This window comes from Varroa jacobsoni, unplaced genomic scaffold (genome assembly GCF_002532875.2).
Source record: "Varroa jacobsoni isolate VJ856 unplaced genomic scaffold, vjacob_1.0 contig00748, whole genome shotgun sequence".
NCBI lineage: Eukaryota > Metazoa > Arthropoda > Arachnida > Mesostigmata > Varroidae > Varroa > Varroa jacobsoni.
This window is the reverse complement of record NW_019214517.1, coordinates 1,768-73,856: the sequence shown is the minus strand read 5'-3', so window position 1 is coordinate 73,856 and position 72,089 is coordinate 1,768. Positions and strand designations below refer to the sequence as shown.

Below are 72,089 nucleotides of genomic sequence, written 5' to 3'. Positions count from 1 at the left end.
GGCAACAAGTTCTGGATGCATGTTGAACTAGAACAGTAACTTTCGTGTCTAGATGAACCGTTTTGGTTCTGCTGCTAGCTAAAGCTATGATACAAGTCAGTTGATCATACAGATGATCAATCTGTATATGGGCATCTTCAAAGAAGTGGAAAATACATTCTAAATTATGTTTGTCTGCATATATATGAAACGATATCATTTGCCGTTTGGATTAAACCTTAATTTTATGTTTTCAATTAACCCCTAAATTTTATGTTATCTAACCCCTAAATTAAATGTTACCTTTATTGTACGAATGGAAGCTGAGAACCAAATGATAACTTACCCTGAACCTCAGCGAAAAGGACATCATTGATGGCTGGAATAAGAATACTACGCAAAAATTGGCCCAGATATGATCCTTAAAACATACCCCAAAAAGTATCTTTCTAAAACTACGTAGGAATTCTAACTACGATTAATCGAATATATATATAGCTTGGGGTGCAGTTTATGGACTGCTGGTCAACTCGTACTTTGAGAAGTTCCTTAACTACAAAGTCATAATCAGCATTATAAGTCGTTGTAGAGTATTCACTGTGAATATAGAAAACGAATCAATAAAGCCTTGCGTACGATTTACCATTCGCGAACCTATGGTGGTCTGTGTAACAATATGACAATTATCATTTTTTCTTAACTAAGTTATCTATGGACCTTCGAACTGCCGAGGGAGTCCTTCACACAATTCTTGCGGCCTGACAAGACAAGGGAAACTTCAAAAAGGTGTAAAACAGAACTTCTTTTTTTTATAAGCTTTGGTCATTATCTGAAAAATACATGTAGACAGAAGTAAGTCCCTAAGTGATTCACATTTAGCTGGACAATTAAAGATGAAAGAGTTATGTAACTTTACCATGTCTTCGCCTTTGACTTGTTCGTTTCTGTACCTAAAAAACCCTTCGAGCCTTTAGCTGGCAAATTTTATCCGAATAAGTCTAAGTATATACCTAAAAAGTGAACTAACTACTGAGACAATAAACTTTTCAGTGTTCATCTACAATGAGTGAAATATTCATCTTACTTGATTTAATGGTAAGAAATATACTAAAATCTGCTTCAGCATTAGTATAATATACAATAATGTAAACCATCATCATAGTCGAGCCTCCAACTTCAGAATTTTTTAAAATTTTCAGCGGGATCCGGAATATTCGATAATTTGCCCTGCATGAGTAATTACATTCAATACTCAAGTGCATTTTTTGTAGCGAAGAAACTTTAACTCTTCACCTGCGTACTACCTCACTTGTTGACGTCGATATCGATTTCCAGCTTTGGTAAAATGCCGCTGAATGAGTCTTTGAACACGTTACATCCTTAGTATAAGCTCACACTTCAATCTGTATGTACGAATTTTATTGTACACAGTAGCATAAAAGGTCGCGAAACTATGCTTAAAAAGCCTCGGATGCCTTCAGAAGGATGTAATGTTATTAATTGCGTTTCGTTTTTAAGTAAATATTAAGGGTTGTCCGATCCGATGTCCATTTACTAACGTATAGTGTGACAGTGGCATGGACATGAGAAACAAATGTCCTAGGATCATTCTTTTGAATAAATTACGTTCCATTTTGTTAGCTTCCATCTCAGTTGTTGGACACCATTTTCTGATAGATGCCAAAGAAAGCACAACTTATTACATGACAATTATCCAAAGGCTACGAGAATATGTATTTGTCTTTCCGAAATCCTATGGTTGCTTCGCGCTTACTCCAAAATAACCAAGCGTTATCTTTCTTTACCATCGAAAAGAACGTGGAAAGCTGCTTTTAAAGTGCTTAAAGACTTCGAGAGAATCTTCGTAAACGTCGATCGGAGTTACCAAGCTCAGTAGATCTTACTTTCTGATCTCTGAGAGATCAGGTGGCCATCGAGGCGACAGCTATTAAGCTGTCAGTCTTTCAGACAATCAGACTTTTGATTGTTGGATCGAATCTAGCCCAACATAAATTTATCCGTTTTCTTTTTTGTATTGCACGAACATGTTATAAAGAATTCGGCCAGCGGCCGTGAATTTAAACAAAATGTAACCCCGATAAAAATGTTGAATTGAAAAATGTTGATGAATGATGATAAATGTCGATTTCTACTCTGATAAAAATATTTGTTTAGCAATTCGCGTCAGCGATTTGTATGTCTGTTGTTTTCGTCACCTTAGTTATTACTTAAGTTCGCCTCCCTTAAGAGAAAGCTATGATATACAGACGTGTCCGTTGTCGGTCCTAGTGGTATCGCGACGAAACCTTTTTCTATCAACGCGTCTGAATGTATTTGAGGTGAAACAGTGCGCAATGGAAGTGCTATTCTGCATCTAAATCAGATGTTCTGCGATATCGCTCAATATATGAACTGGCGTTCGGTGGGAGCCACGCGTATGCAGCGGTACATCTCGTTAGGAATTGAGCTCCTGATGCAATAGCCAAGATTCGTCAATGAATTAACTGAAGATAATTACGGCGCTGTTGCTTTCAATTAATAACAGGTTGTTCTAGCCGTTCCTGGCCTGTTCAGTTACGCAGGCGTGCTCTGCTAAGCTATCACTTCAATAAAATTTAAATATGGTGGGCTATTTAGGCAGATCTTACTGGTCTCCCACAAAACACGACAAAAAACGAGTAGGTGGCCGGCCCTGTTACAGAGATGTAACAATGACAGCTTTGTTAATAATGAACACAAGCAGTAGGACGTGGAAGAAAAGAGCGCTTACGATCATTTTGGAGATTCAAACCTCTGTTTCTGCTGGATAAGACGATACGAATCTTGAATCGATGAAAACAACGAAAAGGGGTGACAATTAACGAGAAAACAGTGAGAGTGTGCGATAGTTATTGAGAAGGGCCGGAAAGCAGGCAGAATTTATTCGTAGCTTTTTGCGCATCGATGCGAATATCAGCTTGATGCTTACACACGATGCGGGTGTAGAACTCATGAAAAAAGAAGTTACAACTATCTCTGTGAGGTAAGAGAATTGGTACAAGGCAATATAAATCTCTCGCAATCGTCATGCAGCAGAACTAGAAACTGCAGGTCTGAACGGCGTGAAAGCCACGCTTACAAGTAAGTTGTGGTTTCTCGCAGTGCTATCGTGCTATGCCCCGGACATTAGCGGTCAAACAGTTAGCGGTAAATTTGAAATGCCTGAGTATCTAGGAAGACGTAGATACATTCTTGTTCGGTGCGTTCATCTATATCCTGTTTTTGCGAAACGAATAGGATGCGCCGGACATGTTTCCGTAGCGGAGGACAACGAATGTCGCGCAAAAGTGCTAACAGTTATTGTAATGGGTGCTAATGGAACGCAACAGTGTAAGTTATAAGGAGGTAGTTCTTATTAACATTAGAGACCCCGTGTCGTTTTTACCATGGTACCCCTTCGCCAAAACAAATATATACGTAAACGGATCATTAGGTATTTAGTAGTCGGCACAAAATAACAAATTCGTTCCTTAAATTTAAAAATAGGTTTAAAAAAAAAGTAAGATCTTCGTTTGTTTTACTGGAAAACTGCATTTGTCAATTGTCAATTAAGAATCGTGTCTGGAAGCCTAGCATATTACAGTAATTCAATAACTAAATTGTGAAAATCATTGCAAGAATACATTGATTGTAGTATACATATTGAAGCAGTTCCGTTTAAAAAAGAACGTACCGCAACTGAAGTATTTAGTATTTCGAATTTTGCATCCGATACTGTCACAGACAACTAGTATCGTGTCGCCTTGTCTCATCACGATCTTAACGTCCTAGTATATAAAGCTGCTTTTTCGGTGAATGATCGTAATATTTTATGTTTAAGTATCGTTTTGGCTAAAGGACAGCAGGTAAATTACCACAGTAATGAATTGCGACAGCGTCCTTGGCGCCGCACAGATCCGTCCGAGAAAAACAAATATACAAGTTTTGCTTTGCAGGCGTAGTAAAGTCGCTGTTCTGAAGTTGAAAACGAGACGAGCTCTTTGCGAACAGCGTAAACCAGTGGTTCGTTGATCGATAGTAAATGTAGTCTACAGCTCTCTCGTGGGGTGCTATGATTCGTTTTGCGGTGACTGAGAAGAAATTTAGACATGAACTTCAATTGTTTCTATTTCGATGAAGATAAACATATATGGCAGAAAATATTTATCGATATTGGTTATATGCCGGCCGTGCTAATAGTCATAGCCTAAGCAGGTGGCTAGCAAATGATTTCGCTTCAGCTTAATAGTCCAAAGAAAAATACAGAAGGAGGTGCTCTACATTAATCAATTGGCTGATTGTCTACTCGATAAATGTGTAAATACCTGGGGTATCGATCGATCATATTTTTATTCTTGTGATTTCCCCTATGCAGGTTTAATCCGGTAGGCCTCAAGTTAAACTTGTGGTGTTTTATAGTGAACATGTGTCGCACTCGTTACGGCGGCTTACCATTTCAAGAGCCAACATTTCCTGATAGTGTATTTCTCAATTAAATGATGTTGCAGTATTGCGCTGTCAGAGGGATTCACCCGAGCACATCTAATAAGTATGCGTTGTGGGTAACCAAAACGCTACGCTTTTGACCCACAATGTAATTTATTTATCATATCTTATCGCATGCTATCAAAACTGTATAAAGAAAGGGGCCAGGACACTGCCAAAGTTGCAAGTGGTATCTACTCAAGCGTGTGATTGTGGGACCCTGCAACCCGCAGAAGAGCAAAAACGAGGCTGAGATATTGAACCTGCGGGTACATCGTTATATCGATAACAATGTACTCTGTTCTACTGGGTGGCCCTGTATGGGACGAAAATGCATTTCAGGAAAACGCAAGTGAACCATGACTGAAATGTGCTCCTATTGCAAAGTTATCATCCCTCCAGCCATCAGACTGCGACTGAGTCAAAAGCCGGCAAGTTGGCTTCGACTCCTTGTTTCAAAATGGCTGTTAGATGACTACAGAGCAAAAGGCAAAAACACTGCCAGCTAGTTTAGAAGTCAAAAATATAGGCTAAAATATTTAGTCTAATCAAGTTAAATATTTATAGACATTCCCTGACTTTCACTTTGAGGGCCCCAGTTGCAGCAATGATAATTGAAATACCATTATTTGGAAGGTTAAACACTTTGATGTATGTATATCTATCTTACGCTCGCAACATCAAGAGCAGTTCCTAATTTGAAAGTGTTTCGGGCAACTTCTACTGATTGAAGATAACATCCCGTTAGTGTGGTAATCGAAATTGATCTGTGAACTTCTATACATAACATTGTATTTGAACAATATTGTCCACAATGCGTAAAATTACCACAGAGTAGTACAGGAACTTAGACTAAAAGCTAATGTTAACTAAGTGTCTATGGCGGTCGTAGACCGATGAAGGATTGTTGACAAGTGACGACATAAACGAGTACCCTTTTACTCAAATTCTAACATAGTATTCTGCTATTATCTATCTCAACATCATATTTTATCATGCATATAATTATTACTATTTTCTTTTATGTATACTATTCGTTTTCCCTTAAGCATTAATCCTATCGGGCAAAGGCCCGCTTCAAGACATGAAACCGTCCGTCATACTGACGGACACCCTGCTGTCATGGTAGTAGTACCTGATGTGATAGAGGCTGCTCGCCCTGCTTCATAGAATTGGTACTTCTTTTTCTAACGACGCATTTGCAGATCCGTTCTCGACGACGTTTTTTAGCAGCCTTTTTTTTCACACACTGGACCCACTTACGAACTTACACCTCTACGTGGAAAATAGCAGCATACGGTTTTATTTACAAAGGATGTGTTTTTTTAAGCCTTTTTTTTTACCTTAAAAAGCTGTTAGTATCGAAACAAGTGATAAAGAAGTTTTGTAATTTCATGTTTTGGGATATTCAGGAGACACTGATTGGAATATTCTGCGCGTCCGTGAAAATGATCAAATATTAGATCGATGTTGAATTCTGTTTGAGAGTATCGTTCTGGTGCTTCTCGATAAGGTTATTGTCTCGGTGGAGTTCGTGGTGTAGGATTCTAAAACTAGGCTAAAAATGTGGTTCCAGATGGACCTAGCCTTTTTCACAAACTGGATCAGTTTTTTTTTATTAGAAAATAATAGAACGCAGTCTGAACTATGCACTAAATTTCTAAACAGATCAGCTTTGATCTATATGTTGTATTGAAAGAATGTGAAGCAAGAAGGAATATCCAGAAAAAAATAAGACAACAAAAAATAAGAGTGACTATTATGATGTACAGACGAGCCACGATAGTCAGGCAAAGATGACATAGGCCTTTACAAAATGATTAATACGACTTCGGCCAAAAAGGCAGCAGTTTTCTAAGTATCCCAAAATATGAAAGCACAAAACGGCAGCTAACGGTGCACGCATTGGGCGCCTGAATGTCAACAAAGAAATTGAAGATGATGCCCATGTACATAATGGATGCCTACAATGGTCTTGTTTTTCAAGCGCAGATAACAGTAACATGAGTTAGAGTTACGGGAATGTTGCATGCTCCTGGTACAATTGGAGTTAACTCCTTTCCCGGCTTTGACAATTAAGTTCTAGTGGAATTATACACAGGGACGTTACGTTCCGTCTTTACAAAATTAATTTGTTTTCCATGCGTTTTGGTCTAAATAAAATCAAAGTAGAAAACACGTGCGCACTTACCCCATGCTAACAGTCAAATCTTTATCCAATATTTTAATTAAAATCATACCCTTCCGACTCGGTTATATGCTTTTAATTTCAGAGGATGCTTTCTCACATTAAAAAAAAATATTGTGTAGTTGCAGATTCTAGTAATATGTCTTTGATGACGGGATGTAAAATGAAGTACTTGGAAGACGTCAAGTTCACCTTGAGCAGGTAGGGGGTTCCCTGCCATCGGTTTCTCTTGTACCTTGATTTTTGTCTTGCCGAGATAGATGTTTAGAGCAAATGATTGGTTAAAAAACCATTGGTAGCCATTTACGTAGCGTCTTAGTTGTTCATTTGTGACTAAAATTTTGCATACGCACGGAATATATCGTCACTCGCCCTCGAAATGGTGTTGATGATAGCGAAACGAAAAGCGACGAAACTTTTTTTCATTTATTCAATTTGTCTATTGATCGGGTTGTCCGTCCAGACGAAGCACCAGTGCAACACCATCTGACAATCTGACTTCAACGATAGACTGGTCAATAGATACGAATAGCATAGATTCGTGAGGTGGAAGTTAACAGCCGAAGTTGTTGTGATGAGCACAAAGGATGTTTTTCTGGTAGGCAGCTTGCACTGCCTTATTTCTCCACGAGTTAGTTCTCACCGTGCCATCTATAAGTAGTGCAGTTTTGCCGACTTGTGGTGATGTTTCCTTATCGAGCTATTATCGAAGCCACCACCTAGGAAGGCGGGTCGTACATCATAGCTCCAACGAGAGTCCTGCCGAGAAGCGACTATGAACCGCAATCCAATTCGGGCAATCACATTATTCGCGTCGTTCGTATGGAATGTTCACTTGTCACTTTTCCTCGCAGGTCTTCAATCTGCCTTGGTTAGCAAGATAAGAACCGAGCCCAATTTGTCTAACCGGGCCATTTATTTGGCCGTTAGAAGCTTTTCACGACTTGCAACGTAGCGAACGTAACTCAAATTTACAATAAACGCCCGCAGTCCGCATAGATATCATCTATACATTATTGTGGCCGCCTCCCTCCATCTTTACGTAAGATGAAACAAACGCCTGTAGAATAACCAATCAAGCATCGACAACTAATGGCACTCATTGGAAAACTCTAATAAGCGTTTTCTTTGAGAACTAATCATGAATTAAAGTGATTCTAACATGAAAAATATCCGTTTGGTGTTGTTTTGGAAACCGAATGCGTGAGAACCAATTGGCAAATATTCCACTTGTTATCATAAACATAATGCGATGAGTCGGTTTTTGATCGTAGCATTACATATGCGTCGAAAAGCAACCCATTTAAGTAACGACCATCATGTCATCTGACAACTGAGAAAGCCCAGTTTCGTTCTAAGTGGCGCTTTTCATTGATGTTTTTTTACTTCACCCTAATACCTAGATCACGAACGGTCAAAGTGTCAAGCTGTGCTGTCCGTAGGAATGTCCTATTGACCAGCGGCAAATATAGAAAAAGTGGCACTCCACATCAATACTGTTCTCTTCTTCGTTTTATCGAAAAAAGGGTCCACCTTCGTAACGGATCATTTCCATGGAGATATACGTGTAGAACTGTCGTGATACCAGCGGTGACATGGTGACTGTCATCACTTCGCCGTAAACTTTTCGCATCTCCGAAGACCGGAGTCATATGTGCAAATGGCGTTTCTAAGTGTTAAAGGAACGTTTGCGATGACAGATCTTCGACAAAATGAAACTCTACAAAAATATTCTTTAGCCATTCGAAGTAGACATTAGAACATTGGTATTTCCCTCTTATTTAATCTAGCTCACTTTATAAAAACAGGTTTTCTATTGTCGATCTGCATACACTGCGCTTGTCTATCCGGATACCCCGCGTACATAATCGGATAACTCGGTGCTCGTATGCGTTAATTTTAACTATTTAACAGCTTAAAAGAGACATTATCGTGAAACAAATTCAATTAAACTTTCCTTTCTTGTGAAGTCTAGCGGTTGTGAAGCCTAAGAGAACACACTGCTGCTACTGAGAAGTTCAAGTCACAGTTGCACCCAACGTTGTCATAACAAGAGCGACAGGCTGGTTTTCGGTGTACAACGTAAACTATCAAATAAACTAATGAGGTCATCTGTATCGAAATACCAGAGTATTTGATTTAAATTAGGACTCAACCGTGTTTTATGCCTTAGCTTCAATTTTCTGTGATGAACGAGCTAGTTTTATCAAATAATTTGAGGAATAGTAGGAAAGAGTCATACTTCAAACTGTAGTAATCAGAAAATGGCCGATGGCTAGATAATGGTAACGATACGGATTATTGTTACCATATCGTGGGGATTATGGCTTATTATAATTATTGTAAGCTGTAGATCTGAATTATATAGGCCAAAATCAATCAACTTTTGCGGCACGAGATATTTTTAGTTAGCGCTCATACCGCCTGCCTTGCCATCAAGCTTATTAGATATATTACAGCGTTCTAGGCAACCAGACAAACCGTGCATACCTATTGAATAAACGACCCAATAGAAAACAAGTAGTACCGGCAAGTGCCAAAAGGTCTTGAAGGTCTAAAAAAGTGTTGCCGTTGGGATTTATCTGGGCAATTTGATCAGCGACGTATAGCTTCTTATGAAAACAGTCAGTAAGTTTTGCATCGAATTCCGCTATCATCATTTTGCTTCGCGTCCAAGCCCTTTCGGTCTAACATTATATTGTGGATCTTTAGCTTCCTTCCCTAGATCCTTTGAAATACTTTGTCTTTTCGAGTCTGCAAGAACTTGATAATCTAAATGGGAGGGGGGGTGGTGGGGGAGAGAGGAGGTTCGCTCACCGCGAAGATACTGGACAGTAGCTGATTTTTGGTCATTTACGAATAGGAACCTCCTGCCATTGCCATATTGCGTTGGAGCTTCTTCTTCCATTACCAAGAATAGCTAGAGAATTTTACATGAATTAGCCCGCCAAAATATGTTTTAATTTCCCTTTAATGCATTACATATGATATATATTAGATGTGTTAGATGATGTTAATTTTTCATCAAACGCAGCATTAATCTATGCCATCGCTCCTTGTGACGCTCTTCGATCTTGCAACCAACATATCCTGTATTGGCAGAAACTTTCAGGTTTGGTATTAACTAATTATCCGCCTAGATTTTGATATTATCCTTACTGTGAATATACTAATGATCATTCTACAAAGACAGAAAAAAATGCGGTAGATGTCAAACGATTTTCAAGAAATCCTGGCAGAGCTGTTTTAACTATTTTGCCACTCGTAGTCTAGTATTGTCGTAGAGAAGAACGGCCTCGCATTGTCTAGCGGGTCCTTTGTGTTAGATAGGCTCGCTTACTCGATACGACCGGGCCATATGCGGACTCTTGTGAATGGTCTTGTCTTTCCCAAGCATTAGTTACACACAGTAAACACAGGAAAATTTGATTTTGCTGCAGCGAAGATTTTAGAAGCCAAATTAGCCGGTAAAATTTTTGCAGTTTGCATTCCTTATTGTGGACATAAAACTTTGCCACATGAACGCCCTTTAGTGTATGTTTGTCTTGCTTATATTACGGAACTGGGCCGGTGAATGCTTCTTCTGTATCGTGTTCTATGTTTAATCAAACCATATAGTTCAAGCTCAGAATAAATGTCTGGAACTTCGTGAAGAATAAAGCGGAAACCCGTCTTGTACAGACATACAGCTTTTAAATACATTCAGAGAGTTAAAGTGGTACAACGAACTCTTCCAGAAGCATGAATGTCAAAATTGCACGGTCAAAGTGTGAAAAGGGAAGGCACACATTGGTAGCACGTGTAGAGACTAAGCGCCCAGGGTGAACATGAATACATAAAAAAGAAGCTGCAAAAAGGAATTGTCAGTTAGGAAAACAATGAAATGGGATACTGAGCTAAAAAAAAGTAATTAATTGATCAGTATCCTTTATAATATAGTATCATATACAACACATAACCTTGTCAACAACAATCTATTTATCAAAAAATTTAGTCTTTTCTATCCCCTGTAGTTAGACTGGCGATGTTCCTAACACGAAAGCTGTGTTACCCCTTTGAAGAGGAAACGTTGAAAGCCCGTTGTAGTCTCCGGCTCTAGGATCACCGAGTGCTAAATGTAAACGATCTGCAGTACACGCAATAAAAACTGTAATAAAAAGTCCCAGATTATCGAATGTCCCGTAAGCTAGAAGGCAGAGATTTAAGTCTTAAAGAACATCATATCTTTTGTGCTTAAGCAACGCATAACAAGCAGTTTTTGTTCGCATGACCTGTACTGCATGAACACTCCAGAGGCTATATAACACAGTTCTGCTATTTCTCCTAATCCTACGTAATTTTTCTTTGTTGGTTTTCTTGTCAGCCTGTTGTAGTAAACTCAGTGTGTTGTTACTCTGGCAGCTTAGCCTGTTAAATGTGAACCTAAGTATGAACAGGAAAGACTCCAATACTCGAACATTTTACTATTCGTGCGCGCATATACCTATAGAGATCAGAAGATTAGGAAAACCTTAGTATCATTCTATCATTGGAGCACAAGGTCTGTGACACCTGCGAACACTGACTATCGTCAAGGACCTCCAAAACATTCTGCCAAACGCTGTTGTAAGAAACCGTTATGAGCCTAACTCCCTGAGAACCACAATCTTCTCTGCAATAGTAACCAAAATTTAATGCAATAGTAAACCAAAAAAAAGGTACCAAAATTTATTCGCTTTATTAAAGCCTAGGCCATCACCACGTCTACAGTTTACTATGTCACGAACTGGCAGTTCAGAAGAACGGTACAGTGTTTTAACAAGTTTTATTGTATATTCATAAGAAAAAACACTTTTGAGTCTTGAAAGCAGGGCCTATACTAAACATTTCTTGAAAGCGCACTAGGCTGTTTATTAGGCCCGCGGAACCAAAAGCGACTCTATCCGTGAATCAAAGTAGTATGGGCATCAGTAAGATCAGCGACCTCGCTCCAAGCTTTGCGTATAGTTACGACCCCAAAAAAGTCCGTATGGAGCATTTTGAGCTACTCGGGGACGCGACTCAATTCTATAAGGAATAATTACAAAATATGGTACAAAATGAACCGTACAGCCGCACACAAAAAACTTCTGGTAGCAGGTTTTGGGACATCGACGTTTTTCGGCGACTTGTAATTTCATCGGAAAGAACATCTGTACGTTGAACGACATGTCTATCCAACTACCAAGGACATCATTTTCCCGCTTAGTACAAAGCCTGCAAGACATAATTAATGTTGATTTGAGACAAATTGGCTTAACTTTAATAGTTAGAGGCCTGCAAAAAGGAGGCAAGCCACGTTCAGACAGACTTACCAACGAGTCGACAGCGAAGCGAAATACCTGTATGACAGGCTGTGATGCGTACGCTTTTGGATATTGTATATTAAAATTAGACGGAGGTGAACGTCGTGCATTAAAAATCTAGGCTCTTTCGGTAGTGCTCCGGACAGCGCTTAAGGTCCCAAAAATATGTAAGGCTTAAAAAAGGTTAATTTGTATTTGTTGTATAATAATACATATTTGTTGTCTTGATGTCGGGTCAGGTCAGGATCAAAACGTCACAATTGTAAATAATATATACATAAATGTAGACTTATACATACATAATTTTAGCTACTTGATAGCACTGTGTGTATTACATTTGCAGCATTTGAACCGTTTACTGAAAAATGTACTGTTCGCCTATTTCGGTACCGTCCATCTTCTTAACTTATATCGTTTGCATACTCCGTATTGGTGTCAGAGTGTGCCAATTCGGTGCCATCTGCAGCTCGGATCTCAATGTTTCTGCTTTCCGGTAAAGATTTTATCCTAACATCACTCTCTGAATAAATCTTATTTGAATGCGCTTGTTTGCTTTAGTACGCTTCTTTAGGCAAAAACGCCAAACTTCACAGCAGTATAAGATTTCTATGACAACTAAATCGTATCGCTGAGCGAAATTCCAGTCTGTGATGAACGAAGAGGATAAGGCGTTACAGGTTATACACGCAGGTTAGATTTTTCATAATAGTTCGAGTTCACTCCGTACGGCCAACCAATTCTCCATTTCAGGGTGTAAATGCCAGCTCCCATAGGTCGAGATACACAAACTGCTAAATCAGTCTACCTAACAGTTCCTTTTATCTCTTTGTTTATTTTTTGTGGTTCCCTTTGCTATTATTTTTGTGGGGATAAGTACTCAAAATTTAGTCTTTTTAGGTACCGTATCGAAAACTCTCTCCCATTAGCGGTCCAACCAAAGCGGGTACTGCCTTGTTTCTTGAAAGTTTCTTTAATAGATTTATGAAACGGCACGACCGCCATACAAACAGCTGCAATGTTGAAAATAGTTACCCATTTAGCTGGTTTTATTTTCCGGTAATAATCTGTTTGCTACCGCTGAGATTTGAACGAGCGATAATATATTTCTGAGCCGCAGACTAGTATAAAACTGTTTTGTTCCCGCTATTCGCTTACGTTGCAAGCTAAATATGCCCACAATCCTGGGAACAAACCCGATTACGATCCACTACAGGATAAAGGAGAATGCATCTTTTACGAAAAGATTACGCAAGAAAGTAACGCGATTACCGCCCCCGCTATTCCCATCTAGGATGGGGTGGCCAAAGCACAAAATAGGTACAAAACACAACTATAGTAACAGTTATGTCAGCGTAAAGCAAGGAATCGTTGTTGTTGTCAGTAAGTCATTGCCGACGCCTCGCTGGCGTGTGGAGTGGTACTCGCAATGAATGGAAAATACTAAATGTACAATGAGCTTCAAGTAAACCCCCGCACGCCCCATCAATTTACGCAGGCGAACAAAAACAAGAGGCACAACAGTAGGCGCGCGCGCAAGCAGCAGAATCATCATCCTGCTGGCACGCGAAATGGAAGAAGGAAAGAATCGGTAGTCGTCGCAGACGACGAACTGACGATTAGAGAACATTTAATTCCCCTTTGTGGCGCCGCGTTAACGAACGTACAGCAACAACACCGAAGGAAAGCGACGGCACTAATGGCATAAGGGACACTATCTCTTTTTATTTTCAAATGAGCCTGTGAGCGAAACTGAGAGAAACGGCCAAGTTGAGAGGGTGGCTCGTTGTGAGTCTAAAGAGCGAGGATGGGCTAGTCGAGTAAAGTAGTACGCATTCGGCCATGTGGCGGCCTGATTGTTAAGGCCGTACGCCGTTTGTGGCGGTTGTGATGTTCGTCCTGTAGCAGTGATATAGGAGCGCAATAATAACAAAGAACTACTCGCAAAGCATATTCTGCACAAGACACTATGTCCTTCGCTCACTTTCTCTTATTCTATTTCTTTCGTTAAGATGAATAGTGTTACATGGGGATCCAGCATCTTGCACACAGGCGGCTACCGTTAGATTGCCAGCGACGGATTTTGACGATACAACTAATGATGATGATGGCAAGGCCTTTGTGGCAAAGTTTGAAACGCCTTCGGATGTGGTGGCACGAAAACCTTGGAAATCATGAACTAGCGACTTTATGTAGTCCATTATTCACTTGAATATGCGTAACTTTATAACGCTGCTAAAGTGGTAATAAAGTACATAGTTCATAGCACCATCTCTAGACGCAAAATTATACTCCAGGGAAGATTTGTGTTAATTTCATAAATCAATTAATTTCTTATCAAGAACGTATCAAAGATGCTTATTAAGCGAGGAATATATATGTATGTTCCTCCCCTAATAAACAGCTGTGGCAAGTTATCAGTAATTAATTAGTAGTCAATATCTCGATAACTTAAATATTGCCAAATAAGTCTTTTTTTTTTCAAGGTTATTGGTGTTAAAAAGGTGCCCAAAAACAAGGACGCAAGGAGGCATCTTTTGTTTCCGGATATGTTAGCAAAATAATGTCTAGATGATCACTGGAATAGAATTAACCTTCTTGATAGTAGTTCTAATCCGTTTATTTGGCCTCAGTATAGGCGATTTTGGAATTAAATGCAGAAGCAGAAGCTTTAATGTTTCACAGATATTGCTCCTATATTTTGACGTCATCCATACACTCGGTTTGGGTCCCGAATCGTAGACAAATCGATCAGCATAACTCGGCGATAATCAAAGATAATGAGATAGATACTTTTATGTAAAGAATCTTTCAGATGGACTTCTCAAACGAACAGAAACACAATTCCAATAAAAAAATATATCGGGAAAGTAAGGAAACTAGCGGGTTTCGCAGAAGGCTTTCAGTGGCACTGTTTAATGTAAATAGGGCTACCGCCAAATAACTTACTATAGGAAATTCAAAAGAAGCGAACAGTTGAAAAAACAATTAGTGAATGAACAGCCGTATTGTTTTGGTCGAGAGGGTTCATGCTGCAAAAGTTATTAAGGTGTTGACAAGCAGACACTCGAATGTCGTAAATCATAATGTAAACTCTATCTTTGAAAATGTTACACAAATATAAAGAGCGTATAAGAAAGGAAAGCAAGCGGAATTTTAATTTAAGAAGCGGAAAAAAAGCTTACTTTTATCTGTTTACTAAATATCCTTTCTATTATTATTACAACTTCTCGATCGAAACGACCTGTCACAATGTCGTTTTGTCAGAATCAAACTTTACATATAAAACAATCATAGCATTCGATTCCAATGTACGTTTATTAGGAACTAAGATTGACGCTATTTTTCCCCCATTGATTTCCCCAAATGTAGCATTACTATATATATACTATAGAACCAATATGCATGATAGGTTTCAAACCGATTTCAATTAAATGTTTTGCTAAAAATCAGTTCTAGTGATGGCTTGGTTAGTAACGCCCAATAATAATAGTAGCCAGGCAAAGTGTATTGAGCTTACAGGACCAAGCTACCAAGCGATCAGCTTTTCATGAGAATCTCTAGTTCATTAATATTATTGTATTTAACAAAAGACTTGAACTTGACTATCAGAGTCACTGAACATCTCTATAGCTTCCTAATTTTCTAGATGAGACCTTGAAGCACGTTAGTTCGAATAGTTTAAGTAAAGTTAACTCCGGAGAAAGTTATTTCGACAGCCTATTGATACTACTATCATAAAAACAAAAAAAAAAAGAAGATACAAGCAAACAGACGAACAAATATCGATTGAATCGTGACGTAGAAGAATAGAAAATATAGTGTGAAATCCGCGTCACTCTTTACGAAACAGGCGTTACAAATTGCGAATAAGATTTTTGCAAGTGCTGAAAATGAGGTTTCGTGAACGACTGAAAATCGCGGTGTGCAGCGGAGCATAGACCAGCTAAGTGTATAGAGGCAGCACCTCTACAATGAAACGAAATGAACAACGTTTATTGTTAATAAAGAAGAAGAGCTTCATTTAGGCTCATTCGAAATAACTTTTGCGTCCACATATTTCAAGCCTTATTTTAATTTACAGCGACAATAAAAACAATATTTATGTCACGCTTAGACCTGAAGTTAAATTCGCTCTTTACTTCGAACCTACCTAAATGTATCAGTGAGTCCAACACAATATAACCTCTTTCTCACACGCGTGTTGTTTGGAGCACGCTGGAAAAAAGCGGGGACATTTTAGCCTAATTTTTGAGTGAATGATTTTAACGAGAAGCCATCTGCAAGTGATATTTATTTTCAACCATTAGTATTAACTGTAAGCATCCCAACTCTATAGCGTACACTCGTTTCCTCTGTAATTTATTATAGAGGAACGGTAGAAACGGGAATTGAATTCTCTACCAACTTCGGCTTGCGCCTGAGTGTATATCACCCCAAGGTTAAGTTTGAACTTATAGAATTACCTGGTTTACTGTGGGAGTTTATTAGTTGACAAATTAACATCCTTTATTGCTTTTGGATGTAGCCTGATATAAGGTGAAATTTCACGCAGTTTGTATGCCGTGATAAACGTGTACGTAATGCTTGGTACTGCTGTTGTGATCGTTGGGTAACGAGCTTGCCCTCGCGCGAAAAACCGTGTTCTGTTCAGCTTTAAAAGGAGCATGACTACTTGAGCTACGGCTTTTTCCCGTAGCTTGGAAGGGATTATTTAGTAAAAAGTTATGTTTATAATAAGAAAGCTACATATTTAGTTCCCCATACTAGGCGTGAAGCAAAAGGCTCCGTCATTCACAGCACATGCAGCGTACCGTTTGTATAAAGTTAATTGAAACTTTCTTGTTATTTCTGTGAATAACTTATTTTACTTCCAGCATCCAGCAAAGAGGTCGCTCTAACATAGATAATATGTGCTGTCATAGAAATGGTTGGTTACATAGTCGGAAGCAACGATCGCACCAAGGAAACATCAGGATTAAGAGACAAGTGTGTCCGATAGTTCGATCAACTCCACCCGATTTTTGGAACAAACTCTAGAAACGACCGAGACGGAATAGACGGAATAGACGGATAGATCGACGGAAAATAGATTGAGGTATGTGTGATTACAATCCAAAAATGGAACGAAGATTTCGGTAAAACAAGTATTAATAAATAACTTTAGCCTTACGAAGGGTGGTTCAACGCGTTGTTTAGCTCAACTTATGTCGTACTTTCTACATCAGTTACAACTACTGTATATTGCATGTAAATCTCTGATGTCTATTCTCAATTGGGCTGGATATATGCTACTACTAGGGTTGCTGTATGTATTGTGTGGTAACAAAAAGTTGCATTAACGTAAGCCATTTTTGACTTCTAGCCTCTGACCAGAACTTGGTCATAAATTATTCACGACGTGCATAAAGCTTTGTCATTATATGTCTCATTTAATGTCTAGATCAAGTATTTAAGCTATCCGGAATTAATTAACCGCTGGCATTACCATATTTGAGTGTTAGGTTATTAAATTCAAATGTAACAAAGAGGTATAAATTTCCCTAAATAATTTGTGCCTGCAAAAATGGTCCAAGCCTCTAAAAGATCATAAAAACAACTTAATTCCTGTGAGATGACAAGTAGATGCGCACACTTAAGAAACGGATGACTTCGTTACACATATTACATTCTGGCGATAATCGAAAGAAAATCCGATCCCTGTTTGGTGACGTGTAAATCATAAAATAATGAAAAATCTTGTTAAACAGAAAGTTAAACATTTTTTTATTAACCCTTATCCGCTCTCAGTAGTTCACGGCCAAGATGAAATTTTACATCCTACATACAGAGTTGCTACAATGGCAACAAACAACGCAAACTGGTCAGAGTTACTACACTAATTCAAGTTAGACGACACAATGATATATATATGGGCTGCGCAATCTCAAATTGTCCAGTACTTGTTCCAGTCATTCATTTGTCTGTATTATCGAGAACGATCGTTTTATTTTTTTGCATACCGTTACTTATATACATATGTATCATGTCGTTTCTTATCGTTGGTTTGTCTTTGTCAGAACTTATCGATACAGATGCATGTATATGGAATGATGTACGAGAGTACGGAAATTATCGACGCGTGGACGCTAGCCTGCTTGCTTTGAAAAACATGTACATGACTGACTTCACCGCCGTGAAGCTAACGTTGCTTTTCAGTTAAATTTGTGGACCCTTTGGAACTTTGTCCAACATCCATGGATATAATTAGAAACGTATTTCTAACTGTCGACATCCCCAGAACACCTACCAAACACGCAATATTAGTGTGAAGCTGAGTAGCCCTAAGCCTCCTGCAAGGTCGCTCAAATTCAGTACTCGATATAAACTGCAGAGACGTTGGACCGGTAAAATTGCGAGTTGTGTATATAGATGTCCATTTTTCTAGTTCTATCTAATTTTTTTCATTACACTATGTCATCTGTAAATTTACGCTACATTTTTGGTAACAACAATTTTTTTGATTCGCCCACTAAATGCGACTTCTTCGGAACACACTATATAGACGTTTGACATCTATATTCCTTACGGAATAAAGTGCTGCTTTACTTTGATGAATTATGAATTATTGCAATTTGTATCGTCTGATTGGCCTCACTGAGTATAACACTAATTTGGGTAAGCTGGCCTCTTTTCAGGAATTCGTTCGACGACCGCTGTGCTGTCCTAGTGATGGGCGCAAAACTTCGGGAGAAACGTTCGATTTTCCTTCTTTGATATCTGACGAATAAAACAATGATCCTTGCCGATATTATTGAGTATTGATAAAGTGTGTTGACATAAAAGTTGAAGAACGGATTATTTAAAATGACAAGAACAGCGAATGTATCGTAACTTAACGGGGTTATTACTACAAGATCGATGCAATTCGAAAGCGGCGTTTACATATCTGGAAAAAAATTAGCTGGTCGTATTTTCTGGCACTTCACGAGTTTGTTTGCCGAAATCGTTGAAAATTTATAAGACATGTCGGTATTAATGCTAAAAGGCGAAAAGGTTAGTCGAAATAACGAAACGCAGTGAGTGCAACAAAATATCGAGACGACAATGACGCTTTCGAAGAAGAGCGGGAATAACTGTAACATGGTGGATAGTTGAGGCTGAATCAAGTTTGGGGCTGGCCCTGCGTGTACGGACGGCATGTATGAAGAGAGTAAAATTTGTTTGGACTTATAGTGGCTAGCTCAAAGCCGATGACAAATATCGGGATATAATGTGGTAACGGATTCATAGAGATGGCAGCTTGAGACAGTCAGGACAGAAGAAATAAGGAGGACACGCTGTGTCGTTCCATATGCGCAGGAGTCAACAATACTGAAGAACCGTCTTGTGATTATAGTCCAGTGCTGCTACAGGGAATGGGACGCAGGCGCGGCCAGTAAACGCGATTTCGCTCTGCAATCGTTAGAAAACAGCAGTAGCCTTTTTTCTAGTATTGAACATGAAACAAGCTACATGCCTAATTGCTTTCTGGCCTGACATTCAATTGGCGGTTATTGATCAAGCAGTAATTGCTGTTTGCTAGTTCTATTTTAAAATGAAGCAGGGATACAGGTAACGTAAAGACCACACAGCGAAACAAATTAGCTCAGTTGGTAAGAGTGGTCTGAAAAAAAAAGCTAACATCATCGATATCACTCTACGGACAAGTATCCAATTAGTTTAAGGTGTCATTGAAAATAGTGAGCCTACGAATGGCAGATGATCTCTCTGAGTGAGTTTCAATGACTCCAGTTAAACGTCAGCTCATTCGCTTAATTGGCTTGGGCCAATTAGTCTAAACACTGCATAACGAGCCCTCAGATGAATTAACGATGACCTTAAACCTTGAGTAACGAGTTGTCGAACCATGGACTACTTTAAATAAGCATAACTCGCCTTAGGATGCACTAAATGGACACAATAAAGAATGCTAATTGACCTGAGATGTCGCTATGAAGGCTCTATAACGAGTAAATTACTCATTGACGTCAAGCCAATATTTTTTTACTCGTGCTTAAAAAATGCAATTATATTATATGGACGTGTGAACTAAAAAAAGACTCTTCTAAATTTCAAAATTGGTATACCCAGTCGGAAAGACTGCCCAAAAAAGGTACTGCATCATAGGCCGCCGCATAGTACTGTATCCTGTGCAGATACACATAGCCCGTCACAATAGAGAATCCACCGTCGCACATGTGATGTGATGAAAGCCATGTGCCGCAAAAGTTTTAGCTAGTACCAAAATGTATAACATGCACTGATTCGTCCTCTCTAGTCCTTTACAGGCTTTATGAATCATACCTTCCGCATTATAAAAGTCAATATCTACCTTTGCAGTCTTGTTTTCCCATGAGCTAATGAACTCGGAGTCGGCAGCGGTGATGGGGATCTCGAATTTGCTTCATAGACTTTTTATAAATAGTGGTACGTCGTCCAGAAAGTCTACGTATTTGTTCAACGATGAACGATGCAGGTCCGTGGCACACTTTAAGAGCGAAGGTTTGATTCAATCAAATCCTTCAAATTGCATTGATGAGAGCAGCTCATCAGCTTATTTCAGGCAGTTTGGATACTGTAGAAAGCGCTCTGGTGTGCCCTTTATTTCGAACAAGGCTAGCGCAGTGACGGAAGTCTTGAGAATGTACATATTTGCACACCCGTAATCGTTCCTGTCAGCCGACGTGTGATAAAATGAGCCACAAGCTTATAGCAGCTTCCGTGCTTTACGACCGCCCTCCACAGAAATGGGCCAACCGTCCTTTCTTTTAAACATGAAACATAGAAGGAGTTCATTCCAGCTTATCAGTAGGCATCCATCTCGTAAATAAGCATTAAATAGGGTTATCCAGCACTCAAGTGTTTCATACACACTTTTAAAGTACTCATTGTGGATTAGGCTGGATCCAACCGCCTTGTTCGTTAGGAGTTGTTGCAGGGAATGCACTACCTCATACACGGAAAAATCAGTCCCTAGCTCCTGGCGCACCATAGATAGCTGTTTGTCCTATGTAACGGCGTACAAAGGTACGATTCGAACGACGATGTTCGCCGCCGCAAGCATATTTCTAAAGTGTTTTATTAACCTCGCGAATTTTATAAGGGCACAGCATCGACCTGTCTTTCCGCACCCATTTATTGGATCACTGAGCTGTTTTCTTGCTGTGCAAGGTACTGCTAACAGGCAGATCCAAACAGCTGCCAATGTAAGTCTTTTAACAAGTTTCAGAGTGGCTTCGTAGTCAAGTGCCACTTGGTCAATTTTTGTGTCCGGCACAATGCAGCAGGGGCTAGTTCACAATTTTTATCGAGTTACGGGCGTTATCGGAACAGCTTTGGATAAGTTACGGACCATTTTAGCGCTTCGGTCAAGCTTTCGTTACGAAAATCGATAACCGGATTTTGTGGTACCGGGAACAAGGTCGCAAATTTTAGAGCCCAGCTTTCCTTCTTTTGAGTTGTTTTGAGCTTGCTGTATTCTCACGGGTACATGCTATCCAAGAGCACTTCCCGCGCTTCAGATGGTTTCTTCCAATGTATCGTTCCGCGGCACTCAGAATATGTCGATTATTGAACTCCCCATATAACCCTTTCACCTTGGCGTATTGCTGACGGATATCAGGAGGCACCCGAAGTGATCGAACAGATCCAGTAAAATGCGCGTCCGGAAATAATTTGGTTTGTTAATCCTCGCATTCAGGTCATCAGAAAGTACAAACGAAATAGCCAGTAAATAAACCATGTATAGCGCAAATAGTCCTGTCGATTGGTGTAATCATAATCTTGCGACTCGAAAAACGTTTGCTGCTACGATATTACATCGATTGCAACTTAACACTAGTACATTATCATCTTTAAGCGTCACACTGATTTTTCCAAGTCTCTTGTTTTATAGCACTGACACCCTCTACCAGGGCGGCCTCGCCCAGCACGTAAGCATGCGGATTAAAAACTCAGCAGGCTCAATGGGCTTTGACTAGCAGACTCTAGTGAATACAATGAAATCTATACCGGCAAAAATAATCTTTGTACAGCAAATACTTCGTCTAGCTTTTCCTTCCGGTCCGAGCTCGCTTCTCTCAGCTGTTTCGATATCTTTGGCTCCAGCCTCACCCTCTAGGTGGACCTAAGACCAATTGCAGCTGTTTCTGAAGCGCGATTCCTTGAAACAAAACGCTTCTCGATTCCATATTTCCGCCAATCAGGACCAGCTACCCAGCCACCTTGACAGGTTTCTACACCGTAGCGTACAAGTTAATATCAAATAGCGAAACGAATAAGTAGCTTTAGGAGATAAGCTTAAATTCAGCTACAAGGCAGATCCCATCCAAAAAAGATCATGATTTGTGGTCGGTAAGCTTGGAAGTATCTTGTGAAGTCATGAAAGGAGATTAAGGAGGAGATGATTTTGCAACTGTATTGTACGACACCTAGACTCGCTGCGTCCTGATTTCGTGGTAGGATATTTATCTGTGTCTTGCCACGCTGGCCTGCTTTCACAGCGTAACCAGCACTAGGTCGCTGAGAGTCGGTCTGGTTGGCAGCAATAAAAGTGCCTTTTTATTGATTTGTTAAAGTTGGCATGTTTTCTTTGGACGCTTCTCATTCGGCAAGCAAAATAAGTGATGAGGCTCGATTCTTCCGTGTGAAATCAGTCTTGTCCACCATCGTGATCAGCTAATCCGGTGCCATTGGCAGGGCGTATAGTCGTCGGTGTCGCTGTACCCCGGGCGAATCTAACACTTCTATCTCATCGCGGTCGCTGCCACTTCGTGTGGAGCTACCTCTTGCAAGCGTTGACTTAATGCTTATAAGTGCAGCACACGCGTATATTGTGAGAACGCTGATTGTCTACTCAAACTAAGTAGGTAGTCGAAACCAGCCCCGCTGCGTTCGAAGGTGCGACGTTACCCTTCGAGCTACGGTTGGTATACATCTTTCTAATTATTAGAAGAGCATTTTCCTGCTCTGTGTAGAGTATTGAAAAATGAAGCGTTTCATCTCGACTACAGAATTGACAGTGTGTCACTGCCATCATATACATACAAACAAACAAACAAAGAGTGCGCAAAACTCGATTTTGATCAATACTACTAGTGAAATTATGTACGTTTATAGATGCTTTTTAGTTATTTGACCAATGTTTTATCCAAACTATGTTGTTGATTTTACAAACTGAAAATCTGTGCTTAGGGGCGTGCAAAGAACGGTTCCGTTAGAAATGTTCTTAAATGTCCTCACCCTTTCCCAACTGTGCAAAATTGATTTGATCATTTCGAACTCAGAGTGAATAATCTTCACAGCTCCTAAGGCCATTGCGCCGAACAAAATTGTAAACAATAGGCGCAAAGGATGTGCAGGTGATTTCATGAATGAAACTAGTTTATATAGTGCTTCTTTCATGCGCCGAACTTACATATTGAAAAAATTAAATCTAAAAATTTAGTCTCTGATTGGGGGAAAGCGTCTATGGTCTCCGGAAAATGAAGGCGCCGCCGAGGCACGAAAGGACTGCTCAATGAGTTGAGGAATGTTTCGAAACACAAACGATATCGAGCTTCTCAGTCACCTTAGAAACCGTTAAATCAGCTGATTTGACATTTGCTCAGACAGCGGGCAGCTACGTGAGCATTTTTTAAATAAGCAGGTTTTCCGAAAAGGCCTATGAGTCACAACGATTATAGAGACACAAGAATACTTTTTTAAGCTTGAATACCTTTTCAAATTATAATATTTACGATTAGCAACTAGCTTCGTAATGTAAAACGTCGCTTAAATTTAGTCGTACGCATTTAATTGGAGCCCTTTTATATGCTCAAGCCTATCAATACGTTTGCATGGAGAAATCTGTACCGGTAGTCCGTTGGGCGAACACAGTAACGTTAGTCTATGCTTGATGCACTATTGTACAATTTTCTCCAGCCGGCGAGAAACTCGTACATTCACCCTCTCGATACTCTAGTGCTATGTTTTAATTCGGCAAAGAGCGCGAAGAGGCTGACTATCACCCGCCACATTGGCCGTCTTTACACGTCGCATGTTATCACTGGATAGCATCGAATCAATCTGTACTTGTGTGGTTACATTATGTACATATATAGGCGCATAGGGTGGCGAACTATACCTAGAACTAAACTTGGTGTTGCAGCAGCCGAACCTAAGGGCAATCCTAGGAGTCTATGGGCCAATAAAGCTGCGGAGGTCACAAGCCTAGTGAGGCTCGGCCAATGCGAACTTGCCGTGAGTTGCAGTGTCGATAAATATTAATATAGGATTTCCGAACGGTGCGAAAAGCAGAGAAAGACCGCGGTTGAGTACGGCGTGTATATAATCAGGGTTGCTATGGCCACGGTAGTACACATGGACCCGTCACTCGAGACAAGGTAATTGAGATGTGACAGTGACATACAAGCCAACTCGAGGTAGCCGGTAGGCACTAGTGAATCAGGGGAATCCATTCGTGTGCCTGTGTGACCGATTTTACCACGAGCTACCACGATTGGGACAACCGATACAGTACAGAGCAACTCAACATGTCACTGTATGGTGCCCTATTCCACGAGCGAGAATATCTTGACTAAGCAAGCTAGCAAGCCAGGTGGTTAAGTGCAAATAGTTGTCTTCAGGCCACATTGAGTTGAATTAAATCCGTTGTTAGTGTTGTAAGTCCTCAAACTACGTGTTTAAAAAATAGCAAATATAGAAGAGATAATAACCTATTTATTCATCCATACACACAGACCGTGTTCAATTCTAATGTCTACTTTACAAGAGCAACTCTTTGTGCTGTCACCGTTACTCGGTATACGAATACCCGTTAAACAGACATTTTTATCAAGTAATTCATGTTTTACAGACTCTACAATAGTTTACTGCACATGTCGTTCCGGGTTCTAAATCAGTTGTGCGTGACTACACTAAGCGAGGTTCTGAGACCTGTTACCGAGAAGGTTTTCAATGAGCATCTAACATTAAATATTTGGTACAACCACGACTAGCCATGCGCACCTTTCTCCCGACTGACGCGCGAGATCCAGGCGTGAGCCTTAGCTGCAGTGTATGTAAAATATACAGAGCGGTATTTTTATTGATAGCATAATGACATAACAATACACATGCTATCGCTATTTGCAAAAAAAAAAAAAGAAAAAAAGTACTAACAGGTTAATGATTTAAAAGTACAAATAAATGCTAGTGCTCCTTGCAAAGTAAGAGTTACATATGGCTGAAGCTATGCAATTGCAGAACAGTACTTGTAATATATAATATAGTAATAAATAAATTGAAGGTCACTTATAAGTTTCTTAGGCAGCCTCTACCTGAGCTCAATGAACTATGATTGTTTTAGCTGCATACAAATTAATGTCGATACCGAACTTTGGAAACTCTAAGAAATATCAAGATTTATGCCACTTTCGTAGCCTTTCGATCATTCTAAGCGCGATCATTGCTTTCGAAGAAATAATGCGCAGCGACTATCATTCAGACTACTAAACCCGTTTAGAAAAGGCATTGGGTTTGCTATGGTTTCTTAGTGTTCTTAGCCTTTTGGAAAGACAGCCGGTTGTTTTAGCATTGGGCCCTTCTGTTACGGTGAACAATGTATTTTTCATGTCGCCAAACTGGCTACGAAACGACAGTCTTTGTCTGATCAGTTGACCGCCAATGATGCGTCGTTCACATAGAATTTTCTCAGTCTTATGTAAATCAGTAGCGTTCAGCGACGATTAAGTACTATGTTTCTGTTGCCATTAATGGTGGCAGAGCGAGAGTTTTTACTTGATTCCTGCCTCTGTTGCGTTTGCTCACGATTCGTTGATCGGACTCTGACGTGATCTTGGTTCTCCTCCTCAGTTCTTATCATGCCTTCCTTCGTTCTCTCTAGCAGGATTACATAGAATAAACAGTATACAGAAAGACACGCGTGCTTATACGTACGCAGATACACACTGATAAATACAGGGTGTGGATGGCGAGCTTCACAGTAATCAGTTGCTGTAGGTACTTCTAACAAACATACGAACGCTGACACGATAGTCAAACGGCTATTGAGTCATATTTCGTCCCCATTTTGTCTCTAGTCTTTGTTGAAGTGTCTATTTAAGCTTTCGATTCGCTATGTCGAAGTGTAGGTAGTCGTACCTCAACGATTTCAAAAGCTTCCTTCACATCGCACGCATGTTGAGTTTGTAACTGACATGGTTTCAAGCAGTGGTCCTGACTTTTCCATCAATGTCTGCCAGGTGTTTATTAGTATTTAATTTTTTTAAAAATCAAATAACTACACATGCCTAGGAAAGCAGAACTTCTGTCGGATTTTATCGCATATAGCTATAGCCAGGGGGATACGAGCGATGACCACGACGAATTATTTTATAAGAGCCGGCGAATTAAGTTATGTCTAAAATAGTAGGACTAGGCTTTGTTCTTTTTATAAGTGCACCAATCCAGGTCCTCATAATGCTACAACGAAATTAGCCAAAGGCCAAACACAATAAAGAACATCTGTATGAGTCAACAAACGGCAACTATTATTGGCGGTTGATGTCGGGTTCAAACAAATGCACCGTAATATTAACCCCAAGATCTTTCGAAGTAAATTTAAAAAAGATATTGGTGTGTTTCGTACCAGAGCTGCTGAGTTCATGACTTGGGCGCATACACGCATTACTAGCAATGCAATTAGCCTGAACTCATTTCTAAACTGTCGTATTTCCCCGTTCTTCTTTAACCGCGAAATATAAAATAGTAGTAAACGATTAAATTCTACTTACTTCATACTTTTTATGTTTGTTGTTTTTCCTTTTATGACAAAGTGAGGGATCAAAAAATCAATACTTAAGGGATGTAAAGCTAATTCATGGAAGGCATAGAAGGGTGACAGGGTAATGGTGCATGCATCAGGTACTTTCGAATGAAAATAAAGCTTCCAAAGTACTCGCACTGAAAAATCTGTTCGCCGAATTCGAATATTACGAGTATCCCCTTTACAAATGGTTTGGCTTTTAACAGACGAAACATCTTATTACGATTTATCATTTATTGATACCTTCTTGAAAGGAAAAGATTTCAAACGTCGACGCAACCTCACGCGCTTCGTATTCAATGTGCCGTAATACAAGATAAACGTTATGAAGATGCAACTCCCAACTGGCCGACTGCACTCGTGAAACAGCTTTCGTGATTAGCTTTTTAAGAATTATTCTTTGAGGCCGAACTCCAAATTAAAATAAATTGCGCGTACCAGATTGATACACTTGTACAAACAGTCGCACAGAAACGTATCTGTTAATCTCGTTATACTTCGCGTTGGTATAAATGGCCTTCCTCAGAGGAAAAGAATTTTTCCTATAGCCGTTTTGAAAAAACAAAGTCAATATGTAACATAATTTTCTGCTGTTCCATGTTCAAGAAAGTTGAGTTTTATGAAAAACTATTATAATCACTTCTATAACCTTAAAAAAAACATCAGTTAACTTAACAGGCTGCGAAACAAATTTGTGTAATAGAAATATAAGATGGGATCCTTCCGACGTTGCACACACCAATTAACAAAAGCTTTACAAAAAAGACGATTAGTCGCGAGCTCGTAATAATAATAATCATCATATATAAATCCATGCTTTTACTTTATAAAATTTATATTTTTTACATACAATTTTATAAAGTTAAGAATAAAAAATTAATCTACCTTTGTATTTTGTTAATATTATTACCACATTAGAGAATAATATAATAATATAATGTATGTATTTTGGCAAACGTATAGTAAACTATAACTAATAATGTTGGTTGTCCCTAATACAATGATGATATATGATATTCCGAATAACTTCCCGTAACGTTTAATGCTAACTATTCAGTGAGAAACATTCGAAAATACGTATGGATAAAGATTACGCCTACTTCGTTCCATTGCTCTTCAATGTCTTTTGAGCGTTCTCTGCAACTCCGCTCGCCGAAAGGATGTGTCGATAAAAATCATCCTCGTCCATAAATAGCCTCATCTCCACGCCCGCTCTGACTTCCGGCAGTACAGTTCCTGAAACATGCGGTCTCTTCTTGACGGCGAGCAGCTATTACTCGTCGGACTCGAGCAGTTCAACAGCGATCGCTGCTGTTGAAGCACCAGAGGCAGTGGCATCTGCCTTTTTTTCGCAGTTCTCGAATAGAAAATATTTGTCGCCCGCCATTTTGGTGACCGAATAGACACTTTGACTTTCTTGCTACTCTTGGATTGCCTTTTCATTCCCCGCTGGGGTTTGTGGTTGTTCCCGCTGGTCGTTTGGTGAAGTACTGTTAGGATCACGGAACGCTAGACAAGGCTCTAAAACGCCTCATGTTTCGCACACTTGCCAGCAATGCTGGTTCAAGCTTGACTATAGAGGTAGCGGCGGAAGGCATCGCTTTCCACCGTAGCGCACTCTACTCTTACTTTATCTAACGGCTGCCAAGCACTTGCCTGCTTTTCTTTCTGTTCCAGTCCGCTCTTTCTTTGCACCGTTGCGCTTGCCCACACATTCGTTTCTTAGTTCCCCCATCTCAACTGTCTGCTGTAGTTGGGTTGTCTCCAGTCTTGCAAACGGTTCATTGCTTCGGTTTCTTCTCACATATTTCGCGCCCCCACCTATAGCTAGGCTTACTTGAGGGGAGTGTGTCTGTGTGATTGCTGGGCTGCCGAGTAAGGAAATATATATGTGAGCAGGACAGATTCATCTATTAATAAAACTGACAATAGGATTGCCAAATGGCAGCAGTCACTTGTCGCTACTTCCCCTTGTGCGCATCTTCACATAGCTCACGTCTGTTCTCCAAGCCACAAAGCCCACTTCATCATCGCTCCAGTTTGATGCAGGAAAGGAGGCGGCTCTTTTAGCTCCTCCCACCGATATTGTTGTATGTGGAAGCAAAAAAATAAGTGCAACGGTCGCTGTGATTTTTGTTCGAATCGTTTGAGGAGCTATCGCAACGGAGCTCCCTCATTGGTCGGCTTTAAGGACGAAAGGCCGTTCGCTCTAATTGAATGTCTGAAATACCAAGAGCTATCCAGGGAGTAAACGCTGAAGGCCTCGAAGGGATGGAATCGAATCCGAAACTCGAAAAACTTCGGGGAACTTATTACGCCTGTTGACTGGATGCATTCCCTGTAATCGCTACTATAGCCTTGATCACACCTAGATTTTATGCTAAAAGCCTGCTTCATAGAAACTTCAATCAAATCCAGTATTAACAAATCAAAAGAGACAAAACATCGGTTGCGGACTACGAAATGCCCATAGAACCCGGGCAGAGATAGACGTAACACGATTTTCAAGCAAGCTCAACCCTCGAACTTTAAATAATTTCTATTACGTTTTGTAGTCTAACGCGAAAGCTGTGCGTGGAAGTTTGTTCAGAATATTGTGCATACATTCATACTGCCGCTAGTTACTGCCTGAGCTTTATTTCAGGCACGTCTGTTACAGAAAGAATTCTATAATGCTGCATCGGATTTTTTTTTTAAATTAGCATGAATTCAAATCTCCCTCATTATTCCCTTTTTATTGAATCTGCCCACATAAAGCTACGTGAGACTAGAGATTAAGAATATAGAGGTTTCTAGATTTAGTTAAGTGAAGCAACATACGAAGTAGGATACGGATAGATCTGAGGAGGTAAAATGGCGAGTAGATATTAATAGGAGAAAGCCTCATATATTGCTTGGGAATCGGTCCAAAATGGTCTATTCGGTTGTAAGACATTCCACCTTCTTACCATACTTATGGGGTTCAGTTATTAACCCCGTATCTATAAATTAATTTTATCAAATGAATAGAACCTTTCGACTTTTTGAATTTGTCCAGAAACTCCGTATTCTAAATTCTCGTTTTACGAATTATGACACACACGTAAAACAGTGCATCATATGCGGGGACCAGTTTGCTTAATGGTATGTAAATTATTTATCACTTCTATACCTATTGGTGTTATAGCATTTAAGCACATTACCTGTCCGTCAGTGTTCTGTTCTGTTTAATATAGTTCTACCTTTAGGCTATCTACATTTTGATCTGTCTTTTGTAAGTTGAGAAGTTGATCCTGGGGTGAGCTTACATTTTGATAATGAGATAATATTTTCTTCAGAAGGTATCTTCTTTTCTTTATAAACCGGAATGCTAATTGCAAAAGGAATGCCCACTTTCGGCGGTTTATCCGATAATCATTAAGGATCTCAGAATGTTTTATATGGTAAAGTTACTTGCTGCATCCTATAAAAGAAAAAAGCTCCTTGTACTAGTATCAATGAATGCGAATATGTATCGAGATATTAACGCAGTATTGGGGTTATCTGGTGACAATAAAACCCAACGCATTTGAACTATAAGGTATAACAGGCTGGCGCCGCGTGCGAAATCAACGGTTGTGTCTTATTTAGATATAGTACAATATATCAAAGTTTCCATAGGAACACACAATAGGATAGCAATGTGCAATACAAACCAGTAAAACACAATAAGAATGCTTAACAGGAAAGACGAGGTGGTTACTCATACACAGAGAAAATGATAATGGCAACGCAGTAGGTTTATAATTACTCTAGTGCTTAGATTACATAAAATATTAACAACAGATTGGCGACGTGCGCAAGCTGCAGGGCACGGGGTTGAGTCAACCTATATTATATATATAGCGCGACAATTTTATTGTCGATGTTAGTCAGTTAGTTTTTGGACCGGCTGCGTCAAGCTACACGCTACAGCCTAAATACTAAAAAATCACTTGAAAATATCTATAGACCACGAGGCAGAATGCCCTTCGTCCGTCCGCTGCTGCCGGACTATGCTGCCGTCTCAGTTTGAAGGCGGTTCGTTTCAGCGCACTACCTGACTGATACCTCAGCACAGAATGAACAAAAGGATAACGCTGTTCAATTGAATTCTTCCAGGGAACAGCAGCAATCCGTCTTTTTAAAACTGACTCCTGCACCTCAGATACCACACGGCTAGCCACTGTCGCATATTGTGGTTTTGGGGGTCAGTGTCCTAGGCAGTTCACGCTGATCTTGCCCGGGTGGCTGTTTGGCCTGTATTACGAGCATTCCAGACGGCCTAGCTTGGATGTTGAATGTCATGCGCAGACAAAAGCTGTAATTGCCGACGTCTTTCCGAGCTCGAGCGCGGATTCTTCTCTTTTGCGCTCTCGCATTCATTCAAATTCTATATACTCTTAAACTGTAATCAATCAATATAAAACATGGGCCGAAACAATTTAGGTTTCATTAACTACTCCGATAATCAGGCAATGAGTATCACGACTCTTCGTAGCTGAACAACCCCCCTTCCCCAGGTAAGAGTATTCACACAGTTAAGTATGAGATATCACGGTTATTTTCGGGTTAATTACGGACAATCTCGACAATAATTATCTTACTACTGAATCACAGGAAAATGAAAAATCCGATTTCCAAAGCTAATCCATTCCGTTGAATTCACTGTGTATCGTCCTTTAAAAACTCTCAATGCTTGTTAAACGAATCGCCAAAGTTTTTAACTTCTAACTTGTTCAAATTTACATTCTGTTTTTCCAAAAGAACTTTGTTTTTCCTGAAAAAACAGCCATATTATTGCAAGCATGAACCATTCATGCTGAAATGATTTAGATTTTATTAACTATTTCGCAAACTGAGCCAATAGTACAACGTGTTTCTATAAAAAAAAAACAAAAAAAAAGATTATCGGCTCCATCTTACACGCAGCTATCTCTAGGATAAAACTCTAGTGATCTAGCAAACGATCTGCTAGCAAAAACTTTTTCTAACTGCGGAAACGGTTTGGGTCGAATAGACAAACCGCCGCTCGGCCGTAGAGTTTTAGAGGCCGCCTCTGTTCTACTGTTTCATGTTCATTCGCTGTTGTATCTAATCGAACATAAACGATAGGCTGAGTCCACATTAATAATGAGGATAGCCTGCGGGACGGGATTTGCAACATTGGCTGCAGAGCAGGTAGCTCATCAAGTTCGAAATGATAATCGGTGTTATGCTGATAAGCACTTTTATGTAATTCTCGTTTGTATAGCTATGTTTCAAAGAATATTTCTAGTGTTGTGTTCTTACGAACGAATATCAAACCGTCAGAAACACGTACGCAACTGAACGTAATGTACAATTGACCGTGGTTGAAGACTGACTACTCTATCGCTGTTAGAACGTCATCGAGCGTTTGACCCTGGACCTTGTAGTGCTTATGGCAAAATAATGATGATGTTTTGTGAATCCATTAAGTTCGAAGAAATTGGCAATTCCGTGCGTTTTATGGCGTCATAGATCCCATTTTATCATAAACAGCGCTTTCTATAATTAATAATGTCGCATTTTACGTACCCTCAACAAAGCAGCAACTGTAAGGGATGCCGAAAGTCATTTGAAATAGGCTCCTAAATTGCCTAGCACGACGAGAAACGCATTCACCTTTGCGGCAGTTATGTTGCTTTTTGACTAGAACTGTGCTAGCACAGGCTGTCAGTAATACGGTGGCGTCCCATAGCGGTGTTTTCTACCGTCGCTTTCTGTGTGGAGCTTCTGTATCTCTCATTGTAGCTGGCGGTGATTATTTGTTCCGTGCACATACATTTTTTCCAAGGCATTTAAAAATGTAGCGGCTCATCTTGGCTGCTACTGTCGTCTCCCTTGCGACGATCATGTGGGTCAAACTGTTTTACTCTGTCCCGAGCATGTGCTGCCTAGACTCTATCTGCGGCTTTTCCCGCGCTCTTCGTGCCTCGATCTCGAATATCTGCGCTTTCTGACTAGCATCATTTCGGCGTAGCAGAGCACAGTGGCATGCGACACACGCAGTATGTTGTTCTGCTGTCTTCTCTAATATAATTTGGAACGTAGCAAACGTTTCTCCGATTTGTAACGTACACTGTTCCTCAGAGTTTTTGCACAGTTTCTCAAAAACGTTCCCATGTGAACAAATCACTGCAGCTGCCTATGCAGCACAATTCCCATCTGACGGAGTTTGGGTACACGGACGCAGAGCTAGTCCGTAAACATTATCGCTCTTAATAGCAAGTGTCTTGATCGGCGGAATATCCAGTAGTTATTGTAATGAATTATATATATCTCATTTATACTACTAGTAGTCTAAGTCTGCGAGTTTGTCCGATCCAAAGTGGATTGGGCTGATTTTCTATGGTTCGTCAGAGCTTCCTGGAAAAGTCCGTGTGTTAAATGTAGCCGACTGAAAAAGCACCTTTGTTGCTGGAAAACAAAGTTATGGAGCGTGCTGTTAATTTGGTTGGTCCTAAACCAAGACCAGCAACGTTTCTCTTATTTTTCACATTCGAAGATAACACGGCACCCCTTCTAGCAACTCCAAGGCGGCCACTAACATTGTCTGAGCCGAATTATTGAATCATCGCAGACCATTGAATGAACAAGTGTATATTTCTATCTGAGCGTAAAATTTTATTATGTAAACAAATATACCTGACTTGTGTCGCCTGTCAACCTGTCTAAATTGTACTTGTAAAAGAAGCTGTTAGTTTACAGCCTAATAGATGATCGCTATTTCATGTTGGTTCTACTGTAAATATAATTAGCCTTTTACCTTTACACACGTTAACTGAAATATGTATTCAATAGAAAAACAGACGCGAGCGAAGCTTTTTAAGTCATTCTAATGAATACTACTAAAGATCTAAAATTCACGGGTTTATCCTAGCCGAAACGACATCACGGATAAAGCTAATTCGTAGGTCATCACAGTTTGCTCCTGGTAAGGTCTGTGCAGAAAATCCAGCCGGTTTAACGAATATTTGTCTGGAGGATTTTTTTTTAGCGTGTTGTTAATTTAGGTAACTCGGACAATTTTTGAAATCTGCTCGATAATTACGTTGACTTATAGAAATACTTATATTGAAAGGTTTCTTATTTTTTCAAGCCATGGGGGATAAGTGCAATTTTGGATTAGGAAAAAAAAAGAGATTTTTTCGCATTTAGTCGTAAATTGGTGGTCTTTGCCTAGGTAGTTAGCAACTGGTAAAATATATATCATTTCTCATTCTTTGATTGAGCGAATATATATTTTCCTAAAAGATAACCTTTTCATATAGGGGCGCGTGAGGCTAATTTGTCTAACTTGAAAGGTTGATAGAATATGAATCAGTTCAGCTTATAGTTTTCCTCTGGTGGGAGTTTCTTTTTCCCGTAAATTATAGTGTTAATTCAGGCGCTTATTTTAACGATCTGCTAAGCATTTATTGATATTTAACGAGAAATTTATATTGACATGTTATTTTTTTCAAACTGCGCTGTATAGGCATCGGGGGGTAATTTTTAACGTACTACTTATTTTCTATTGAATGGTAAAATTGTCATTCTTAGCCAGATTATGATTCCTGCGAAATGAACCGTCGTCGGACCATGGATATCGATGATTAAATTTTCCCAAAGGTAATTTTTTTCGAGAAAAACTAGATGCTAATTTTCTCAATTTGCAAAATCGTTAATAAAATATAAACCTTTTTGGATATGGTTCAAATTTCTCGTTTGAAGAGGTACTCTTTCCCGGAAGTTAGTATTCATTGAGATTTGAAACACGGATATATGCAGCATGGTATCGAGCTTACAGGAACGCCTCAATGCAGGGGTAGGGTCTAAGACTGGCGCCGCGGGCTTTGTCGAATGTTAACTGGATGTCAATATATGGGATAAAATTTACTATTGGGTTTAAATTGCTAATTTTTGAAGTTGACCAAAATCATTACTTCAAGTAGCGGGAAGGAATGGCAGGCCAATTGATTCACTGCGGCATTTGTACCACCAAGGTAATTAATATTTCGAATTCTGGGGTAGAATATAGATAGTGCATCCAGGTAATGGGGTCATAAACACAAAGTAAGAGATTACCTCAATGAAAAAAAAATTGATTACGTTAACCGGGTTAACGCAACAGGATAGCACAGTGAATAAAACAGAGCCTTAAGAAAAATTCAACCGGACACCTAAAAAAAACACTAGTCTGCAATAAACCATCGTTCCCAATGGTATAACACGAACCAAACGTTGAAACAGGTAGATAAGATAACAACTGTAATGTGGCAACAGGACTGTTGGAACAGACGGGAAACGATCCATAAAGCGCGGTAACTGCGATGGGATAATCGTTACTAATGAAATGCTTAATTTAGGGAAAGATAACTATCCTAAGGCATAGTTGCAAGGGATAAGAGAAGTTCTATTGCAGAATCCTCAGAGGATATATGTAAAGTTACACGTCTCTCATAGGAAGCTAATAGAAGACGTACAGGAGGGTAACGACGTAAGGATCTGTAGCAGAGTAGCTGTTGATGTACACTGTAGTTCAAAGTAAACGCGGCGTAGAGTCAATAAATCAAAATTTTTAATTCAACAGTAAAATTGGCGGGGGGCGAAGCTTGCGGGACAATCCAGTCTATCTAATCTACTGTTGAAATAAAAAATCGACCCCTTAATGTGGATGCATTTTTGACAAATCGCTAGGCTTTATCTTGAAAAGAACTGCTCATAAGACAGAGCCAATCAGATGAGAACTTGTCTTCGAGAGAATAAAATGTAGCACTAAAAAAAACGTTTCTTTGCAATGTTTTTCTATTGGCATTTACTTTGGGCATTTACATGGAAACTCTCACTTGCACTAGTGGTTGTCATGGATTACATTTTTGTGCAATTTTTTCCTACTGACAATTTGATAACCAACTATTTGCATGGAAGGTAGTTCTTGATACCAATTTGTATATATTTGTATTTCAGTTTCGGAAATGGTCCCCGAAAGGCGAAAACCTACTGTGGTATTTTACGTAGGTGATTTTCTTGACGCTAATCGGTAGACATCGCTGACTTGAATAAACATGCTGTACATATCCCTATATCTAAATGGATAACTTCGGCGTACAAATGGTTAAAAACTCATTAAGAAATTTGCCTCGTTGGAGTCAGAATAAGCTTTCAGATATATCAGAATTGAAAGGTTGCAGTAGTTAATATGATAAACATTTTAACTAAACAATTAAAACATTTTTTTTACGATTTTCTGAAAGAAATACCAAGGTATCGACATTGTTTCTATGCAGAGTATCACCATTTTTCACACCAATCGATAGATCAATGAGCTAAGTAAACATGCACTATATCCTATAGGTAGAATCAATATTTCTGCCTAAAAAGTCCGAAAACCAAATGTGCTAATTTTTCTCACTTGTGCGACACTGCAGCAAAATGTTTTTTTTAGACGGAAGCCTATGTAGGGATTATTAGCTGGTATCAATCGAAAGCTCTCGATAAACTGAATAAGAACCCAATACATGTTTATAGGGGTACTTTCAATTCTCAGATCGAAGAGGAAAAATCTAATTATGGTATCCTATGTGAAAGATATTCCTCTTAAAGCTACTTGATACATCCCGATAAACTGAATTAAAATGCATTACATACACCTGTACATAAAATTGATATTTTTTATTGAAATCTGAAAAGTACGCTTCGAGATGTCTCTGCGAGGAAGTTAATTGCAGCATGATAGATGTTACTAATAGATCGACTGTATCGAAGAATTAGAAGCATCACAGTCGGATAGTGGCATTGCTGCTATAAGATTTCCGGAGTATTGCAACAGTATACCATAAGTCTGCAAACAAATTATTATTATTAAATAAAACAAACTTACGTTAAGCCAGGCGTAACACAAATGAACAAACAAATCGGATTAGTAGTGCAGTATAACTGCAGCAGAATAACCGCTCAACGCGTCGAATTACGTAAATTTGAATAATTAATCATAATAGACGTTAAGTGAAGGTACGCTGGCTGATTACCAAACATGCATACTAAATTGGGATCATTGAAAGCAGAGTGTCAGGCTGCTGAGAACCTTATACGCGGTGTTTGTGACGGTGAAAAAGAGACAACAGAGCATACTGTGTCGAAACGTCGAATGCAAAATCCATTTTTAAATCTAGTACTGTCTATTACGTTATAATTTTCTCTAACATATTTAGATCAACTCTGTCTGAAAAAAAAAATATCTGAAATAAGAAAGAGATTACCAAAAAGATCATTTCTTCATGCAGCTTATTTCGATTATTGAACGAAGAAAACCGACGCTAATAGAAATCTATTTCTGTACAGAGATAAATTCGTCGATTGAAAAATAATGAGAAGCGCTCTCGTACCATGCGTTCGACTCTTCAAATTAGTTTATTCAATTTTCAGCCACATTAGGTTCGTGGCACAATATCATCAATAACAAGTAAATTTCGTGAAGCGGAGAGGTTACCTTTCAGCTAATCAAGAAAGATTTCTTCGTTTTCATGATACCGATTTGTTTCAACTTTTCACCGTCGAAAATAAAAATGTTTTAATTCTATTCTTGTCTAATACTCGCTTTGATGTTCGTAGTTTACCTAGGCGTCGAGTAATTGGCCATCTACACTGCCTATGTTATTAATAATGATTGTTTTCCTGCTTTAATTTCCCTACTTTACTAAAATAATGTGTATGATGTCATAAAAACTCTACAGAACATTTTCCATCGTATCTAACACAAAGATCATCCGCACTAGAAGCCCCTTTTTCCTAAAGTTTTATTTGGCTGGGTTCATACAACGGCCAGTTGAGGCAATTCAGCCCTCATATGAACTAATCACTATGAATAAATTTCTTAGGATATTTCAAATATGGTGATAAATTTATTTCCCTGTATTTACATATCCTTCAGTGGCTACGCAAGTTATATTTCAAGTAGTTATATAAATAAATCATTCAAGTTATGGCAACTCTTAAGCCGCATGCAAGGCATAATCCACACGCAACCTGCGGCCAGTAGTTCTGAAAGCAAAAAATGAATTATTCTCAAGATGACCTATCCCATCATTGCGGTTACTGGTTATATCAAAGACTAACGAGAACCTTCCGTACATGCGCTTAATGAAATAGGATTTTCCACAGTTTTCATAATCAAGGAATATACAAAAGATATATATGTATACAAATATTATACACATTGTCGTGTGTTGTACTATAGTATCTTACCAAAATATTTAGTAATTTTACGTACATTATGATACAGAAATCATTAACATAAATCATCTCGCCTACACATGTAATGTACCAACTGTACATTATAACTATATATATATATATATACAGCTATCATCTACGAAAGTAAGGGTGTCGTCGGTGTCTTTTTGGCATGTTTTGAGCGTCCCGAAGTTTCCTGACGGCTTCCCGAATATGACGTGGTTCAATGGGACCAGGGTTCTCTCCTTCTTCAGTTTGTTCCATACAATCAAGTGCCTTCAACAATAACAACGAAACGAAATTTATGTTCTGATTAGGATGAAAATCCAGTGTTCAAAATAAAGTTTTTTTTATGTAGCCTACTGTGAGAATAACTGTAGATTTTGCAACCATATGTGGAATATGTTAATTTAAACAGATGTTTTCGTCAACGAACATTGACATTATTTCTAAATGACCATGACTTTATAGTTGTTACTAATACAAAAAAATTTCCACTTCTGACTACAGAGGAAGATAGCTAACGCGTTTCCTACTGTTGACATAGGATTTTCACATTGTCCAGAATTCGAAAAATTTTCCATTTTGTTTTTATAAAAAGATGATGCCCAGGTAAACAATAAACGCGGACGTACAAGTACAAAGTAATACATACTACCGGTTTATGCCTTTTCTGAAGGAGAATAAACGGCAGCAATAACAGAAACTAAATCAGTAGTGGTAGAAATGAAAAGACAATGCGTAAAATTAAAAAATTTGCAACATTAGGTATTATGGAATGGTTCACCACCACCCCCCCTCTCTCTCTCTCTCCATCCCTTAATCCCTTAATATCCCCTTAATAATAAATCCCTTAATAATAGTACAAATAATTTTGCCTGAAGGATAATAGAATTGCTTGGATAAAATTTTGAATATCTGTATGCCAGTAATAGTGATAAGACTTCTTTTTAACCGAGATGTATTATGAATTCTACACATGTTCTTTACAGTCTCATATGTATCATTCGCACAATGATTTCGTGTCATTATGACTCCAAATTCTGATTGGTTATAAGAAGGAAAGTAGAAAGGCAAATTTCTACTAGTAGCTTACAGATTCTGTAACTTGAAAAAACAAGCTGAAACTGGCGTTCCGAGTTTTTTCTGCTTGAAATACTTTAAGGCTTTCTTTGTCTTATTTTACATATGCACGTCAGCATCTTAAAACTTACAACAGATGTGCATTAGCTTTATGATGATGTACCATCGGCGCGGTTGCATCCAACCATTGATTTGACCGCTTGCAGTAAAAGGATTTACTTTTCACAACAAGTCACAATTCGGTGATTTCAGGAGAACTACAGCTATACGCAACCTAGCAATAATTTAGGAGCTGAATATTAAAGCAAGCAAATATTAGCAGCATGTTGGCGATAGGACTGTCGATGAGATCTCAATGGGATAACGACTTGCGTGGAGCAAGGCCACTGCAACGAGATAAAAATTCCTAATAGACTCATTGGGTCGGAAAAATAGAATTACTGTTACGGGATGATCCGATTGATGTTGCAGGATTTCATTTATGTCAGAACCAAAGCATGTGGGTCTGTAATTGATTTACGGGGTATGTCAGGCTATATGTAACGCAAATAAACTTCGTTTATATGGGATAGCTGTTCGTTTACTTGTTATTTAGCTACAACAGTTCACGTTTCAGTAGGTGTGACACTAACAAATTAAGTAGTAAAGTCAACGGCAAAAAAAGCGGGGAAAAGCCCGCAGGTCCCTCTAGTACTCTACTAAAGGTGATTGCCTTTTCTATCGTATCCAAATCGCCCCCGTGAAATGGTCGCTTTGAGCTGAGTTTTTGCGGGTCGGTAGATTTTCATTTTGCGAGTAAGCTATACGTGAGATGGAATCTATTAAACAATATTTTCCTTGTAGTTCTCTTTTTTCATTAAGTTTTATTCTAATTTGGGAAGTTGATTGTTCTTTCGAAATTTGCCCGCAAACCGTTCTGCCAAACAGTTCATATTGATAAATTGCTTGCTTTTTCAAGCTCAAGAAAATGGGTAGGAAGAAATTTGTGATGTTTTATATTTTTGCGATTCAGCCTGCCGAAATAGTTGAGAATTAATAAGATATAAGTCACCTCCGATTTTTACTGTCTAACTATATACAGCTGACCGTGCAAAATGTATAGCCGTATGTTGGCAAACAATTAGAGATAATAACTTTTAGAGCTAAGACTAGTGAACAGAGGTGAACAAATTCTATTGCACGACAACGTTTGGCTTAACATCACAAAAATCATAGTGAAAGAAATACAGGCGTCACAGTAGAAAGCCGTCTATCCAACTAGATAATGCACCTACAAATTACCACGTTCTTTCAGAATCTCGAAAAATTCTTAATAGAAATATTAGTCTACTCTCAACCTGAGGTTGAAATTGCTCTCCAGGTTTCATAGACTCTCATATTTCACACTTCTGCAGTAGGAGGCCATTCAAATAACAAAGTCTTGAATAAAAAAGGTGCATACTTCGATTAAAAATCGGCCCGCGCTGACTGAAAAGCGCCACAGTGAACTGCTTGACAGGAAATGTGCAGGGAGTTATGCTGCCACCAAAATTATCATTTCTCGGTTACTCAAGGGCTGGGCAATGTATTCAGAACTTAGCGATATTGTAGACGGACTGGTGTAACAAGTGTTCATCGCACACATTATTTTCCAAGCCGCGACATCAGACGACAGGCAGAAAACGCGCCACATAGTGTTTGTAAACAAAAATAACTTCACGGGGATAAATAATTGTACACGATTAAGTTCAACTACGTATACATCTATTTCTATCAGACGCTGATAAAGAAAAACACAAGGTGATCCCTAAGCTTACCGCCCTCACTAGCTATGGAAAAGCAATGAGGTGGGCCAATATTTTGAATTTCACGCCCGGCACCGCCGTTAAACATCATAAAGTACTAAACAAATTGTTTAGGACCAATTTTGAATCTAACCACTTCACGTTAAGTGCAAGTTAACATTGCATTATCAAAGGCATTGGGTAAGTGGATTACATATTAGCACGATTGGTAATTTATTATTAAGAGCATCGAACATGTCACATTATTCCTAAGTATAATTTCCGCCTCTCTTCAGAGCATATGAGTGGTGAAAAACGTGTAGAAGACACGAGAGTATCGACAGAATTTATCGGACCATCAATTCTTAATCTTCACTGAACAGCAAACGCTAAACGATGCAATAAATGTGGCAGACTGAATTATGCCGGTGCAATGTTCGAATTCCGAGCTAAAAGCGATGTTACAGTAACGTTTCTGAAGGTCGATAGGACTAAACATGTACATTTATTCTGACATTTTTGACTGATGATGACATCTGACATCTATTCTGATAGTGGATGCCTCGCTTCTAAATAACAGTATAGCTAACTGTAATGAAGGCAAATTTACGTTGCATGATGTTCCCAGTTTGGACTATGAGATCAGCGGATTACTGAGGCCGTACATCCCTTACACAATATTTTCATTAATCCATAGCATTTTTCGATCTACGTTAATGCTAAAAGAATTGACGTCTTTATTAAAAATACTCTTATATTAATCGTCTTACCTTCTCGACAATTTCACCCACGAAAACTTTCGCAATTCCCGATATTGCAATGACGACATTCTGAGACACCGAGCAACCTGATATAGACTGAACAAGCCGCTTGATAGCAGCCTTCGGAAATGCTGCCCTAAAAAAACCGAAATAGAAAATCGTTGATTGCACTTTTAAAATAATTGTTTTAGTCGGTTCCGAGGCAATGGAAAGGTTATACATACTTTCTTAGGTTTTAAGTCATGTCATCGAAAAAAAAAACAAGGCATTAAGGGTACCGTTAATTATGTTAAACGAAATGCAAGCATTTTGAAACACCATTATTTATATTCACAGCATTGAAACTATAAGTAATGTCTTAAAATTCGTGGTCAATAAGCCAAGGGGTGACTAAGTTGGGACAAAAAGTGTGTCTAAGGAAATTATGAGCCATCGAGGCATCTCTCTTGCGAAACGCCCCAATTGGTTCGTTAAAGATGTCGTGACACACAGCACTCAGAAGAATATGTGGCCCAATAAGGATTACTATTTTGATTGCCAAAGTGAAAATAGGAATATGCAAAGGAGTGTTTTTCTGTTTGCCTTCATCAAATATGAATTTTAACAAAGTTAAGATCCAAAAGGTGCCTCACTGAGTATAAATGTATAAATCTATAAATTTATATATTTTATATATCCCAACTTCTAAATCTAATAATATTAAGAACTATCATCATCGTTCACGTTTACGACATCTGAATACATTCTAGTGATTAAGGTTTAAGAGACGATTAAACTTGTAAAAAAGGTAGAGCTGCAATTTCACCTTTTCTCTTGAGTTTCTTGAGAAAGATATCTGAATATAAAAATAATTTCTATATGAAATTAGAGTGACTATATTAGCTTATATTTTGACATTTTTTCGACGATGCCACGACGGAAGCCCATCAAATTTTAAAACAAGATGCGAGATGCGTTAGTGCAGCAGTATCTGCCAAGACAAGCTTCGCTTCCAGTACCACAATCTGATACATCTATGCGTTCTTTGTCATCCTTCTGGTCCGCCGGATAAGTTTAAAAACAACGAACGTAACTAACCGACTGCAGATTACCAGCTGCCCGCTGCAAGGCTACGCTTTAGAGATCGTACGCGGAAAAAAGAATTACAAAATAGAGAGTTAGACGTACGACGCACACTCAACATCCTCAAAGTATACCAACGATAACTGGTGGGTTATTGTTGTATACAGCTAACCTTTTTAATATCGACGCTGCTTAGAACTTTTCTTGCCCTACAGTGCCAACCAAAAATTTTGAGACAATCTGCACAGAAAATATTCGAAAAGAATTCGCTAGCTCCCGTTTACCAATAACTGCCTGAATCAAGCAAAAAAGCGGTCAAGTCTACTTGACTAACAAACAAATTTAGCGGTAACAAAGTGGTTAGTTATCAAGTTCGCAGCAGAAAATGCAAAAGTGTTTCATCCATAACTCTATATATACCTTAAGCTTTCAGTATTGATCTTAGTTTTGTAGAGGCTGCATCATGCATTAAAAAAAGTCAGATAATCATACATTATTATATATATAACTTTTTTTTTAGTCAAGTCATGCCAAGTTCAAAATATGCTAGCACATGGCAGCGTATGCCCTTTCTAGAGCTGCGAGGGTAAAACACGTTCAGTGAGAGCTTACTGGAAACACTTTTCAAAAGATAAACAAAGAACGTTAATCTTAAAAAGAAGAAAAGTCTAATATGGAATTTTCGGGTAAACATTTTTTTAATCATTATAGAAATAGTCTCATTTAACAAAACTAAACCGAGTTACAAAATAATATAAATAATTAAGTCAAAGGAATATGTTTATGCCATCGTTATTCGCCAACAGGTTTGTGGTTCTCATATCAGGCTAAATCAAAGTTGACGTAGTATTATAGTTCGTTTTTTTTGCCGAAATAAGCGGAATTAAGAATTACATAATCCCCAAATTGCACCAAAAATAAGAAAAATATTCCAAGAATCTCAATAAGTTAAAAAGTAAAGGCGAAATGCATGTAGATTTTAACAATTCAACAATAAAACAAAGAAAACTTTTTACTTGCCTTCTGTACATCTCGTATCGATTAAGTTGGTCTTCGGAGAAGGATGAGACAAGAACACGCATCTTTTCCCGCTCCTCCTGTTCAAGTTGTTCCCGGCTTTTGGGGGGCGGTGGTGGCATCGACGTGCTGGGTTGAACGGTTTCCTCCTCTAACTGATTAAACAACGAACACGCAATGAATTAAATCGCTACACTGTTGAAATAAATGTAATACAGAAATGTAGCAGTAGGTGATACCCACTCTGCTTCAACAGTGAATTCCACGTGAATTGCACTGTAAATAGTTTTCTACGTCACGTAAACCTATATAGTTAAATGTATCTTTCAATATACTGTGCCTGTGGTGTAATTTAACTACCTTATTTATATAATTTATTTATTATAATAATTTATCTTTTATTAGCGATTTGTTATTATAATAATAATGGCTAACACTACGCTGTCACGAGCGAATACAGCGGACCTTGAAATTAACTTTTGAACTAAATAGGCTAAAATGATTATTTTTAAAATGTGTTGGGGGTATTCTATTTTTTACATACTTATGTCAACCAGTATTCTAACAATTTCTAAGCAATCATATACCCACTATTTGTGTTTCCGTGTGCAACTTTGCGTAGCGCAAAATCGATTGTGGGTTGTATTTGTCCACCAATTTCTTTTTCTAGGGCATAAAAAAAAAGCCTCGTAATCATACTGACTTAAATCGGAAAAACAAGCAGATTAAGACCAACATTAGATATTCCTTTGCTCGATCCAATAAGTAATTGAGGCATAGAGCGTTTTTTTTTTCAAGTCGTGATATCTGGTAGTTTTTTCGCTAGTTTTCGAGACTTCAATCTCCGTTCTTGAAACGCTGACACAATTCACGAACTGCGCTTTTGTTTATCGTCTCCTTGCCTCATGCCTTCACCAATTTGCAATAAATTTTTGCAGCGCTGTGGCCTTCCTGAAAATTGACGACTAAGCGTTTATCCTCGGGACTTTACAAAATAAATTTCTCCTTAAGTGAGCTCGACCGGTTTCACTTACAGGTTTTAAAAAGACTAGCGTATCTATCAGCCATGTTTCTACTTCTGGGATGCATAATTCAAAATTTTTCACTTTCCAAGTCTGCCGCATTCGCTTGGAGCAGCGTAGTAATCTCAGTATAATATTGTAATTATTACTGTATTAGTGATCGTCTATGTTGATACCAGCATTCTGTGAGTCATTGCTATAACTGGCATTTCATAGACTGGATTTTCTTTACATCCAAGCAAACACCTTGGACTGAATGTACTGAAAACACCTAACTTAATTTGGCCACAGAGAAAACTGAATTGGTAAATAACATACCTCATCAGTCGTGTTCAAATTAGCAGCTGGCGAGTCGGGAGTGATGATGTCGGTAGTGGCAGTAGTAGAACGGCCAGTAGCATTCTCATCGCCGTTATTGCCAATTATATTTTCTTTTGCCGCCTCTCTTTCCTTACATCTCTCCTGTGCTTCTTTCTGTTCCATAACCTTGTTTTCGCCATTGGTTTGCTTTTCCTCTTTATCTTCTTCTACTGCTGTATTTTTAATATCCGCCGCTGCATTCATATCGTCGTCCAGTTCACCTACTTCGTCTTCACCTGCTACATCGCGAAATCGTTCCTCTTCGATTCCATTTCGTTCATGATCAGTCATCGAGTTATCTATTTCATCGATTCTATTATTACTGTTACTCGGTACCGAATCTTCTTCCAGATCTTTTTCGGTGATCTCTCCGGGCACTGTTTTAATCGTAGCCTCATTTCGGGATGTTTCCAGGTTCTCTCTGCGGTCATCCTCCTCCTCACCAGCTGAATCTCTATCCGATGAATCCGTCAAAACTCCGGCATCGCTGGAATCCATTTTTGACTGATTTTTCGTCAGCTAAAAGGTCAACGTTACTTACCTTTAATGGTTTGAAGGTCCACTGCTTAATTTATTACAACAAATAAAGACAAATATACATACACATAAAGCAGAATTTGCAATATATTGTTTATTATTGTAAGGTCAGCTACTTGTGAATATTCTATTAATGATATTCAGTTATAGCTTAAAGATAAAGCACTATAGGATTAATGAACATCATTTGGTACAATATAAGCACTTGTTGGGCACAACACCTTTTTTTAACGGACATCTACTGCAATTTTTTGATACTTAAAAATATTTTTAGCGTTTTTACGTGCGCTTACTGCGGTTTCAACTTTTGTGTCTGCTCTTGGCCGACAATGCGCTTTAGTAATCAGCAGCCCTTAGCGGCTGTAATCGTTTCATTCCATGCAATAATACACAGGTTTTTTGCTCCCGGCCGGTAACAACCCTCTAAGAAGTTGCCACAAAGATATCTGACAATAGGTGCAATTATTTTTATAAGAGCTTTTCACATATGAGATTGACTCGATGATATTACTGCCCGAAATAATCCATGAAAATATATGTTTACTTCCTTGAAAGTTTTATTTATCCCAAAGAAACGGCAGCTAAATAGGATTCATAAACAATGTTCAGCCAGCGGTGTCCGAAGCACAAATGTATGTAGTTTTTCTACGTGCGTACTAATAAGTTATGTATATAAAGACAATTCGGAATAGATTAATTATACAACCTGAAGTCTTAACCTGTACAGAGCATGTCACAAGGTATACATGTATCGTTATCTTAATACGTGTTAATGAATTAAAACGTACGAGAAAAGTTATTCTTAACTTTCCTTGACCAATCGACAAGTATCATGAATTAGTTTAAAAAGAAGTTGGTGATAATAGATTCTGACAGCAATATTTGTGACCTGATATAGAAAAACTGTAAGCATTCATGCGCCTATACCAAACAAAAAGATGCTGCTAGAATAAGGGTTGAACAGATTATTGTTTTATATGAAGGTTACGTACAAAATACATGATTTCAGAGTGGTTATATAAGAATCTTGTAATTCGTATTGTGCATTTTAAATCTGAAATAATTTGTTTGTTTTTTCTACATACAAATAATAATACGTATTGCTTCAATGTTCTGTGCAAATTACTACCCCAATATCTTTATGGTATTCTGAAAAGGTGAAACTACCAAAAGTAGCAATTAATAGTATGCATCTACTCGCTGGTCATTTAAAAATACTACAACATATTTGCTGCTAAAAGATTAAACCCCTCAAGAATAACCTACTATGTCGTTTTATTAACATTATTTTGTTTAGCAGCAGGTATACCTTGATTTGAGGATCGATATTTAAGTTCAAATATTCTTCTTTAGGAACCGCAAAAAAATTGAGCAGTGATTTCGTTGAGATGGAGATGGACCTGTGAATGGTTAAGACTTTGGCAGAATGGTAATTAATGGTCAACTTCAATCTCCTGCAATCGTTCTGCAAGGACAAGCTCCCAGCCTACGGTTATGGAGCTATTCAAATGATGAAGCTCTCTTCATCCGCCGTAATTTTTTCTGTTGGTTTTAAATGGGCTCTTTTTATTAATGTTTTTGATAAACACTGCCCAGCTAGTAATTGTAACTATCCGTTATTCAAATCACTGGAGATGATACAGTCAGACACAACAGAGCTTTGGTTGTTACATGCGTTATATTATGGTTTGCGGTATTATTTCCTAGTCTCAATTTCAAGTAGTTTTAGCAATAATGTGAACGTGTGTAACAACTATCCTACGAGTTGAAAGATCGACGTCTACCCTTTATTGAACAGACCTTAAATTTAATGGATACGCTCAACTTGAAAATAATAGCCTGTCTATTGGTAGTCATACAATTATGCGATTCTTTGCAATTATTATTTTTTTCTTTATTTACGCAAGTTATTAAGCATATGTGGTTGGCAAAACTTCAAGCTGCGACGACTGTCCACTTTCATCTAGAGGCTTGGCCGACAAAGAAACCGCGTGCAAATGTAACAATATACCTCGGATTACAAGATTTTTCTTTATTTCACCCGCTATTGGTATTTATAAAAGCGATTTCGGCTTTCGAGAAGTTCGGGATACATGAAATCGAATTCATACATCCCGAACTTTTCGGGATTCACATAAAGCATTCGTCAATAAAGGAGAATCAGTATTTTCAATCTAGCACATTGATCAAAAATACCAGGAGCACATCGAAAACTTAAACATTGTCACAGATAAAAGAATTAATTAAATACTTTTATCTAGAAACAATGTAATAAAACCTCGACTCCAATCCAAGAACACATACAACATGGTATAGATTCGGCAAAAACATTAAATGATTTTAATAGTTCGCGAAATTCATTGTCTTACCATAAAATCTTCGTTAGAACTTTCCTAGATATCGTGCAATCATACACAAAAAATTTTATATTTCGTTTCAAATGCAACACCCCAACATCGACAATTTGACGTTCTGTTTACAGCGTAAGGTTCATAGAAGAATGAATGTATTCTCGCAAGTGAGCGGGCAATGATGCCTCCCAGCACAATCCGAAAGGCGCATAAATTTGAAATCGTTGCAATGACTAGCTTTCGGAATTACCTTTGTTCAAAAAATCGTATAAATATAAAAATAATACTTTAATATCTTTGAATCAATCCAGAATTCAGGCGAGGACCATTGAGATTTCACATCAATTAGTAGTTCCTTTGAGATTCTACAGCTGTCTATAGTGGACTTTATTAGACGTGCTTTATAACAAAGAGGTTAGGATTTCATACAATCCTCTACTAAATATTCTAAAGGCTCATAATAAGTGAAAGTACGCATGCGTACCATTAATGTATAAAACAACGTTTTATTCTTAAACGGATTTTTTTTTTATTGTAACCAAATCGAACTAGAGCTTTTGAGCCTTTAATAGGACAATTTTTTAAATAGTGATGGTGAAGGTTCTTATATATTCCTAGAAGACAAGGAAGTGAAACCGCGTGGAGTAACATTTTAAGGCGAACTAACTCTGTAGACTTGCACGAGTGTTTTGTAATGAACACATTTTACGCAAAACTATACCGAGATTCTGGCTGTCAGAAATAAGCTTCAAACACTTATCTGGAATTACACAACGATTGTCAAAAAAACTCGGCGTCAGTATAAAAGCGTTGGCAAAACATGCATCCAGTATTAAGAAGTTCGAATTGTTTAACTACCTTCCATACTCGCTCGGTTTATCTTCTAAGAAATCTTGCTTATCTTTGGGTCTCGAAAGACATTTGCAAGCAAAGATATGGATTAGAGTGAAGCCTTCTGCTTCACTACAGCAATTTTGGGTTCCCTTAAGAAATAAGCCCTTACGGAAAACAGGTTTGAAACATACGTGACAGATAGAAGTGGATAAATGAAACAAACACAAAAACTAAAATGGATCCTGAAAATTGTTTTTATTTTTATCTTGCTACGTAGTGACTCAGTACATGCATTGCCTAAGTTATCGAAGGTCCTTGAGGACAACAAACCTAGGATTTAGATGGATCTTTCGAGAAAAGTCAGAAATAGTAATCAACAGTAAGGTTCTATAATAGTTATATATGGAGCACCCATCGCACCTTTTGTAAAGCAAGAGTACTCTATTGAACCAGCAAGTCTGTCTATCGAATAATTTTCAACAATGGTTGTTAAAACCTGCTGAATACTTTAAATGGTCGAGTTCTGCAGATGCATGTTTTTGAATTTCCATATAATGTGACACGAAAAATGAGTAAATCGCCTCAGACAAGTAGCAGCGTTATTAAAAAAAGATTGTAATTTTAAAGAATGTGCCCTTACGAAGTCATCTTCGACCTACTGGACTCTTTTAGAAGTTGTCAGAAAACCTATAATACAAAAGAAGATCACAGATAACTAGATAGATTGAATGACTTGTGTTATACGGTAATAGAAGCTATAAGCTAGCGAAAAAAAGAAACATGTCTAATTAAACACAGCACAAAATTTATTCAGCTGTATTCCACCTTGCATAGGCAGCACACTGGACTACGCTAAGACTGTGTAGTTGATACATCGATTTATAATCGTTTGAGCGATCAAGTTCATGTTAGCAGTTTCTATTATTGAAAAAGTCGTCGCTAACGTTATTGGCAGCAATACAGGCTTCTAAGGGTACATCTTCGTCGGGCCTTTGCACGCGAATAACTAGCACACATTGATGCCCATAATCGAGCACGTAATCTGATCCCGCATACACAGGGGGTGCCATGCCTATTACGTGTTTGCCGTCTATATGCGGCCGAAGCCACTTGAAACTCGCCGGGTGACGACCAACTGCACAGTCAGGCAGTGGAACCCCGCAAGGCGCAGCCGAAAGGCAGTAGTACTTTTGACAGCCAAGGGGCAGCGCCGTAGACACCGATAGGACAAGGGCAATAAAAGTGGTGGTTGGAAGAAGCATAGTTAACAGGTGAATTTCACAGAACTTCGAACACGAATGCTATTACCTCAAACAGCTGCATGTAGGACGCCGATCACGTTTCAGCTAGAACAAACTGAATGAGAATAAATGTGGTATAGAGCTGGATGAACCATTACAGAGAGACGGATGGCTCATATCTTATACGAACCGCTTTTTTCAAGGGGCCGCTCGAGTACAGCGCCACGAAAGGGCACAAGGCTCTTAAGGCCTGAGAACAGTGAGCGTGTTCCGTAAAGAGGATTTTCTTGAGATGCTTTATCCCCCCTTTATGCCGCTGTACTTCGTAAAATCGTAGAACTGTCCAGCCGCGTCCAACGAGATTCACCTCAACCGACAAATATACCTCAATAAGCATTACACAGCTATACTTTTTCAGTTATGATTTACTCTTTCCAGAACCAACATCCATTAACCTGTCGCTAATTATAGACTAAAAAACATGCTTCTCCGAGCGGGTTCTTTCAATAGATGTCCTTCTTGTCTTGTTATCGAGATTTATATAGACTAACATATGTGAATCCATAGAGTGGACGACTAAACCACAAAAGGCAGTGCATGACTTTTAGGTTTGATAATTTTCAACTAACCTGATCTGTTTTTGGGGTGGGTTATCACTCCACGGAATTGAAAGTTAAACATTAGCATATTAGCATACATAGAATAATGACCCTTTTCAATGTTTCTGACTTGAAAGAGGCAACTGCTAACGAGAAGTTGCTGCGTTTTACAATTCGTCTGCAATTTACTCCTTTAATGTGTCTAGTAGAGCAAGCGGAGTCTGCGTTCCTATTTAACATATTCAGTAGCTATCTATTACTAATAGAATTAGAAGATTTTTAAAAAATATAAACTGAGAAGTAATAATAATAATAGCATTAATGTGAACAACAGTGACACTGTAAGCGCAAAGTGAGACGGATGAATTTATTTAAATAGGCTATTTAATGTTAGACAATACAACTTACAGGTTGAGAGTGAGACAGATTATTCAAAAACCCGTAAGTAGGATTATTGCCAACAAAGCTTTTGACTGTGCGGGAGAACGTGATTTTTTTTTAACTTAAAAGGAAGGTTTTAGGTTATAGGTAGTTCGTAATTTTGGCTTTGGCGCAGCAATCGGCAACGAAAATCAGGAGAGTGAATAACGTACGAGAACGTAAAGGATAGATTAAGTGTCCGCGAGTTAACGCAGTAACACTTGGGGTGGACTACCTGATAAGCTAAGAGGCAGAGGCATAGTTCATGAAACTAGGAGATACCGGAAAGAGCAGGGAGTGCGCTACAGAAAAAGGTAAGCAGACAATCGTTTTTCGAACCTCTGAATTGTGTTATTTCGCATCTATGGCTCGCTCTGACAGTACTTTGCAGTAGAGAATATGAGGCACAAATAGATTCATAAACCACGATTGGTACATTAGTGGTAGCCTAAGGATATGGTTTGCCAAGCGGAATTTCAGTGCAAAAGAAGACCAGTCAGGAAGATACTATCGCTCAACTAAAGCGGATAGTTGCCAAAAATTAGAATAAAAATTATAAAAAGAGGAGAAAGTGGGTTCTTAATAAGAATGGCTATTGCCCTAAAAATACTATATAATAGTTAAGAGGCAACGGGCGTCAAGTATAGTGGAGATATGAGTTAGCCAGGGCTAGGTAACAGACGACACAGAGCTTTTCAACTTTTTTATCGGTATTATGGTATCATCAGTGGGAGGTTTGGATGGGGTTATTTTGATTTTCTCTTTCCTTGTATATCATTCAGTTCATTGATGCGATAAGTTTCGTCAGAATCTATATGCGTTTTGAGCTTACGGAGATAAACTTACAGTACCTTCTTGCAAACCTGACCATTCTTAATATAAGCGGGAAGGATCAGGTTAGCAGTCACCCTGTATAGAGTAGTTTTCCCTAGAAAATAGAGTCAGGTGTTATCCTGTGTCCTGGAGTCAGGTGTGTGTGACCTAAGGAGTTATCGAAAAAAATCTTGCAAAAAAACAGTAGTTCAAAAGTAGTCCTTGAATCACTCAATCTACAATTTTTTGCACTACTTTTATTTCTACTTACCGTAAATTTGTTTTTTACTGTTTATCTTACGGATATCGTTTAATCGATACTGATCTGTCAGCGGCCCTTCTTTACCTTCATTATTGGGATGTTGAAGCAACCGGCAATAAATTTCTCTGTCAAATAAGTAACTTTACATGCTACAAACTCCTTGAGACAAATGGTTCTAAAGAATTTCGGGTAGAACACTAAAGCTCTTTCCGGTACCTACTTAAAACAGTGCGATACTGAGCTAATTTATTTTGATAAAAATTTCGCACATAATAATTATAACACTAAATAGGCATAGTCAATTTTTGTCGACTTTTATTGCATCTTACGAAACGGAAAATATAAGCCCTGTAGCAACATTTACTCACTTTTCAAAATACAGCCCAATCTTTATTCAAACGAGGGCACACTTTAAGATCATATATTTATTTACTATATAACAAACTACTATTTGGCGTATGTAGGACTTATTATACAACTGTAAGTCATATGTATATTCCATTCACAGTGTATGTTGTATATATACGTGTGTGTGACAAACTTAATAATTTAGCGTTCACCTTGAGAAACAAAGAAGAGCTTGCTGGTTATCAACTAAGAATTTTTGGAACTGGTATAATCTCTTAAAAGGTTAGTCAATTTGCTTTCCAATAAAGGCTTCAACAAAAATGATTAAAGTGTATTCTTAATCTCCTCATCATAGAAACAGAACGTTCTGCTAAGGGATTATTTAGCGGCAATTTTACACAAAATACTTTTATGCGAAATCCAGTGAGATAAACTAAACTGAAGTCTAACCAAGTGATACCCAGCTGAATTACTCGTTTTAGAAAGATTAATTTATTCTTGGCATTCCTCTTCGGCTCCGAACTCAGCCATAACAAGCTGTTGAAGTATTTTAATTTTCGTAAGCGATTTTACTTTCGCCCCGAGACGTTTTAATGAGGGAACCAATGATAAAGCAAATAACTCATCTTCATCAGAAGTTTTCTGCTTTTTAGGTTCAGGTTCCTCGTCAGCAAATTCTGAAATGTAATAGTCAGAAAGCTTAGAGCCGTTGGCGTTACGTGTGCTTTTGTTACTAGTGGTACTACGCTAAAGTTAATTAAATTAGGTCCCTTTCTTTGCCAAACTATTACAGCCTGATAACAGGATAGCTTTTGTTGACACTCGATTCTAATAGCCCTGTCGAATAAGCGAACTACTATTTTTTTTAACGGATCCTTAAAAGTAAGAATATGGAGAATCAACATGTCCAAAGCAATTGCTAATTTTCGCGCTAAAGAGGGGCATGAAGCTTTCCGTATCCTAAACTTTAGAAGTAGGCATTATTATTGCAAATACTGTCGATTCCGCACTCTTGTATTCTGCGATGTCACTTACCTCTTACTGATCGATTGAGGCCGTGAACGCTTAGGTTCAAAGCTTGACCATCGATACCTGTATCATTGCACTCAAAAGCCTTACTGACACTGCGACCCCGATCACGTACATCATCTGGCGTCCTCGCTGTGATGGTGGCAGGTTTTGTCTCGCTCTCATCTCTTTCCATCGACCGAGCAGCGAATTTGTCAGACCTATTGCTGTCGTTCAACAATGATTTGCCACTTTCTTCATGAATTGACTGCGTACTACTTTCACACGAAACTAAAGCCATAGAGCTCGTAGCGTTTACCAGTGCGCCGGGACTAATCGGTCGTACCACTGCAACAGCCACTAGTCAGAAAACGGCAAAAAAGTTCTAATTGATGAATTGCGTAGGATGGTTTGAAGAAACGTCGATAGTTCTTTTCAGTTAATTTTAAATTTCTTTTAATACCTATACGAAAGCTGAAAACCTAACATACAAAACCTAACACCTTAGCACCGATGTCTAGAATGTCAATCGATGACCATTGACTAGGCGCAACGTTCCCGTCATCGTGCAGTGTCAATGCGTTGGCTTATCAAAATTAGAAATACTTGATAATCTAAGTTCGAATCCGAATATTGACACACTTCTAGGAACCAGCCCCTTGAATTAATATTTAAGATTCGTTGGAAAGCTGTGGAGACCTCTTAGATGATAACACAGATTTCCCTTAATCTTGTAGAGAAAATTTCGAACATTGTGTATTCTGCTATATGCACTGTTGCTTAGTGTAAGAATATCAACTTGGAAAGATTACAAAAAGCTGCAGAAGCACTGCCAGTTATTTAAAGAAGATCAATTGGTTGACAGGTTTAGCGAGAAGGGCTGACACCTCTTAAAGTTAAAACTCCTTTAACACGCAATCTGTACGTTACATGCATACATTTTGGCATGATTACATTATCCATGTTTAGCAATATGTCGAGAAAGTCATAGCGTGCGCTGGTCAAACGTGCATTTCCAAAATAGGTATCTATTTGATGCTTAAAGATATTTCTATAATATTCAGCTTCATCAGCTCGAATATTATTCTACTTGTACCCGTAACATAGTACATTTAAGGTATACTTTTACTGCACTAGAATTTCAGGTTCACTGTTCAGGTATAACTCGCTTGGAAATACCATTCCAAAAATATTAACAAAAAAAAAATTCTGAAATGTGCATCATATAGCGACCTCAAATGAATCTATGTGGTTCAATAAGATGCTATAAATGCTTTGTAAGTGGAGCAAGTGAAAATGCAAATAAAAACGTAGAAATCAGATGGCGTATCTTATTATATTACTGCGTCAACAATGTCTAAAATATATGCCATACCCTGTGGACTCGGTGGACCATAGTGATGTGAGAGGTTTGGTGAAGAAAGATCTCTTGCAAGGGCCAAAGGTATCGACTCTTGTGAGGACGACGGGCTGGGGGTTTCAAGGCGTGTCTGGGCCTGCCGAAAAACTGCCTCAATGAAAGCCTGAAAAAAGTCGTATATGTATAGTAGTAGTCGTAAGGTCGTAGCTCTCCATGAAAGTTACCTCTTTGTCGTAACCGTCTTAAACAAACAGCTTGGTCTACTTTCATTGTGCCTAATTTTCTCTAGGACAAAATATCTGATTTCTATTCATTATTGTTGAAATACGACGATATTATCCGCTCAGAGTGAACTAGCGCAGAGTATTCTTAAAACTGATCTAGATGATGATATAAATGTCTGTTGGTACAACTCAGAAGCTAGTCCAGATATTTGCTGTCAACATTGATCAGGCTTTTCCTTGATGCTCTTGTTTTTCCATATTCTGGTGATATGATCGGCGTAATAAGCTGTTAGCTTCATTTCTAAATACCTCATAAATCAAAATAGCTTTTGCAGATACTTTCTTTTTGATATAATGATAATATTCAAACAAAGCGCGATATCAAAACACGTCAAAAAAGGACCCTAATGTCGAATGGATTGAGAATGCGCATGACACACACCGGTGTGACGAAATTTTATTATACTTAAACTGGATAACTGTATGCATACCTGATGAGAGGGGAAGTGATGTTCCTCATTAGACTGAGTGGAATTAAGTGATGAGGAAGTATTATTGTCTTCGCCAGATGAGTTGAGCACTGCCGGAGGTGGCAGTGAAACCCGACGTGAAGTTGTCGAGCTGCTTGAAGTGGACGAGGAGCTCAAATATGTTCTGTAGAAATAGGTCCTATGTTAGAATAAGTCAGTTCATATACATAAAAGCGCCTGCCGTATTTGGATTCAGCCACCTAGTAGTCACTGGACTTCTGATAACAAAAATACGAGTGAGTTAAGGCAAGGGATATTTACAAAGGGCTCTAAAAACCGTTCTAATCTAAAGCTGCTGGTTTTGAAACCGTATTCAGGTGACGGGTACTACCATTTTGTCCCGAAAGACCTGAGATACGAAGTATAACCTATTCGTGATGTAGTTACTAAAAAAATGTTTTATTTTATAGAATTGAACTTTAATTTTTGTTTTGTTACTTGTAAACATCCATTTTCAAAGAATACATTGCGTATGCAGTGTGTAGTAAGTAACATAACAACAGAGATATTTTTCAGTTTTTTTCTAAAATCTAGCTTCACATGTTTTTAATTACATAACTGTTTATGTAATCACAGTCATTTCATATTGCATATATGCAAGTAGATTTGTGTGCATATATATAGTATGGGGCAAAAACAGGCTAACAACCTTGGATCAGTTTCAGCTCTCTATTCTTCAAACCCGGGACACATTTTGCTGCTAAATATAGACTTGCGCCTTGTCCAGTAGTAAATTTACTTTTTCTTCTGCCTATAAAATAAATACACTTTGAAAAGTGTGACTATTCTTAGTGGTTCGACTTAACTAGATAACTCTACGACGGAAAATATTTGTCTGCGAAAGCTAATCTTCATGTGTAAAAATTGAAAAATCGCTCAAAGGCAACGCTGCCGAGCTGAGTATGTACGTTTATTATGAAGTGAATGTAATTGAAATCTATACTTGAAAAGTTGCGAGAAGCGACACAACTGTAGCTGTCTGCAGTTAAAAAGGATTGGTGTGATGCTTTGCTAAAGCAATGGCCGCTTTCAGCAATCAAGCTTCCTTACTTGCTTCCACGTGTGGGAAAAGTATATCCAGTGACCACAGAGACTTGATCCTAGAGATCAATGGTCGAACCAAATTGTCTGGCTAGGTGGAGAAGTAGGCAAGGGAGAATAGCCATACCATTATGGTTTCGAATACAAATCTCTGGTATAGGATGTAACAATTTCTTGCGTACTGGCTGCCACCGCATTATTCATAGTATCCCCATTATAGAACACACGAAATTCGGGATTATTACAATCTCAATGATTAGTCCATGCTTTCTGCAGTTGCAATACAAATCACGGGACCAATCATTGTAGTAAGAGATTCGCAATCCTCAATAAATAGCCCAAATGGAATAAGCACTTGGCCTATGCAATTTGTATCTATGTTAATAATCAAAGAGCTTGAATGCGCTTCGACCATGCTAAATATATTAATACACTTATCCAAGTTAGTTGCAGAAGACAATGCTCAAAAAATGCGTACGTTTTTTTTTACAGTTATATCAATATGGTACAACCTTGGTGAACGTCCACAGTTTCGGTAAAACATTAGCGCCTCGTAGTATGGCCATCTTACTGCTGCGGCTGCTGCAGTTTCCGAAGACCCAGTAAGCTTCTCGTTGTTTTCTAAAACACGTGTCTCGCGGATAAAACGATCGCGAAGGGTTTTCCATAGCTTCTGGCATTCCTCAACTATCGACAGCAAATGGAAGGGATACAAGTGTCTGTAATTTAGCACTCAAGGACGACTTAAAGAATTGTAATTTAGGTATTCATGTTTGTACTAACGATTTTCGAACACTATGCGTTTCTAAACGAACCTTTTAATCACCCAACTATTGAATATACCACGGCTGAAGCAAGATACTCACCAGTCGCAATCTTAGTCTCTGCCTGCACCTGATGCCAATAGTGCCTTTTGAGATCAACGTCTCGGTAGTCGGTACGTTTCGAGTTGTACAATACGGGGAACTTCCTGACCGCTTCAATGAGTTTCATGATCGTTTCATGTTGAGCACGGTTAACGATTTTCACCTTGTCCATGCTTTGAAAAGGCTGGCTTGGAGGTGGCGAGCGCACTGAATAGTCTTCAGCCATAGGTCTCAGATTGGCGATGGAGATCACTTTGCACTTTGTGCACCTGTTATCTGAAATTTATTATGGCGGACGTAGTCAATGACGGTGAACGGTAACTCAACGGCTATCGCTTTGCGTCCAAGCATAGGGAAATCTACACGAGGTTAGGTTTAGCTGGGCCAATAGTCGAACTAATAATTAGCTGTTGCGCAAACAGCTTGAGAAGGATTGGAGTGACTCTTAGCTGATGCCGAAATGAAATCGCTAAAAGTGCTTCAAAAATGGTACCAGCAATCTAGCCATGGTGCGACGCAGCTTCAGAATAAAACGAGCCTTCTCTGGCGGTCACTTCTAAGTATCTAGAGTAACCTCGCTGCAGTAACAACTTGTTCAAGTATCCCATGAAACTCTAACATCGTGCCTTAGCAACGCGACAAATCTGAAAAGGCATAAAGTTAAAATGGCGGACGAATAACCTACCTTAAGTGAATGGTTCTGCCAAAAATAATGCCTTTTTCAGTACCAAAACTTTCGCGCGCACTGAAATTTTGAATTATTGCACAATAGATAAGGCAAAACTACACTGCTACGTGCGGCCGATCCGGGTTTCACCGGAACCACCGGCAAATTTGCCAAAAATCTGTGTCAAGATCTGTGGAATCAAGAATTTGAGTCGGGGCTTTAACGCCGTTCACCTCCTGGCAGCGACTGCGGAGTACCAACCTGATTGCTCTAAGATCTGGCGACCGCCGACCTTCTCTCCACAAGCCTAGTTGCAGCGGCAAATCGACTGGTCTGGGGGTTGCCGTTGTCGGTACTGATGCTCCAACGTTCTGTGACATCGCTCTCTAGAAGAAGTGTACAATGGATGGCGCTCGAAAGAGCAGCTGTGCTTGGTTCCCTTGCTGAGCGAGAGCTCTCTGTGCAGAACTGAAATGGCGCTGAACAATCGGCGGGAGGCGGCTTCGAACCCAAGAACCAGGTAGCGCGCTCTTTTCGAGCCGGACTCCGTTGGCCTGTTGTTTGCTACTGCTGTCGGTGGTTCGCTTCAGTTTGTGTCGCTTTTGGTTATCACGGTGCACCCCTCGATCAATGCCTCTTTTTCGCCCCGGCAGTGGCGACACGATAAACAAGGCTACTTGCTGTACTACTAAGAAATTTGTTTGTTCATAGGGTGAGGCGAACAATTTGACGCTAAATCATTTTCGCTAGAATATACCTAGTTTAGATATTTCTTGCCAAATGTTCTATCTGGCATGATATATATATATATATATATATATATATATATATAGCACAAGAGTCAAGCTTATCGATCTCAGCCAATCACGAGTATGATCATATCTAAACAAAACTAGTGGTAATTTCGTTAGTTGGTATCTTCCGGCAATATAGTGTTAGAAACGACTTGTAAGTGAATTTATATATCAATTATAAAATGACTGTTCTAAGCCAGAAAACTAACTACAGGAAAGTGGCACGACCACCCTACAGCTGTAGTGGCAAGAAACGTGTTTTTGTTACGTAGAAATAGTTTCAACTATATGTAATGAAATTTTAATTAGGTTAGTTGAATTCTACATGATGCCGATGGCCGTGTTTAATTAAGATGCTATTAAGTTTTTCTGCCTTGCAAGTCGCAAGCAGCTCACATGAATGATAGGCAACATGCAACACCCTCAACAAAAAAGTGTTGAAAATTTGAGATCGCTTCACCGGGGAGCTTGCTGGGTAGCTTGGCGCTAAAGTGGCTCCGCCTTGCGACGGCATGTGCTCCAATGCGAGCGGCAACCGATCAGCGCCTGGGGTTTCAACCAACGGCGATACACGTCGCTGGTAGCTGTCAGACGTTTAAGGTTGGAGTCATATGTGCTTAGGTCTCAATGACATTTATCTTAAACACCGATTTCATTACGGCCCGATTAGACTTGGGTTTACCACTTTACGCTGCCTTGGTCTTCAGATGCAATTCGTTGGATGCGTTAAGATGTCTGAAGGGATTGCAGAAAGGCTAAAGCCTGACATCTCTAGCACGGTGACGACTTTATAAGTCTATACATATATACGTATATAAATCAGTTTATATCAGAGGTGAGCAACATATAATGTCGCTACAGGTACATGTAACACAGTTTTGTGGCTCGCAGATAACACATGACATTCGTTACGGACATAAATAGTTAACATAATGCTTATCACCAGCGTTATTTAGTCTGCAACGATAGTACGTAAGAGACACTATTTCTTTGTTTTATCTTGAGAAAACAGAACCCTACATACAGCTTCACAAAACCTTTGTGGCGACCTTATGTCATAGAAACAGTTCAACAGTTAGTAACAAAAATTTATCAAACATATCGCTAGAAAGCAAAATGCTCGAAAGCTTAAACTATTTTTTGTTGAAAATTGACTACTACTGAAATATATGGCGACCGACCTCTAGCTAATTCGATTATATACGCCCACATCTTTGGTAGAGTTAATCAACCCATCTGGGTAACACTTGGTATTTACATAGATATATTGCACACATAACTAAAACACAAATGTATATTTATATACGGGAAACATATTATGTATATATCACAATGTGGTATAGCGTTGTTTCTATGTGTTGTGTATATGATAAACATAGACTGATGTATAGTAATCTAACGACATAGTGTTTAGTTTTTACAAAGTATTCACGTGTGTCCATATTAACGTACTATAATATATATATATATATATATATATATATATTATAGTACGAGTGGCAACCTAACTGTGAGACCGACGGGCAGGCAATCTGCGTAGGCGGCGGTCAAAAAAGAGTGGTGTTTGCGGTATAATTGTACGCATATTGTGACGTATAAACGCGTTTTGCCTGTCCGACCTACGCTATGAGCAGAAAGTAGCTGCGCTTTGTTTGCCCAACTGGTTGTCGTGATTTTTCCTAAAATTACACTTTGTGCGTCTTTGTGCGAATTTCGTGGTTGCTTTTTACGTTCGTTCTAAAAAAACTAGTGTCACTTCTGCGCAATATGATAAGGCTATTTGAGGAAGATTTAGGTCGCTGAACTATGCGCAAAGCGTTTTAAACCAACCTTATGAAGACCTGCTTGTAGGGATAGCTTGCGCACAATAACGGATAAAGTCCTTACGTAGATGTTCGTTGAATATTATGTATAGTGGTTCTGCCAGTTCCAAATTAGTATTAATCAAGTAAAACCAAAATCTTGTCTGAGCACAACTTAATCCATTGATCCAATTGAAATGCATGCTTCTCTTGGTGCTTCTTAAAAGCGTCTGAGACTGAGAACATCCCTAAGCGATAGGTCCAAGTGTCTAGAATTGTATTCTAGAAAAATTACAACAAAATGATTATACATAGTTCATGTTCAATTTAAAATCCCTATCAGTGCACCAGGATGAGATCTTTTTTTAATATAAAAGTTTTTCTTGACAGTATACAGAATGGATTTCTGGACTACGATTACTTGCTTATTATACGGTTAGTCCAAATTATTATTATTATAAAGCATTAAATCTAACTTGGATTCGAAGAAAGGTATCTCTGTCAAAGTAGTAAACGGGGAAAAAATGATAGAAAAGCCATGGGAACTTCTTGTTTCAGTATTTTCTAGATATTTCATAGATGAAATATACCTCGTGTGTTTGAAAATATTTGTCTAGCACATTTATTCAACTACTCTATTTTGTCGATCTACTTTAGTTGTTTTGTGGCACATAACGCCTTGTTACAGAGCAATTTTCTTTAGGAACACTTTCTATGCAAGAATTTCGTATTTTTGACGCTAATTGTCCTATCATCCTAGAGAGATAAATCCTTTGAGTTGTTGTTTTTTTACGTCCTTTCCAAATGTACATTCAAATTCTGCTTGCCGAAAACACTATCAAGTGTGCTTAACCATATTTCAGTCGGACATGTCGAAGTTTAGCCAGGGTGCCTTAAATTATAGCTGCCTTTTTTCTTTCACGAATTGATACCAGGTAGTTCACGAGAAAGGCGAATAATTCACAGCATTACTACAGTACAATCCAACAGCCTCAGTGCGACATCTTCTTCAACAACTTGGCTAGTGGAAGAGCCATCTAGAACGCATCTTCAAGCAGGAGTTGCGTCTTCACCTTTACAGGGTGAAATGAATTCAGTATTTAAAAGTCAAAGGTAATAAGGAGCGTGCTATCTTTGATAGCATCATTTTTACTTATGAAACTGATTTGCAGCTACATCAGCATGTGAATCAACAAAATTGGCGCATTTTTTTTGACTAACAAATTCCAAAATGATCTTACTCACAAGAGGTCATTGTGCAGTACGTTTTGGGCTCACTGGGCTTTTTTTCTTTGAGTATAACTGTGGAACGGCAGAAACAGTTAGTGGCGAGCGCTATCGTAAGGTGTTGCAAACCTTCTGGTGCAATCAATACAACGACATTCGATGCAAGCAATCTGCCTCATGAAAATGAGGAAGTTCACCATGTCGCGGGGGAAACGGTAACAATCTGCTTGTAAACATGTTCTTGTGGCGGCTGATTTCAGTACGCGGCAGCCCCATCGAGTCTTCTCGTTGGTCGTGTAATTTAGTTCTCACTATTTTTTTTTTCTGTGTGGGCAAATATGAAATCCAGAGTGTATCAAACAGCGTCGAAGACGATCGACGACCTGGCGCAGCGTTTTTGTAAAGTTACTAGTGAAAACGGTACCGAATTATCGGGAGCCGTAGATTAAATTTACTCATGCAGGCTATTCCTGGGAGGACATTGACAAATGTCGCTTCCCATTGCTAGTGCAAATTAATCTTCCTGAATTAAGCTAAAGAAGAATAGGTACGCGCACAGAAATCGGTTTCTGTTTTCTATGTTGGAACCTGTATTATAGGAAAACTTATTTTTACATAAGTATTCTGGAGGGGTCTGATGGAAGACCAAGAGCCCAACGATGAGGAGTAGAAAAAATTGAGTGTAAATAAACAAAAAACAAGATATACAGTTTTTTTTTGCGAAAAATATAGCCTCTATCAGTGTCGCTAAAAAAGATATTCTGTGGAAAAGCGAAGCTATCTAAATGATTTGCGCACTTGGCCGTCTAAAAGCTCGACGGAAATTCAACACTATTTCATGGCATTCCATATTAGTCATAATGGCCATTTTTAGCTCTCTAGTAATGAATTGCTCTATATGAACATGTCTTATGGCGATTTCTTATGAATTTTCATAATATTCACTATATACAGACATATCAGCTAGTCGAGAAAAGCGATCTTTTTTCCCTTTTTATTTTTTACTTACTTTTTTTACTTAAGCGGCGATGCGTCGAAGAACTGTCATGTTAAAAAAATACGCCTATGACCAACCTTCCGTAGCTTCTCACCAGCTAAAATGTTCATATAGTTGGCATTGCGCTTCTATTCTCAAATATGAGATAAGAGATTATTTTTTGTATCCTAAGGATAGACTGTTTTCCACTTGAATACTCTCAAGAAGCCTTTCTGGGTTTTAGTGCTGAACCAGAAGAGCTTTTTGAGAGTCTTCAAACATAGACAACGGCAGTCCGGCCAAATATATACGTTCTTAGTTATGTTCCTTGCTCAGAACATGTTATATAAGTGTACGCTAACGTTGCGTTTGCCCCCCCGGCCGAACACAGAAAAAAAGCCAAAAAGCTTCAAACTACGAGTCCTATGATATAAATCAGATGAAGTTCTCAGCTTCTCAGCAATCGTGGACAACGACAGCAGGATAGCACCTGTTGACCTGTCGATCCCGAGTATGCGCATTGCATACGCCTGAATATATTTGGCACTGATACGAATGTTGCCTTTTTTTCTATCTTTTGTGTCTAGCCGTTTTTTGATAGACGGCACAGACCGTCCGATATCTTGTCTATGGCGGCAGTATACTCCGACCTGATTTCTTGCTGATAATAGTTGCGCATACTATCTCTAGCGAACGCGAAGCATTTTTTTCCATCTGCGCTAGACTTAGTTCTACATTATAGTGTTACCTTCTTCTTTTTCCCTAGTTCATTTCACGTCTAATAGGCAAATCGGTACATTGTTATCCCTGTGAAGCGCTACGTGACCTCGGAGGAAGCATGAGTTAATTTATAGCATCATGTCAGTGAGTGAGAACTTATTAGTCCAGACAACTCCTCCAATTGATCCTCGTTTATAAGGGCACACTTTATCGCATACGATACGCGTTATACGAATTTAATTTATGCTTTCGAATCAATATCTGATTACGTTTTTTAGCATAAACACTGCGTAGATACAATATCCGTCTTAGGTCGGTGAAATGAACTAACATCAGCCATGTAGCCTCTAAATTTCTTGTTAGCATTACGTGATGAAAACGTTTCCATTTTTTTGCAGGAGATTTGGTTAATTAGGAAGGCAGGATATTATAACGCTCAAGTGTTATTAAATGTATATATATACATTGATATATATGTCAAATAAGTCTGTCGATCGCGTGCTAGCCACAAATAATTCAATAATATAGATAGAATTGCTACATGTATCTATTACAAGTACGTCGTACCGTTGCAAGTCAGATATACGTTATTCAAAAAGATATGTCAGGTTATGAAGCTCAAATTTGCGGCATTTTAGGTTTTTACCTTTTTCGATTTTGGCATCGTGGGAGTGCCAGAACAACAGTGACAGTTGTTATTATTACAGCGTGTTAAGACAGTCACTGGACTCTGTAGCATTCAAATTCCGAAGCTGCGTTTCTTTTTCATCAGTTTATAGCAGGTTGAAGAATATCTAAAAATATGGCGCAAGCTAATTTCCTTATCGAACATGTCGAACAAATTGCGCTAACCAGCATATTTTTTAAGTTTGGTTTTTTATATACGGCACCGGTTGCGCGTTCTCTTAACGATAGCATTTTCAGACAAGCTCTGTCCTTAACAGCTGATTAAGCGTGGTGCTAGCTTGGAGACGCCGAAGTCGTATCTAGCGAAGTGGTACATCAATTCTTAAAACTAAACCCAATGATTTTTTCCAGAATTTGGAACACATTAGGAAGAAAAAACCTTTTCGACAGCGGAGAACCTGGCCATCACAAGGCAATAAATTGCTTCGGTAATTGCTACGGCGATCGCAAAACCGATGTTACGCATTGTGTAATTAAATGTTCTTCGTAAGATTAAAAACTGGTGACTTGAACATAGTACGAGGAAACAGTTGATCTCGCTCCGTTCGCGCAGTCCACATCAGTAGAACACACCACACGAGTCAGAGGGAAAGTGTCTGTTATACCGCAAAAAAATACTAACCCATAGACGCTAGTAAATACTTCATATTCATTCATATTTCCATAGTATATTAAGTTATTAAAATCGTATAGTCTCGTACAATCATTTTAGTAAGTAATAAGAATGTTACTTTATAGTCTTCATACGCATACTGTGGGAACGTATGTGTCACCTAATAGCTGCGTACGTAACGCTTGAAGTAAGATTGGCGAATCCACTAAAGATCTGTTCGTCACTAACTCAGTTTTGTGAACAGGGTCTCTTTCAAGGAAAATTTTCACAGTGGAAAATCTGTGTGCAAGTCTGTTGATGTGCATCTCTCGTCAAGTGGGTGAAAGGGAGTGGGCTAAGCTAAGCAAGGGTGTGGGTGCCAACAGAATTTCCTAGCACGCAACCTAGTCTAGTTGGCAGGCCATGACCTGAGATTCGGATCGTTGAAAACCTGGCAAGGTGAAAGGGATGCCTCCAGTAAAAGAAGCCACTATACTTACACGTCATTTGTGCGTATCATGTAATTTTATTAAACATTAAAGATTTGCGGAATGAGGATATTCTCAATTTAGAACCACTTTTATTGCAGCATTGCTCGAGCGTTCAAGGACGACTGCCACAAAAAAGATTTAGATGTTTACTTATAGCAGATATATCGATAACCGATTTTTTTCTCTTTTTATGACATTTAGATTTTTGTGGGAAATTATTTAAGTTATTGTCCTACTAGAACTATGCCTTTTAGGACTGACGTTTACCTCATTAGCCACCAAATCAAAATGCAGAATGTGTTTTTAATTTGTATTAGTATAAGAAAACTTGTTGGTGTTCTCTTCCGTAGCCTCATGAGGTATTAGATACTAATTTTTAGAAATGGCTTACTTGGAAAGACGCTATAGAAAATGCTCAATGGACTGCACGTTTGACAGATGCAAGCTACAACGTAAATTTCTAACAATAAGCCATTGAACATGACTTCTGTGTCGAAGAAAAGTCGTCCAAGTACAAAGTATTTGAATGTTTACAGTGAAATTCTCTTTATTTAATTGAAGAACACTTATGAAGAGTGTACGGCACTTACTGATCATAACGAGCCGAAACTGATTTCTTCTCCCGGCCAACTTTTCAAACCAGCAATGCGGTTCATTATATATTTTCGAAGCGTTTAAAATCGCATATCACGGGAAGAAGATCACATAACGGGAAACGCGAAAAATGGTGGAATTGCAACACTCATAATTACTCTAATTCGTTTTTTGTTCATTGTTGAACGAACATAATATTATTAGATAATATTATCTAAGATACATTATATTTAGATATTATTTCAAGACAAATTTTGCATATTTCCACTGGAGCTTCAGTGAACTTTTTGCCTAAAAGAAGTTGTAGAGCAAGGTTCCGTCACAATCTAAAAACCCTGAATTTTTAGTCATTTACACGAGTGATTACTGCGAAGGTTATTTCTTCCTTTGCGAAATTATGGTTCACGATACCTTTACTCTCTAACCTTCAAAGCATTTGAAGATATATTTCGTTATTAGATGCTGACACTGGTTTGAGCTTGATTCAATTCCGTTCAATGATATGAATCGAAATACATACATATTTGATCTGTAAATAATTCATCCTTTACCATTTCTTTTGCAAATGTGTTCTTTTTTCAGTCTAGTTGCCATACTTGAAAATAACAAAGCAGGTTCAGTAACGCTGAAGTTCGTTTAAGTTCACCTTAAAGGTCGATCCTGAAAAATGGTGTCGATTTCGATTCGAAGTTCATGTTCAGCCTTTTTGGGCTAGATCTATTTGGTGGTGCAGTCAAGGACTTAGTCGAACTATTATTTCTAACATAGATCATTTAGAAGAGTCTAATTTTATTGAAATGTATGATGAAAATGTTTTTTTCAATTAGTACGGAAATCTGCTGGTAGGATTTTTTTTATTGGTTTCAATACCCGACTTGGATATTAGTTTCAACCTTATCTTTTAGTAATATCTTTTTTTATTATGCAATGAAGGGTGAATGCAATATTACTCTGTTAGCAGTCGCTTCGTGAGATGATGATAATGTTTGATAATAATGATTGATAATAGATTTGAATTTTATTTCAAACACTATCCTGTATTGATGGCAATCAGCTCATACATCAACTCAAGATACCCTTATTTTTCAGTATCTTTCTAAACTGCATAACATTTATATTCTTCATTTGGTTTGCTATAGATTACACCACTATTATTCTGCGTTACGTCTATATTTAAGCCTGTGTAAGACCTTACTTGGGCCTGTTCAAGGAAGTCAAGATTCTCCGATCGAGATTCATGCCATACCTGAATAACATACTTCAGCATTTAGATGCCATCGCGGCGCTTTACTGAGGAGAAAAGACAACATCTTTTACTCAGTGTACGCTGCTATGATATATATACTCTGCGTCGCCGTTTACGATTTTGTCCTATCTTTCCACTAGATAGTGTTTGCCGTCTTGCGGGCTTCACTCGAACCTCTCCAACCATGTTTTGAGTTGTTAATCCGTGCCAAAGGTAAGCCCACGAAGATGTTGCTCAGTGAACGGAAAAAAGTGAAAATCCGCCAGAAAGTAAGGTAAGAAGAACATCGATAGTGTAACAAAGCTCTTTTTCGAAATCAAAACGGGCGACTTTGACGATGTTTGTCCTGTACAGCACCTAGCTGCTAGGGAGCAGGATGATTTAACCTCATTTGTCAGCTCTTTTCTCTTGAATAGTCTAGTTGGCTAGAGGCTAGCTGGGCCAAAGAACGCACCGGGTTGCTGTCTGATTCATAAGAAGCAACTCTCAATGGATTAAATCCTAAAGTTCCGTTCAAAAGCAAAGCGTATCCTTTTTTGGAAAAAGAATCTAATCGGCTAGATATGAGCCTTGGCGTCTCTTCTGGAGCGCTCCATTTCGATTCCAGGTTCATGTTAACATTCAGGCGCCATTTCTAATCACCAATGACGGATGATTCTGAGCCAAAATCAGTTACTATAACCGCATAATATTTGATAGTGGAATAGAGAGATGCACTGCTAAACCGCAAGAGAATACATCAAGTGTTCAAGCTGCAAGTTTCACTATAAACTCAAGGTATTTGAAGTGGCTAATGACAGCCGTCCAATACAGCTCATTTTTCGGACGATTCTTGAGATTTGTCGGCCTTGATTACTTTGTTTTTGACAAACGCTCTCAAATATTCGTTATCAAGGGCACACGGTTGGCTTGAACGGCGGCGTTCTCCAAACACCGGATACTGTCTTCGAACTTGCCAAAGCACCTCTGAGCAATCTTTTTAGACATAGCATCACTCACCATCACAGCGAACTGTTGTAGACGCGTTTTGGCCTCGAATTTTACAGAATATTGAAAATGCATCTTTTTTTTTTTACGTGAAACAACTGTGTTTGTGGGGTGTTTTTGAGTTAAAACTGCATTTGCAAGACAATACCACTATAGCATGCTGAGGGGAGCCTGTTAAGGGAACTTTTTTTTACATAAGCTCAGCAGCTTGAAGTTTTCCAGTTCAGTTGATCAAGTCTACATTACATTTATTTATAAATCATCTGAGATATGCTTCTACACGATTTGTTCTTAGACGGACTACCAGTGCACTAAGCAAATATTTGAATGAATTTTAAAAAGGTCAAAGCCGTCTTTATACAATAAAATAAGAAAAGCTAATTAATGATTTTAAGTCTCAGAGGAGTCGCGTTTATCATCTGAAAAGTTCATGCCTTTATAAATCAACTAAAAATTAACTATCAGTACAGAGTATTTGATACAAGCTAACAATTAAGTTTAAGGACATTTTTGTATCCGTGTCTTTGCAAGGGTGGTGGACCGAATATAATCTTTGCATATATGATTTTCCAGCTAAAGTCTTAAATGTGCATTCATCACGTAATAATATAAATATCTAGTGGAAAATAGGGCTGATATCACCTTTGAATTTAATTTACAGCAGGATATTAATGGGTTGTGTCAAAACTCGCCCTCAAAAATATGGATAATCTAAAGGCCTTCCAGGTGTTTGCAGCACTGCAGGCCTCATTACCGTTTTTACTGTCAGTGGCTTTGGTACAATAAAATAGAAGAACACGCTCGAAATCTGCCAAGTTTAAACGCTGGCGGCCGTTCTTTATGCTAGTAGAATTGAGGCGTTTTACCGTATTTTGAAACGTTAAGGGTTGCTAGTATAAAGCAAAGCATTTTGTCGAGCCTAGCACAACAAGCGGCTCAAAATGAAGCTCAGGTTCTAGAAGAACTGGGTTTCTAAGTATATGTTATAGCACAAAAAATTAAACAGCTTCAAAGGTGTCTTCCTTCTTTCGATAGCATCCCACCATAAGTTTAGAAAAGTTTATATAATTGTTATCGGAACTGTTGTATCTTATATTCGGTCGTTTTTGCCATAATAATAACATACTCGGATGATCTCGAACACAGAATAGTTACAGTCATATGCAAAAGAGGTTTACGGTATGAAGTTGAGCGTATAAATTTCATAAAACTCTTAGTCGATCATATATCTAATTATTAAAAATAATTTTAGCTCTAGTTAATTTCTAGATAATATTTTTGCCGCTTTTAGCGTCACAGCCTTGCATAAAGAGCCCGCATATGGACAGATTAAGTTATAGTCAATTGTACACTGTACAATTCCATTGTACACATAGTCATGGGAAGTTCAGGACTTTTGTCGAGCCAGAACAAGGAGGTACCCGAGGTCCGACGTGCTAAAGCGGGAGACAACTAGATCTCCCGCGACATCTTCATGCAGGCGCAAAGTGCATCGGCAAGACTTCTTTGGGACAGTTCCCTAGAAGAAATTCTCACTGCTCCATACTAAAATTTGTCAGTTCTATATAACATTACTCACTTTGTTTTGTACAAAGAATTTTTTGAAAAGAAGAAAATTTAAGGTCGTCAGAAGTAGAACCGTCCAGTGTACCAGATAGAGATATGCGAAGAACTTTCGCAGCTCATTTAGGAGAATATGACGAAGTTATTAGTTGAATCGGTGGCACGTCGCCGGGAAGAGGCAACTACAGAGCCAACTGCTGCAAGCCTTCGGGTCACGTTCCGTCCAATTAACTAGTAAAAATATACAGTATTTGTAACATAAGATCCTTGGAATAAAGTCCACATAAAAGAGAAAGATTAGGTAATGTAAGTATTATAGAAATAGTGGAACCCTAATCTTACAGGGCTAATAATTGCAGCTTTTAAGAATAATAAGGCTTTAAATATGACATGGGTTGATAAATGAAAAAAAATACTAGATTACAGAGAATGACGGTTTATAAATTTAAGACGAGCACAGGTAACTATTTTCAGCTCGGAAGACTCAGCTTTCTATCCGTGCGAGGGGTCACCTGCTTACGGATTGCGTGTTGTCTTCATTTTCAAGGTTATATCATTGACGGAAGAAATCTCTATAATCTCTATCCTCAATGATTGCTGCTATAGTATGAAAAATAAAAACTTTTTGAACGAAAAAAAAATAATAAAAACGTTTTGAACTGTGAAATTCTAAATCATTGTCTTCATAGATAAGAAATAAAAAATAAACCAAACTAAACGTATAAAAGCAATCAACTCTTGTTGGGAAAGGCAATCAAAAAAGAAGAAAACTTAAAGAAAAAAAAGTTTGCATGAGTTGCCGCACCACTAGCCGTTTTGTATGCCATGTAATAAGGAACTTCCATAAAGTGGGTTGAAATAAATTATTTTCAATTAAATTAGGTTTGGTTAGATTATGTTTGGGCTTAGGCTCCTTTTTTAAATTTTTTAATTTTTTATTTATTTATTTATTTTTTTTAGGTTAAGGATTAGATTAAATTAGGTTAAGGGTTAAATTAGGTTAAATACTGATACTGCTGCAGTGCCGAATGGCGACCGCATGAGACTCTGCACCTGCAACAGCATTCAGGGGGCATTGCTGAGGCTACAACGTGAAACCCACTTAGCGGCAGGTCGACAGAAAAAACGCCTGTCGCCTGATCGACCAACACTATATATGTGACCCACCAGCTGGTTAGGGCATAAAAATACAAGGCATAGAAAATATGACAAAAATAAATGCCGGTACTGCAGTGCCACTGGCAGGCGAGGCTCGGGCGGGGCTCCCATCCCGAGCCGGAACGATGCACACGAGAAACATGAACAAGTGAGGAACCGAGAAACGAAAGAAAAAGAGTTTTTTTGGAAGTTTTCCCTGACGGAACGGATTCGAACCAGAGCAAAACAGGCGACCAATCAAGCTGGTACAGGGAAATAGATTGGATCAATTCCAATGGGCTACCCAGGTGAACCTCGAAAGCAGCTATGGAAGATCGAAGTACAAAATGAGGAAAAGACACTTGAGATGAACGTAGCACGGAGGGGCAACCCCGATAAAAGCGAAAGATTCGCATATTCAAAGGAAAGGACGATGGAAGAAGTAGTCTCACCAAATAACATGGGTGAGATAAACTCATCGGACAAAAGGCGAAAAGAAACCAAAGAGAAAGCGCTGCTAGAATCAAAAAGCGTAGATGAGACCATTGAAGCGGTGACAAAATTCTCTGGACTCTTTGATACCCTGTGCAAGAAACACAAGGTTACACCATGTGACATTAAGGCCAACGTCAGGCACCTAGTTAGGGCGGCCAAAACCCTGGTCAGGACAGACGGATTGAGGAAAAAAGCTGACTCGAGCGCCGAGAAAGGATTAAAGAACAAAGTGCTATGACGCCAGAGGCACAGGAGCCCAGAGAGGGATGGAAAACGCCGAAACGTGCAAAATGATTGAACGTGAAAAACAAAAAGGAGTCCTCTGCAGCAGATATAATAAAGTAGTCGAAAAAGAATGCCTACAAGAAATTCAGGATGCGAAGATGGAAGACACAAAAACAAACACAGCAAAAACGAACGAGGTTTTTAGACTCGTGGCAAAGGAAAGATGGTCCCAAAAGGCTTTTAAATATCTAACAATAACAAACAAAAAAGTCTCCTGGCTGTCAGAAATACAAGGGCGATAGTTATCGAGATGGATCTCGGCAAAGATCAA

At 38.6% G+C, this 72,089-nt stretch overlaps 2 protein-coding genes and 1 long non-coding RNA gene across 9 annotated transcripts; 1 reads left to right on the top strand and 2 right to left on the bottom strand.

Moving 5' to 3' along the window:
• Positions 1-37,203: 37,203 nt before the first annotated feature.
• LOC111271534 (uncharacterized) lies at positions 37,204-48,164 on the bottom strand. Of its 5 annotated transcripts, none has more exons than XM_022852407.2 (5): positions 48,028-48,164; positions 45,080-45,608; positions 43,743-43,894; positions 41,670-41,796; positions 37,204-38,329 (listed from the first exon to the last, which is right to left on the bottom strand). In XM_022852407.2, the coding sequence occupies exons 2-5, from the start codon at positions 45,410-45,412 to the stop codon at positions 38,186-38,188; spliced, it is 756 nt and encodes a 251-aa protein (XP_022708142.1). In that variant the 5' UTR covers positions 45,413-45,608; positions 48,028-48,164; the 3' UTR covers positions 37,204-38,185. The 5 variants fall into 5 exon arrangements, with proteins under 5 accessions (XP_022708142.1, XP_022708140.1, XP_022708141.1 ...); XM_022852405.2 differs by having other exon boundaries at positions 45,080-45,686; positions 48,028-48,154; XM_022852406.2 differs by having other exon boundaries at positions 45,080-45,683; positions 48,028-48,154.
• A 3,096-nt stretch (positions 48,165-51,260) lies between these two features.
• LOC147751984 (uncharacterized) lies at positions 51,261-70,551 on the top strand. Its single transcript, XR_015315362.1, has 2 exons — positions 51,261-51,417; positions 70,376-70,551. It is a non-coding gene; the product is annotated as an uncharacterized LOC147751984 (long non-coding RNA).
• LOC111271535 (uncharacterized) lies at positions 52,468-58,575 on the bottom strand. 3 transcript variants are annotated; one of them, XM_022852410.1, is made up of 7 exons: positions 58,484-58,575; positions 57,556-57,831; positions 57,202-57,376; positions 55,610-55,772; positions 54,910-55,057; positions 53,562-53,894; positions 52,468-53,203 (listed from the first exon to the last, which is right to left on the bottom strand). In XM_022852410.1, the coding sequence occupies exons 2-7, from the start codon at positions 57,779-57,781 to the stop codon at positions 53,019-53,021; spliced, it is 1,230 nt and encodes a 409-aa protein (XP_022708145.1). In that variant the 5' UTR covers positions 57,782-57,831; positions 58,484-58,575; the 3' UTR covers positions 52,468-53,018. The 3 variants fall into 3 exon arrangements, with proteins under 3 accessions (XP_022708145.1, XP_022708144.1, XP_022708146.1); XM_022852409.2 differs by lacking the exon at positions 58,484-58,575 and adding an exon at positions 58,241-58,468; XM_022852411.2 differs by lacking the exon at positions 58,484-58,575 and adding an exon at positions 58,241-58,468 and having other exon boundaries at positions 53,562-53,882.
• Positions 70,552-72,089: the final 1,538 nt, after the last annotated feature.

Coding starts and splice junctions, on each gene's coding strand:
- LOC111271534 (XM_022852403.2), bottom strand. Junction 41,797..43,742: donor CGATACGAGATGTACAGAAG/GCAAGTAAAAAG, acceptor CGGTTTTTTTAG/GGCAGCATTTCCGAAGGCTG. Junction 38,330..41,669: donor TGGGTGAAATTGTCGAGAAG/GTAAGACGATTA, acceptor TTATTGTTGAAG/GCACTTGATTGTATGGAACA.
- LOC111271535 (XM_022852410.1), bottom strand. CDS start 57,781: ATGGCTGAAGACTATTCAGTGCGCTCGCCACCTCCAAGCCAGCCTTTT. Junction 57,377..57,555: donor AGAGACTAAGATTGCGACTG/GTGAGTATCTTG, acceptor TGCTGTCGATAG/TTGAGGAATGCCAGAAGCTA. Junction 53,895..54,909: donor TGGTCCACCGAGTCCACAGG/GTATGGCATATA, acceptor TTTTCTGACTAG/TGGCTGTTGCAGTGGTACGA.